The sequence below is a fragment of the Benincasa hispida genome, chromosome 8 (genome assembly GCF_027475165.1).
Source record: "Benincasa hispida cultivar pf3 chromosome 8, pf3_genome.v1.1, whole genome shotgun sequence".
Classification (NCBI taxonomy): Eukaryota; Viridiplantae; Streptophyta; class Magnoliopsida; order Cucurbitales; family Cucurbitaceae; genus Benincasa; species Benincasa hispida.
In genome coordinates, this window is record NC_143485.1 from 17081482 (window position 1) to 17153570 (window position 72089).

At 34.5% G+C, this 72089-nt stretch overlaps 3 protein-coding genes and 1 long non-coding RNA gene across 5 annotated transcripts; 3 read left to right on the forward strand and 1 right to left on the reverse strand.

Moving 5' to 3' along the window:
* Positions 1-1050: 1050 nt before the first annotated feature.
* On the forward strand, positions 1051-3285 carry LOC150034401 (uncharacterized). Its single transcript, XM_090316585.1, has 3 exons — positions 1051-1239; positions 2101-2187; positions 3076-3285. The coding sequence occupies exons 1-3, from the start codon at positions 1119-1121 to the stop codon at positions 3099-3101; spliced, it is 234 nt and encodes a 77-aa protein (XP_090172711.1). The 5' UTR covers positions 1051-1118; the 3' UTR covers positions 3102-3285.
* A 1356-nt stretch (positions 3286-4641) lies between these two features.
* LOC120083944 (uncharacterized) lies at positions 4642-5518 on the forward strand. Of its 2 annotated transcripts, none has more exons than XM_090316583.1 (2): positions 4642-4818; positions 4960-5518. In XM_090316583.1, exons 1-2 carry the CDS (start codon positions 4722-4724, stop codon positions 5301-5303), a joined length of 441 nt encoding a protein of 146 aa, XP_090172709.1. In that variant the 5' UTR covers positions 4642-4721; the 3' UTR covers positions 5304-5518. The 2 variants fall into 2 exon arrangements, with proteins under 2 accessions (XP_090172709.1, XP_090172708.1); XM_090316582.1 differs by having other exon boundaries at positions 4644-4818; positions 4915-5518.
* A 10294-nt stretch (positions 5519-15812) lies between these two features.
* On the reverse strand, positions 15813-25033 carry LOC150034402 (uncharacterized). The gene is made up of 8 exons (XM_090316712.1): positions 24824-25033; positions 18760-18813; positions 18095-18661; positions 17380-18016; positions 16777-16904; positions 16355-16665; positions 16017-16230; positions 15813-15902 (listed from the first exon to the last, which is right to left on the reverse strand). The coding sequence occupies exons 1-8, from the start codon at positions 25031-25033 to the stop codon at positions 15813-15815; spliced, it is 2211 nt and encodes a 736-aa protein (XP_090172838.1).
* A 12316-nt stretch (positions 25034-37349) lies between these two features.
* LOC150034403 (uncharacterized) lies at positions 37350-38060 on the forward strand. The gene is made up of 2 exons (XR_016531022.1): positions 37350-37625; positions 37701-38060. It is a non-coding gene; the product is annotated as an uncharacterized LOC150034403 (long non-coding RNA).
* Positions 38061-72089: the final 34029 nt, after the last annotated feature.

Here is a 72089-nt window from a genome sequence, read left to right on the forward strand (position 1 = left end):
ACTAATAACCACATTTACTTCCACAAATGCCTAACATCATAAATTCTCTTGATGAATAGTCTTAATTATTCTATTAATTCTATACATGATTTTGGCTTAGATGATTGAATTATTGTTATTAACCATATGAAAGGTACATATACCTTAATAGATTGTCAAAAAAACAAAAAAAGCATCAACCAAAATAGCAAATGCAAACCCCACTAGACAATGTCTTCTTCCATATAACCAAAATTATGTATTTTCAACCTATACAAAAGTAACTAATAAGAGTTAAAAAGAGAGAAAAGTGAGAATTTATAATTTAGGTCAAATCATATAAAAGTACTCAAGTTATTACTTTCCTGTTACATTTTAATCTTTGTATTATAAAAATGTTCCAAAAAATTATACCCTTAGAGAAATTTTCATTAAATAACTTACCTATAAAAATTGAAATGTATATATGACATCATTTAATTATAATTTATTCATATTGATTTGTGTGTGTTAAAACTCGATTTTGTATGATTGAAAATGATGTGTGCTAACAATATCTTTTTCTAAATTGAATAATGAATGGCAACAAATGACGATCTCTAGTTCTCCAATTAGTTGAAATTAAGTTATTGTAAAATGATGTTTGGTAACCTTCTGATTTTTATAATGAACTAGCTATTGAGTCAATTTAATTGTATCCTTTATTTTTAAAAATACCACCTCACAATAGGTTTAGATTAAAATAATTTGGAAACTAAATCCTAAGATGAAATTTTTTGAATTTTGAGAGCATATAATTGAATCTACTCAAAGTCCACGAGTATTTTGTATAACACAACTGTAATTTTAAGTATTACAAGAGAGAGAGAAACAAAAGAGAAGCAAATTACAACTTTGCTTGGCCATGAGCCATTACAGTCCATATCAAAAACTTTATTCAACCAAACTAAAATTAATGAATCTAAAGGGGAAAAAAGAAAAAAAAAAAAAGAGAAAAAGGGAAAGAAAGGAAAGGAAAACCCATTTTCCTTCTCATTCAAAATCTATAAATATGGATCCTTTGGCTTTGGCTTCTCCATTCATTACTTTTCACTCTTATGTTGAAATTAGAAGGTGAAGAGAAGTAGAGATATATACTAATGGCTTCTTCTTCTCGACTCTCGCTTTACTTTTCTTTCTTCTTTCTTCTCCTTTTAGTTACCGTTATGGTAGCTTCTGTCGCTCGCTATGCGCCTGCAAATCCAATTGCAAGCATGAAGAGTAAGAAACGAAACTCTTTCTTCTTCTTCTTCTTCACCTTATTCGTTTCTTTTCGTTAAATATGTTGTAACTTTTTTGTTTAAATTTTTTACGATTTAATAGTTTAACATAGTATCAGAGAGATCAACATCGATCTCTTGAAGTTCAAAACTTTTGCAGTGTCGTATTTTTCTTATTTCATATAATAATAGTCTAGTTTGTCAAAATTTTGTGCCAAGTTTCAAGTTCAAAGGAGAGAATGCTGAGAGAATATGCATACAAATGATTAAATATGCCGAACCAAGTTTTCATCGCTTTATCGAAAGAGTTAAGAGTAAAATGCTATTTTAGTTTTTGGACTTTGGTATTCATTTTATTTTAGTTAATGTATTTTCAAATATCTACATTTATTATTTGTAGTATTTTCAATAAATTTTAAATTTAATCCTTATTACCTAATAACAATAATCTCCATTTTTGAGGAAATAACACTACACATGCATGTGCTTACAAAATTTATAAAGAGAGTCCTAATTAAGACTAAAATTTTGTTTGAAAAAATAAATGTTATAACTAATTACAAAGGTTATTATTAAGATTTACCGATAGTATAGAGACTAATAACATTTGAAAGTACATAAATTAAAATGGAATGAAACCTAAAGTATAAGGAGACCAAATAGTATTTTAATATCCTAATTTTAACTTGTGTTATCAAAATAAAAGTTTTTGAGTTCTTCCTCCATTTCATTATATATGATAATTAATTAACTCTTAGCCCTTACGTTTAATTTTCAACCTTTTGTAAACGATAAAATTTATTTTGTGGGTTTATTTGGTAGAGTTTAAGTTAATGAGATTTGTGGTTAAAAATGTTTGTAGGAAATGAAGGCATGATTGGCTTACAAGACTATGGTGATGCACGCGCCAATCATAGACATGATCCTCACCATCCTTTAAGCATCAAGGGTAAGCCTAATCATACATTTTCGTCAATTATATCTTTCAAATCGTCTAGACTAACAATCTATATTATTCTCCGTCAAAAGAAAATTTTAGTAAATAACCAAAACACATGGGCTAAGGGTCAAGTTGTAATTTTTCTTACATCTCTCTCTTAGAGCCCTTGTATCATAAACGCCCCCAAAATAAATAGCTTTGAATACAAGAAGAAAAACACTTGTACCTAACAAAATTAAGTGAATACTTAAAATGACAGTCATTTTATTTTTATCTTTCCACACACAATCAAAGAATGAAAAAGATTCTTTAAGAGTTTTGGGTCCCAGAAGTGCATGTGGAAAATACCACCAAAATATAATATTGCAGATCAAAATCACTCTATATAAATATAAATTATTATTCGAGAGTTAAAACTAATTTATATACCGTTGAATGTACGAGAGAGACCTTTTTTAATAGCTTAATTAGAATAGAAGTCTCTAACTAAATTATTATTACTTAGATTAGTGACTTTTATTTATTTAAATTTAAGTTTTGTTTGTGGCTAAGTTTGATGTTATATATGTTCGATAGAAAAACCTTATAGTGAAGTTCTTGTAGCTTGTTTCGATTATAACTAAGCAAAATTATGATGTTTTTTTAATAGAGCATAATTATTATATTTATAGGTACAACATATACATAGTACATACAAACATAATAATTATGCTTAGTTGTACTTGAAATTATAAGCCATAAGCTTAGCTTACATTATATAGATCACTCTTCTCAAATGTTTGATGTCCTTGTAATTATAGTAAAAAAATATTCTATATATGCTTTTATATTCCATGACTTATATATATCAACCACTTAATAAAATTTGTTGTTATGATTATTTACTGATTTTTGTAGGGAATAACAAGGAATTGGATGGTTAATGGGAAGAGAATGGCAAGGAAAGGGCATTATGGTCAAGTGGTGGAAGCAACAATTTGTGTGTTGAGATAATTAATATAAGAATAAGAAGTTTTACACACTGATATTTTTGCATCCCTTGTTTTATGTATCAAACTAAAAAGATAATATTACTATTACTATTGGTATTGAGGTAGTTTTCTATTATTCTCATTATTGCTGCTCTCCTTCTCTCTCCATATGAGTGATGAAGTTCACATTACCCATTCTAAAACCCAGCAATAAACTTATATTAATCATATTTTTCAAGAATATATATTTCCATTCTGTAATTTATATTAATAAAGCTAAATGTTAAGAAAAAAATGTTGTTATTATTAAAGATTGATAAATATTTTTAAAAATTGGGAAACTTTACAAAATTCAAAATCGGGTGAATTCAATAATAGAGGCCTGTTGGCATTCCAGCCTTCCTTCTCCTTTCGGGGCCTACCTGAAGAGAATCTAGTGTTTCTTGGTTGTGAATATTAGGACAACTGCCCCGTGATTTGCTTCGGAACAAAACAATTAGAATTAGGCTTGTTGAACTGGAATGTGTATTATCCATATAGGGGATCTTTCAATGGAGAAGATTCGTCGACCTAAGACGAAGAGAAGGGTCTATCTATTTTGTTTAGTTGTTCAGTTAAACCAATGATTCGTTATTGTAACATAACAAATAGCAACAACCATTTCATCATGCATGCGTATTTTTTATTTTCCAATGGATTTACATCTTTCATTTATGAATTTTTTTTGATGTAGTGAGTAATAACTCTGGTTACTCGTTGTTGATCAAGAATTCTTGTTTAGGCAGTTCATACTATCCATACATAATGTTTTGATCTAAGATTTCAATTCTTTCATGTTTCAATAGTAGTATATTGTTCCATAGAGCCAAGGTCCAAAATATGGAAGAAACTGACAGAAATAGCAAAAAAAAAAAAAAAAAAAAAGACTTCTATTAGCCTCTAGCAAAAAAGATTAAAATTTTACTATTTTGTGTAAATAGTTTTCCTTATTTTTCTATTTTTGAAAACTTAAAAAATCCAATATTTTTCAAATTATCTAAACATCAAGTTTGTCTCTATTTAACATTTATTTCGTGCGCGTTAAGAGATTCATATCTATATATAGTCCTTCACTTGAGCTTTTAAACTTTTTCTTGGACCAATGTTTTGGGTATATATTTAAAAAAGTAATGGAATGATTGTATTACCAATTTAGTTCATGAACTAGTTCATGTTGGCTTGAATGACAATGATTAATATCTTTCTTATTTACAGAGCTATTCTCAAACGGATCCATTTGGTGTAATACTTGAACAACCTCTTATAATTGGCAAAAAATCGTAGTAGCCGTTTCAACAAAGAGAGAATTAAATTAAGATATTAGGTTTGGACGTTTTCACATACAACCAAGTTTTTGCCCTTTTTTGACATGCAAACTTCATAACTTTCCATCTATTTCCGCTGAACCCTTCCTCAATTAGCCAGTTTCAACCAAATAAAACCTCCATATAGTTTCTTCATTTCTCTCTATGTAAATATATATGAACTTCTTCTCTTCACATCCCCAATTACCAATCTTTCAAACAAAGGTAAATGAACAATAACATGAATTATTTCAAAGCTCGCCTCACCTTCTTCCTCTTGCTCTCGTTTGCCCTCATTACCTTGGCTCGGATCACGCCCCATTCAGGTATGCAAATTGCTAACTGATCGTGGAAAAGTCTAGATTTGTGTAGCTCGTGATTTTGAATAATGTATATAAAACTAAAATCTAATATCATATCAGAAAGCCAAAACAACACGATTACAATAAATGACTATGCTGATCCAGGAGCTAATCCAAGACATGATCCAAATCAGCCACCAATGATGATAAATGACTATACTGATCCAGGAGCTAATCCAAGACATGATCCAAATCAGCCACCAATGATGATAAATGACTATGTTGATCCAGGAGCTAATCCAAGACATGATCCAAATCAGCCACCAATGATGATAAATGACTATACTGATCCAGGAGCTAATCCTAGACATGATCCAAATCAGCCACCAATGATGATAAATGACTATGCTGATGCAGGAGCTAATCCAAGACATGATTCAAATCAGTCGCCCCCACCTCGACGGTTTAAGGTTAGCGCTGCCGGTGGCCACGTCAGCAAAAATTCTTAAAAAAATTGCTTACCAGAGAAGGACCTCTTGGCAGACAACATCAGGAAATAAAACATAAACAAAGAATTAAAGATCGTATACTATAAATATTATATTATTGATGTAAATAATTCCATTTGTGTGTTGAGAATGGAATAATATATATTGTGAATGTAATGAATGAACAAAAATAGTATGGTAATGAACCAGAAATGGAATTTTTGTTTTCCTTTTAATTTGGTAACACATATATGCTAATGAGATAGAGAATTTAAATCAAAACTTTGTGAAAAGATATTTGGTATACTTTTCATTTAATCCCTCTTTGAAAATGAAAATGTGTGTGGGCTTGGTTTCATTTTTCTTATGTCACATTTGTAGCTCTGATTTGTAGATGTGCTTCCATATCTAAAATATCTCTTTTCATTATAGTGATTTTTAATATTGAAAAGTTTGAGCTACAAAATTACCTCAGCTTGAAGTCAAAGTAGCTGATTCAAGTTCCTTTCTTGCACCTCACAAGAAAAACATATTTCTGTTAAAGAATTTTCAAAATATAACTAATTTCACTTTACTGTTTGTTTAAAACAACAGATCAAAATCATGTATAAATAATAATATACCAAGAGAAGTAAAAAGTGAATGTGTGAGTGATATTCATATGTGAGTTTGTTTCTCTGTAAAAAAAAGATGATAAAAAGCTGAATAAAAGAAAGACTCGTACCTTTGAAGAGTGGATGTAGGTCTGGAAGACTGAACCACTATAATCTCTATGCATTTCTTCTGCTCCTCTTCATTCTTGGTGATTTACATGCTGAAAATCACTCATCTTTCTCATCGATTCACTCAGAAAATATAAGAACGTTAGAGAGAGGTTTGAGAGAAAGTCTAACCCTAGAGAGAGAGCTTGAAAGAGCAAAATGAGAATAATTCGTACATACCAAAGCTTTTTCTTCATCTAAAATTTTTCTCTTTAGCAACATGGCAAAACAAAAATCACAAGTAACACCTACCGCCGAATTTACTTGAGCCAAAATACAAACCTGATTTCTTTTGTGTTTTTTGTTTGGGTTGAGGTCTAGTTCTAAAAGGGCCATTTTATTACAACAAATGGTATCGGAGCCAGTCCTCCAAGAAAGCTCCAAGATTCTTCAAGAAACCTGTCAAGAAAGATCAAGAAAGTGAGAAATGGCAGTAGCTTGGTATGAGATGGAAAAATTCACAAGAAATGAGGATTTTTAGCTGTGAATGAAGAAAATTCAAGCTTTTCTGGCTTCACAGAAGGTATTAAAAGCTCTTGATGATCCTACTAAATCCTTGAGTGATACTCTCATTGAATCAGAAAGACATAATATGAAGCAAGTGGCTTATAGAGCATTGATTATGAATATTTTAGATAATGTTCTAAGGCAAGTCATCAACGAAAATGCAACTTATGAAGTATGGGAGAAGTCAAAGAAGATTTATATGAAGAAAGATGTACCTAAAAAGCTCTATGTGAGGGAGAAATTGTTCTCTTTCAAAATGAGTTCTTCAAAGTCCTTAGACGCGAATCTTGATGAGTTCAAAAATCTCACCAATGAGTTTGCTCAAATAAGGGACAAGTTGGGAGAAGATAATGAGGCAACAATCTTGATAAACTCTCTACATAAAAACTATAAAGATGTGAAGCAACACTGAAATATGAAAAGGGACTCAATTTCTGTTGATAATGTAATTACAACCATGAGAATTAAAGAACTAAAACTTAAGGTTGAATCTAAGGGCAGTGGTGATGTTAAATCTGTGGGGTTTTATGTCCTAAAAACTCGTAGTTTGTAAAATGATAAACATTTTCTATTATCAATATACTTGTTATTGATCTCATAAATTGTATGAAAGTCTAAATCCAATAAACTAAGACCCATGACTATTGTATGAGTACTTGAACTTTATGTGGAGACATAAGAGTGGATTGAGTTTGAGTAAATAGTCAAAATGATCTATAGTACATGAATGAAGTTGGGTACCTTATTCTGGTAACACCATTGGATGCGGCCTACTCTGTAGTTGTTACAAAGAGTTGTAAAGTATTACATACGATGTGATCCTAATTCGTACATGTTATGACACGAGGGGTGGGGGTGTCCTATGCAATGAGTTTGCATAAGATCAAGACCAAGAAATAAGTCACTCTTACTTTATGACGTTGTTTACTATTTAAGACTGACTATTTCACCTAGATGATCTAGGTAACTCGATCTTAATCCTGAGCTAACTATGAACTCATGTTTATTCAAGACTCCCATTTCTAGGGTAAGACTGGATATATAGTTGGGGACATAGGGTGCAAGAAAAAGTTCACACCTATCCGATTTAGGGATAGGAGAAAGGTTGTTCTCTCAAGTACTGAATCCAGGTCTTGAACAAGGGGCCCCACCCTCTCATTAGGTTGAGAGAGTTTGGTCTAACGAGTTTAGCCAATTAATCCTGGATCGTTGGAGTCTATGATCTGTAGGTCCACGAGGTCCTCCTACTAGCTTGTAACGGACTAGCTCTAGAATAGCGTGATAAGTTAATTTGAAACGTTCAAATTAGAATTGAGGGAATTAGTAATTATATGAGATATAATTATATGTTTAATTTAGAATTAAAAGGAATAGGAGAATTTATATATTTAAATATGATTTAAATATATAAAGATGGATATGTGTTAACATTAATTTAATATTTGATACTAAATTAATTAAGTTTTATTTAATAATTAATTTATGAAATTAATTAAACTTTTATTTTTAAAATCAAAATAGATTTTATAAAATCAAATTTTGATTTTTAGATAAAATTGAAAAATTAGAAAACAAAAATACTTAAAATGGAAAATGAAGTTTTTCCATTATCCATCATCAAGTAGCTCACTTAAATGACATTATATTTACCTTGTCTTCTCCAAGCATGAGCTGCAACTCATACAACTCTTCTCTTTTCATGTTGATCTTTAATATAATGAAGAGATTGGAATGAAAATCGGGCATGCAATCTATAGAGTTTTGAGAGAAAAACTGGTTTGAAGAAAGATTCTTCAACAAGGTTGCAGCAGTGAGCTTTTCTCCTTCATCCCTTGATTCAAGCTTATTTTGAGTCCCACAACTCAATCTAGAGCACCAAGAGAATAGTGGGGAAGATCTTGAGGTGGTCTACAACAAGATATGGAGAAGATAGCAGCTAGAGATAGAGCTTTGAAGAAGTTCTACAAGAGGTATGTCTTGAAACTCACTTTTTCTGCAAAAGCATGCTTTATATTTTGCCAAAATTAATGAATTTGAATGCTTAGATGATCCTTGTGCTTCCGTTGCTGTTGATACAATCCTACAGAATCACTGTTTACAAAAGGAAAAACATTCTCAAGAAAGGGAAAATCTCACTTTCAGAAGGGGAATAGTGCACAGAGGGATAAATCTTTTCTTAAATGTTGATTTTGTCATAAAGAAGGCACATTTCAAGAGAGATTGTCTTGAGAGGAAGAAGAAACTATACAGAAAAGACTTCAAGAAGCCAAAGGAACATGGTAGAGGAGATGTCTCTGTTGAAGAGGATGGACTTGAATTCATAGAAATCCTTGTAATCATTGAGAAAAAAGCAAATGACCATAAAACTAAAAAATATTGGGTGTTAGACTCTGGTTGTACTTATCATATGACATCCTTAAAGGCATAGTTTATCTCTTATAAATCATTGGATGGTGGATCAGTGTTTATAGGGGACAATTATGACTATAAGGTGTTTTGAATAGGCTCAGTGGTGCTTAAACTCCAAGACAGTAGAGACATACTTCTCAAGGAAGTAAGGCATGTTACATAACTCAGAAGAAGTCTGATCTCTATGGAAATGCTTGATGATCAAGATTGTTCTCTTGTTGGAAAGAATAGAAATTTAGAGATCATGAAGGAAGGGAAGACTGTTTTTACTAGAACAAAGTCTAATGGGTTTTATTTTGTTAAGAATGTCACTTTTCCAGCCCAGTCTTGTGTTGTTCAGAAAGAAAAAGTGGATGAGATTGATTTGTAGCATAGAAGAATCTAACATATAAGTGAGAGGAGGATTCAAGAACTATAGAAACAGAGGCTAATCAAGTTAAAGGGTACTAAGAGGCTTAAAAAAGGCAATAGGATGACTCGTCACTTGATATGCAGATGTTAAATAGAAAGCACTGACAACAACTGTAACAACAAAAATACCAACAACAAGGAAACAAGTAGAGACATACAGTAGTTGGTAATCCAGTTCGGTGATAAACACCTACGTTTAGAGGCAGAGTGCCCAAGAAATATAATCCACCAATATTAAAGAGTTAAGTAGTTGAAGAATATAAAGACTCAAGATCACAAGATTCAGTGGAAAACAGTTGAAGAATACAAAGACTTAAGATCACAAGATTCAGTGGAAAGTAGTTGAAGAATACGACCACCGAATGAAGAAGTTATTAAATCTCGACTTGAGCCATCAAGATGAGAAGTGGTTGTGGTAGTTTTCAGATTAGGAACATGGTGACCCTGCAGAAGTTTAGGATTGATGGATAAAAGACTTGGAGATAGGCCAACAACATTTGAAACGGTGAGAAGATCAGGCTTCTGAGACAATAGGATACCATAGATAAGGCGAGGAAAACAAATAGGCAATTTCAGAGTTGTTTACCCAATGTGACGTTTAATCTAATTGATTACAAACACACTATAATTGAACTGTGATCTAGTCCCAGTCTGTTACATTAAAGTACAAGAGCAATAGAAAAACCAAATTTGTGTGAAGAAGGACACCAATCATAAATTCCAACCCTATGTAAAAAGGCATATTTAACACTTATGACAGCAATAGACAATTGACCCTTACGTGGCCAAGTGGAACGAGCTCCTCCAGTCAACTCAAACACGAAATCTCTTAAAGAAGGACGTTGTTCTCTCACATTTTTAGGCACATTACGACAAAGAAATTGGTTGATCACAACAGTAGAGAAAACAAAAGCATGTCATCTAACGTGTACCTTCTGAAAATCTGGACTAGTTGATTCTGCAAATTCCTTTGGAAGATTCACAATGAATTCAAGAACCAGCTGAGGATAGTAGGGCCCCAAGTTCAAAACAGTTTTTTCAAGACCAGTAGTTTGATTCAATTCCATAAGCTCAGCACATTCTTGAGTACGATCAGATAATTCTTTCTCATCCACAATATTTCGTTTTACAATATACTTCCACAAACTTGCACTCTCTTTAATGTGAAAGAGATGCCATCCAAAGGCACAGAAGGGATATTAGTCACAGATGGTTGTTTTCTTTTGGCCTGAGTAGTGGCCCTAGTGACTCGAATAGAGCCTGTAGCTTCTTTGTCTAAGCTGCTCTTGAAACCTAGTCATAGGCTTCCTCAGAAGTAGATTGCTTAGAAACATGATCAGAGGACTCAGAAGAAGTATCAACATCATCATTACCATCTTCAGAAATACCAACACTATCAACAACTTTCTTAGATTGAAAAGCAATAATAGAGATATCATCTTTATCACCAGAATGAGTAAAGCGAGAAGAATTCTCTAAACTCGGGTTGTTGGAATCAGTGTCAACTTCAAATTCATCAACATTTTTCACATTCTCAAGAGTTTCAGAGGTAAAAAAAATCAACATTATCAAGATTTTGGTTAGGTAAAGTGGAAGACTCATACAGAGTTTTGACATTTTCTTTAACATTTTGAGCCTTCACTAGGCCCAATGCCAATAACAATCGGAGCCATAGGAATGCTTTATGAATCAATAACATCGAGTACAGAGGAGGCCGAAACAATATTCTCAACCACAGACTTCAAAACAGTTTCATTAGAAGTATTTACATCATCAATTCCTTCTAAATTAGCAAAAATTTCAACATTATCATGAACCTATATTACAGGTGAAGTAGAAATAGACAACTTCATAGATTCATGATAATTCGGAATAACAACATTAGAACACAACTTAGGAGCAGGAGTCTGAATAGTTGTATCAACGTCATCAACTAAACTACCTTCGAAAACCCTAGCATCTATAGAAGGTTAAACAATCTCTTTAGGGTTTCTAGGCCCGACGGTATAATCATGTATGCGATTAGACTCACCAAGGTTTTTTTAGAAACAATTTCAACACCAACCATAATTAAATCAACCATCGTTATGGATGATGAACTTACCTTTTCTTTCTTTTTAGTTTCAGATGGCTTACTGGCTCCAAAACGTTTTCTTTTTGCTAAGGAAGGTTGAACCTCAACTTCCTTAATTTCATAAGGAAAATCTCGCACACGAACACCATAATGTTTTGTAGAGGGCGGTGGAACTTCATCAGTAACATGCATCTTACCCTTAGCCTTTTCTTTGTATCTTACCATTTTTCTGTCAGATGTGTGAGTGTTGGCGAGTACTCACCATTAAAGATGACTGAGTGAGATAATCAAGAACATAAATATTAAACAGAGGCAGTTGAGAGAGAAAGAAACCATAATGTAACAAGGAAACCTGTCATGATTAAACCTCCTATAATTTGAATTCAAACAGAAATCTGATGTTAAAATCCGATTAAACTTCCCTGAGTTATCACCAACCATAACTAAGGAAATTAATTGCATGACCTGCCTTGTAGACTTCCACTGATGGGCCGAGATTCTCAGTTGAATGGACCAAGACTGTAAACATAGAGACCCAAGGTTGTCCTTAGAACAAAACAATCAGCATCAAGAGCACTAGTAAAAATGTTAGCAATTTGATTTTTTTGTGTTAATGTGCTCTAACACAATCTATTTACTTTCAACAAGATCACAAATAAAATGGTGTATGATGTCAATATGCTTAGTTAGACTGTGTTGAACTAGGTTTTTGGATATATTAATCACACTCATATTCTTACAGAAAAGAGTCATAACATCTTTCATACTTCATTAACATTTGCATTCATTAAAAATGAGTATAACTACTCCCCACAACAACATATTCCGCTTCAGCCGTAGACAAGAAAACACAATTTTTTTTCTTGATAAACCACGAAATCAAGTTGTTTCCTATGAAGAAACAACCTCCAAAAGTATTCTTTCAATTTTTTTAGCTACTTTCCCAATTACATCACAATAGCCAACTAGAGAGCTACTGGTATTCAAGGGTATACAATAAGGCATAATCACTAGTTTCACTTAATGATTCTCTTTGCACTGAGTAAATGACTGTTTTTAGGATAAGATTGATATCTAGCACATATACCAACGACAAAGGCAATTTCAAGTCTTATGGCAGTCAAATAAAGCAAACTCCCAATGATGCTCCTATAAAGACTCTCATCAACATTAGTCCCAACGGAATCTTTTGACATTTTTACATGAGTTTGAGTAAGAGTTCTTTTAGCAATGACACTTTTAAGGCCAAATTTCATTATTAAGTTCTCGACATATTTATTTTATGATATAAAGATTCCCTCATTAAGTTGTTTGATTTGAAATCCTAGAAATAGGATAGTTCTCCTACCATACTCATTTCAAGTTTATCCTGCATCTATTTCACAAAGAGCTCAACCATCTCCTAAGACGTCCCTTAAAAAAAAATGTCATCAACATAAATTTGAACAATCACAAACCTTTTACCAGATCTCTTTACAAAGAGAGTTTTATCAACTCCCTCTCATATGTACCAATTGTTGACAAGAAATTGGGTTAGACGCTTGTACCATGCTCTGGGAGCCTGTTTGAGACCATAGAGGACCTTGTTAAGTTTACACATGCTCAGGGTGAGAAGGATCCATAAATCCTTTGGGTTAAGCAATATACACTTCCTCATTTCAAATTATGTTCAAGAAGGGACTTTTCACACCCATCTGATGTTAATTTAAACTTCAAAAGACAAGCAATGCTGAGCAAGAGTCTGATGGCTTCTAATCTAACAACAAGAGCGAAGGTTGTTGGGATTGATGCCCTAAATCTCACAGAGTCATGTAGTTTGTAACTATATTGTACAAATATTTTATTTATTTAATAAAATATGAGATATTTTATTTGACATTTAGTAACATTAAACCTATCATCCAAGGTTATCATATGTAGCTTAAACATGTATGTAGAGACATACATGTGGATAATTTTTAAGTGACAACCTAAATGGTTTGTAGTAGATGGATAAGGTTGGATACTTTATCTTGGTGACACTACGTGTATGACTTGCTTTGTAGATGTTACAATTGTTGTAAAGTGTTACAATTGATCTGATCATGATTATTCATGTGGAGACATGTGAGCGGGGGTGTTTTATACAAAGGAGTTTATATAATATCGGACCCCAAAATGACTAGTCTCATTATATAACACCATTTATAATAGAGACTTACATTTCACCAGGATGACCATAGGTGATATGACCTGAATCCTAAGTGAGTTATAAACTCCTGTCTATGAAGGTGGTCCTTTGATTTACATGGGTGAGAGTGGCCATTAGGCTGACTTAATAAGCCTACCATTTTAGGAGATTCGTCTGTTTGAGGAGCTAGGAACAAAGCTATACAAGATGAAATTCACTTCTTCCCTAACGTCGGGGTAAGTAGATAAATTGCTCCCTTAAGGGTTGATTCTGGGACTTGAATAATGTGGCACCACACCCTCTTTTGGCCCGAGAGGGGTTGATCATAGTTGGACTATGACTTATTGTTCATTAGAGAGATCAATGGTACTTAAGGAGTTAAATATAACTATATGGGCAAAACGGTAATTTTGGTCTAGCTGTACTTACGAGCAATTTGTGAAGGGTCATCGCATTGTTGACTGGTTATATCCAATGGATACAAAAATAATTTAATTAAAGAAGTTTAATTAATTATTCAAGTACCATTGGAGCTTCATGCTATAGGTCTATGAGATCCCCTCTATAGCTCAAGAGTGATTTATGAGAATCAATTTTGGATTAATTTGAATTGTACAAATTAATTGAAGGAATCAATTATATGTGTTATAATTAATTTAATTTAATTTTATATGATAAAATTACTATAATATATTTGATATATTATAATATAAAATTTATTTGAGAGGAAATAAATATTTGAATATGATTCAAATATTAGTGAATTGGATTCATATAATTAAATTTAGTATAAATGAGATTTATATTAAATACTACACATTAATGAGAGAATTAAAACTATAGGTTTATTGTATTTGATTCAATATAAAACTATAGGCTATGTGTTATATATGATATAAAATATAGTTATATATATATGTGTGTGTGTTATATATGATATAATATATATATATATATATGTGTGTGTGTGTGTGTGTGTGTGTGTGTTATATATGATATAAAATATAGTTATATATATATATATACACACACACACACAAAATATTTATTTAAAATTAAAATTATTTTTAATTTTATTTTATTTTAAATTAAAGGGAGGGAAATAACTTCCCTCCCCTTAATTCTCTCTGTATAATCGTGAAGAGTGGGGAAATTATTGCTTCTTCTTGACGTGATTTTGATGTATCTTCTTCACAAAAGACCAAAAAAGTGTTTTTTATCGCTCTAGCAAAAATCTCCTAGATCTTTTCCTCTCTCAGTCTCTCCCTCTCAAAAAAATCTTAGAGTCCACAAAACTCCTTAGTGATTCTCATCACAATAGAGAATACATGGGATTCTAATTGGTGGTGCCCAATTTGGTTTGTTTGTGTTTTGATTGTGAGCATTCTTGGAGAAAAGAATCACGTGAAGAAATTTGATCTTCAAAGGTAAGGATTTCTAAACCTTATTCTTCCTTTTCCTTTATTATTAATGCATGCTGTAAATTAGCTATTATGCATAATATTCTGTATTCTGTAAATTTTATGTCATTCTATGAAAATAAAAATTGGGATGATCTCCATGTTTTCGCTTAGGGCCTTCACAGGTTCCTTCAAAGGTTTCATCAAAATCCATACCTTCAACTTGTGTGTATCCTCGAGCCACTAATCTTGCTTTATTTCTTGTCATGTTTCCATTCTCATCAGACTTGTTTTTTAAAATCCACTTTGTGCCAATAACATTCATAGATTTAGGTTTGGGGACAAAAGTCCAGACGTCATTCCTCACAAATTTTCCAAGCTTCTCTTGCATGATATTTACCCAACATTCATCTTCAATAGCTTCTTTGACATTTTTTGGTTCAATAGGGGAAGTGAAGTAAATGTTGCTGATCATGTCAAGATAATTATCCTTTTTTTGGTCATCACTTCTTCTTCCATGTTCCCAATAATATTACTAGAAGGATGATTTTTATGAACCCTGCTGAAAGGTTGTTTGTTACTAGCTTCTGCCTGCTCTAAGGTATTATGGTTAATCTCCACTAGATTTTCTGAATTCATATCTGAAGACATGTCTGAAGACATGTCAGACGAGATGTTAAGCACATTAGTATTAACAATTGGAGTGATATTGAGATCTTCTTCTTCAATAGGAGGAGAACCAGAGGATGCAACATTATCATCAATTATAACATTAATAGACTCCATTACAGTATGAGTTCATTTGTTATAGACACGGTACGCTCGACTATTTGTGGAATATCCAAGAAATATCTCTTCATCAGACTTGGAATCCCATTTTCTCTTAATCTATCTATCAACAAGAATGTAACAGACACTTCCAAAGACATGAAAATATTTTACATTAGGTTTTCTACCTCTCCATATTTCATAAATAGTGCTTGAAGTTCCCGATCGTAAGACCACTCTGTTATGTATATGATAAGCCGTGTTTAAAGCTTCTGCCCAAAAGTGAAATGACAGATGTTTTGCATGCATCATCGCATGAGCCATGTCCCGAAGAGTTCTATTTTTCATTTCCACAATTCCATTCTGTTGTGGTGTAATAGAAGCTAAAAATTCATGATGAATCCCAGTAGACTGACAAAATTCAGTGAATTGAGAGTTTTTAGACTCCCTACCATGATCACTTCGAAAACATGTCACGTTAAGATCTTTCTCACGTTGTAGTTGAAGGCAGAGAGCACGAAAAAATATAAAAAATATATGATTTTTCACGAAGAAAATGCACCCAGGTGTACCTGGAGAAGTCATCAACAATAACTAGAACATATCGTCCGCCACCCAGACTCTCAGATTGCATGGGTCTCATCAGATCTTTATGAATAAGTTCTATAACACGGAAAGAGTTTGAGTGGCCTGATTGCTTATGAGAAGCATGAGTTTGTTTACCAGATAAACAATCTCCACAAATAGTTCTAGAAGAGGCTGATAAAGAGGGGATACCGATTATAACGCTAGTTGTAAGAATCTTCTGAATAGTCTTCATAATTACATGCCCAAAACGTTTATGATATAGGCTTATTTCATCTTGTCTAGAGATATGACAAACCTGCAAAGAATGATTAAAACTCCACAGATAACAATTATCAGAACGAAAACCTGTCATAACGAGAACTTTAACATTATTTGTGATAACACATTTGTCTTTGGTAAAGCTCACATTCAATCCCTGGTCACACAATTGACTAATTCTAATAAGAATTGTAGTAATACCTTCAACCAACATTACATCTTTCAATGGAGGAAGACCCAGATAATTCATTTTTCCTTTCCCATCATAAGCACCATCTGAAATTGACAGATTTGAGATTTGACAAATGACAATTTTAACCAACCATGTACCTAGAGCTTTCACTATCAAAATACCAATCACTTTTAGCAGAAGATCTGAGTGAAGTTAGAGCAATATTACATTTGTTCTGAACATTTTCCTCTCTCCACGCCTATTTAATTCTTGTCTAATTTTTGTGATGGTTCTGTGAGAAGTAGGGAGCATTCCTAGAATAAGTGGGTCTGTAGAGAATCTTCATTAATTGATAGCAAAAAAGACATTTGTGCCCTACCTTTCCATAATAATGACAAACCCATCTTAGTCTAGTCAAATGATTATCTTTCAATACGGTGTTGTTGGTAGATGTACCTATAAAGCCATAAGACTCGGGATCTTCAGCTCTAACAAACTCAATCTTTTTCTTTCCTTTTAGTTTCGATTGATTGTAATTCTGACTTCATCTTTTAGAAAAGCCAAGCCTAGAGTTATCACCAGTAGATTTTTCTTCTATCAAAATTTTTTCTGGAGACACAGTGCCAGTATTCAACATTATGATATTCTTGCATACTGAATCCTTTTCAACTTTAACTTGAGAGAGTTCACGCTTTAAATCTACAATAATAGATATAAGTCTATGATTGTTAGCTATCGAAGTATTAATTCTTACTTTCTGTATATCAAGCGCTTTCTGATTATCTTGCCATTTAAGAAAAAGAGTATGATAAGAAGGATCTGTAGACTTAATTCCTGCAGTATCATGATCGATTTTGCCATACACATCATATTTAGAAATATCACTTGATGAGGTGTCCAAGGAGATATTGCTAACAAGTGCTTTGACATCATCCTCTGAGTCACTACTATCTTTGGATTTAGTATTAGACAAAGTTAATACATATTCTTTGCTCTGTCTCTTCAGAAAAGTGGGACATTCATTCTGCATATGATCAAATCCACCACACTTTTGACATTTGAAGTTCTTTTCTTTATGCGGGAGTAGATTACCTGACTTGTCAGCTTGATTTTTACTATTATGAGATCTAAATTGATTAAGAGGAGTAAAACCACCAGACTTGTTGTTATTGTAAGAGCCAGAACTCTTACGAAAACGTTTGAGCACATGGTTAAACTGTTTTTTAAGCAAGGCAATCGATTCAGCAAGAGGATCTTCTGATTATCTATTGTCACTAATCAACTCTTCTTTAACTGCAGTATGAATGGCAATTTCCTTATTTTTCTTTTCGACTTTTCCATCAAGAGACTTTTCAAAAGTAAGTAAGGAGCCAAATAATTTGTCTATTCTCAACTTTGTTATATCTCGAGCTTCCTCAATGACGGTGAATTTCATGTCAAATCTCTTGGCTAGAGTTCTAAGTAGTTTCCTAACAAATTTTTCTTCTGAAATCTTCTCTTTGAGAGCAAATGACTCATTTGCAATATCTAGCAAATGTACATTGAATTCAACAATGGATTCTTCATCGTGCATTCTAAGATGCTCAAACTTTGATGTTATCAACTGCAGCCTAGACATCTTTACTTTAGATGTTCCATCATCAGCAACAGACAAGATGTCCCATATCTCCTTAGCTGAGACACAGGTGTTAATTAATATGAATATGTTGCGATCTACACCATTGAATTCGACATTCATAGCACAAGAATTTCTCAAAGAGGCTTCATCTTCTTCTCTAGACCACTGAGATTCTGACTTTAAAATTTCCTTTCCATCATCAGTTTTGATGGTAGGATGAGTCCATCTAGATACAACAGCTTTCTAGGTTTTGCTGGCAAACGACTTCAGAAAAGCAGTCATTTGAGCTTTCTAGTAAGAATAGTTTGTTCCATAAAAAACAGGTGGACGAGTGAAAGAACCTCCTTCCTTGATTCTGTCCATGATCGAAGCACCTGAGATAAAGGTGACCCGCTCTGATACCAATTGAAAATGGCAATAGAATGACTCATCACTCGATATGCGGATGTTAAATAGAAAACACTGACAACAATTGTAACAACAATACCAACAATAAGTAAACAAGTAAAGACACACCACAGTAGGTGACTCAGTTCAGTGATAAACACCTACGTCTGGGGGCAGAGTGGCTAGGAATGATAATCTACTAATATTAAAGAGTCAAACAGTTTACCACGTAATACTTATCTGTAATACATCAACTGCTACAGTGGCTCACATAGAGCTTAACTCACACGTCACCTAAGCTCCCTTTCGATGTGAAACTTCTTTTCAACTGAACTTAAGCTCCCCCTAAGTATGTTAATATTAGCATCTGACACTTCGACACCTGACAGTGTGTGAGACTCCTCTCAACTTGATTATATTCCTCTTGGATTTGCAAACTCCATTCATTGAAAAATCTTAGGTCCTACTAAGATAGAGAACTTCTTCTCTAAAGCTGAGTCTTAGGCTCCCCCTAATATCGAGAATCCTTTCTTTGGCAACGATGGCTTAGGCTCCCCCTAAGACCGTGAAACTCTTTGAAGTGTTGCACTCAACAGATGACGAACATGCATAGCAGAATAGTGAACAAACGAGCAAGAACACGATGTAGAATAGTTTGGTCGAAGTATAGAAAACGTCTTGCTCAATTAAAAAAATGCAGAAGCCCTAAAAGGATTGCAAAATGTACTTTAAATAATTGAATTCAATCAAGGAAATAAGTACTTATTTGGAATAAACAGTCGCGCTTCAAAAAAGGAACAAATTAGACTAAATATCACATACAAATATTTTTCAGATTAGAAAAATATTCTGAAAGATAATATTTTGATGTCACAACTGGATGTTAAGACTTTATTTGAGACATCTGCAGAACCACTGTCTTAGAAAAAATTATAAAACCAACAAACTAAATCTCCAACAAGGTTGAATTTCTGTGAAGTCTAAAAGACTAAAGTTTGTGAAAGGGACTCATACAACCACTAAAATTCTAAGCTACATACACATTGTTTTATGGGAACATGCAAGGATACAATTATGGAGTGACTCAAAGTATTTTCTCTCCTTAATATATGATTACTCAAGGAAGGTTTGGGCGTATTTACTAAAAACTAAAGACCAAACCTTTGACAAGTTTAAACGTTGGAAATCTATTGTTGAGAGTCAATCTAATAAGGGAGTTAAATACTTGAGGACAGACAATGGACTAGAATTCCTAGGCAATGACTTTAATAGTTTTTGTGCTGAGAATGGAATAACTAGATATAAAATAGTGGCCTACACTCCACAATAGAATGGAATAACTGAGAGGATGAATAGAACTATCCTAAAGAGGGTTTGGTGTATGATTTTAGAAGCTAAGTGTTGGAATGTACCAGCAAGCAGCAGAAGAACCAAGGATCAATAAGCACTCTAATTCATTAATTTTGGAAGAAACTAAAGCATGTTCATACTAAAACAAGAAGGTTTCAAGTCATACCTTTGTAGAACTCTTGAAATCTTGATTCCCAGCTACAAATTTCTTCAAATCTTGTTGTAGACCACCTCAAAATCTTTCTCACTATCCTCTTGGAGCTTTAGATTGAGTTGTGGGACTCAAAATAAGCTTGAATTAAGGGAAGTTGGAGAATAACTCACAGCATCAACCCACTAGAAGAACACATTCTTCAACACGATTTTTTCAGCAAAAATTCTATAGATTGCATGCCTCAATTCCACTCCAATCTTTTCAATATATTGTAGACTATCATGCAAAGAAGATGGCTGCATGAGATGTCGTTCATACTTGGAGTTATTGAAACCAAAGAAATGGGTTTTGTGTGAGCTACTTTGAAGATGATAATGGAAAAACCGAAATTCCGTTTTGTGATTTTCTAACTTTTCTATTTTTACAAAATTGATTTCAAAAATCAAATTGATTTATAAAATTGAAAATATTATTAATTTTACAAAATTTATTTCATAAATTAATTTTTCTAATAAAATTAATAAATAATTATTTACACAAATCCACCTTCATATATTTAAATCATATTTAAATATTAATTCTCCTATTCTATTTAATTCTTAAAATTAAACGTGTAATTATATCTCATATAATTACTAATTCCTTTAATTCTAATTTGAACGTTTTAAATTAACTTATCACGCTACTCTAAAGTTAATCCATTTATGAACTAGTAGGGGGACCTCACGGACCTACAGATCATGGGCTCTAACGATCCGATATTAATTGGCTAAACTCATTACATCGAATTAATTCTCATTCGTTAACTAATGGGTCACTCCACTAAAGCCCATAATTGAACTCCCTTCACTGTAGATATATATTATATGCACTCGATATAACCGTGATTAGTAAGTTAACCCTTCATAGGTTGTTCGTAATAATGGCTGGGTCAAATATCTTTTTTTACCTCCGATATTACCTCTTATTCCTTAAGTCCACTGATCCTTTAATGAATAATTGATTTTTGATCCAATCAACAAACTGAGTCCTTCTCAGGCCAATGAAATGGTGGGGCCCTTGTTCAAGACCCATAATCAACACTTAAAGGAACAACCTCTTTACTATCCCTAAAAGTGGGTAGGAGTGATTTCTGTCTTGAACCCTATGTCCCAACTATCTATTCGATCTTACCCCTGAAATGGGAGTTTATTGAGTCGGCGCTGTTGAGCCAACCCTCACCTATGCAAATCTAAGGATAATCCCGAATAAACAAGAGTTCATAGTTAGCTCAGGATTAAGGTCAAGTTATCTAGGTCATCGCTTTGAAATAGTTAACCTTAAACAGAAACAATGTTATAAAGTAAGAGTGACTGATTTTGTGGTCCGATCTTGTATAAACCCATTTGCATAGGACACCCTCACTCCTCATATCATAACATCTACGAATTACGATCACTTCATTTGTAGCACTTTACAACTTTTTGTAACAATTATAGAGTAGGCCGCATCCAATAGTATTACCAGAATAAGACACTCAACTTTATTCATATAGGCTGCATCCAATAGTATTACCAGAATAAGACACTCAACCTTATTCATATACTATAGATCATTTTGACTATTTACTCGAACCTGATGCACTTTTATGTCTCTACAAAAAGTTCAAGTACTCATGTAATAATCAAGGGTCTTTTAGGTTTATTGGATTTCTAATAAGCGATACATATATTCAATAACAACTTATAAAAATTTCAGAATAACTTTTATTGTTTACAAACCACGAGTTTTAGGACATAAAACCCAACACTAAGGTGGCAAAATCATTTTGGGAAAAGGCAACAACTACAACATATTTTACTATCAATAGAAGTGCATGTACAACCATTGATTTTAAAACACCTGAAGAAGTATGATCAGGCCACCCTCCTAACGTGTTCTTCCTAAAACCCATTGGTTTTGTGAGTTATATACATGTGAGACAGGGAAAAATTGAACCAAGATCAGTAAAGTGTATGTTCATTGGCTATCCAGAAGGCACTAAGTGTTTTAAATTGTGGGATTCAAAACCAACCGAAGTGTAGTGAGAAAGATGTTGTTTTCAGAGAAGAAATGTTTTATATGGATTTTGAGAATCCTAGTTCAGCTGGAAGTATTGATGAGGTATTTACAAAGCCTTATTCAGAGATAGAATTTCCTAATTCTCAAGAAGCTCTCTCAAATCCTACACAAACTGATCACCTTAATCAACTTGTGGAAATAGAGAATTTGATAAAAGAAATAGCTCAAGAAACTCAAGCAGAAGACCTAGTTACCTACACTTTAACTAGAGACAAAAGTGGAAAAGAAAGAAAGCCATCACAAAGGTATAGAGAAGATGATTATGACTTTTACTAACCTTTGTGATGACCTAAATGATGATGAACCTAAAAGCTATGAAGAAGCAGTCAACAACAAAAAACGAAAATAGTGGGCGAAGGCAATGAACTTCGAAATAAGTTCTTTGTATAAGAATGAAACTTGGGTTTTGACTCCTCTACCTTCTAAGAAAAAAGTGGTGACTTGTAAGTGGATCTTCAAGAAGAAGTTAGGGAAGGTTGATGATGGAGGAGTTAGATATAAAGCTAGATTGGTGGCTAAGGTACACTCAAAGAGAAGGACTAAATTATAATTGTATATTCTCCCTGTGGTGAAACACACCTCCATTAGAGTACTTCTAGATTTTGTGGCTTGCAGAAATTTGGAGCTAAAACAACAAGATGTTACTACAGCTTTCCTACATGAGAAGTTAGAAGAGACTATTTATATGTCTCAGCTTGAAGGGTACAAGAAGAAAGAGGCAGAAGACCTTATGTGCTTACTGAAAAAGTCTTTTTATGGGCTTAAGAACTCTCCTAGATATTGGTATCAATGTTTTGATGAGTTCATCTCAAGCCTACAATTCAAAAGGAGTACATAAGAGAAGGATCAAACAAGGAAGAAGTATATCTTCTCCTTTATGTTGATTATATGTTGTTGGCTGGCAGTAATATGGTTAAACTAAATGAAATCAAATCTCAAATGAGCAAGGAGTTTGATATGAAAAACCTAGGGACTGCAAGGAAAATTCTAGGGATGGAGATCTACAAAAATAGAAGTAAGGGAGAATTGTTTCTATGTCAGTCAGACTATGCCTCTAAAGTACTAAAGAGATTCAACATGGCAAATGCCAAGACTTTTTGCACTCCCCTAGCTCAACACTTTAAACTCTCAGCTAAAGACTCTTCATCTACTGAAGAACAGAACAAAGCAATAGAGATAATTCCTTATTCTAGTGCTACAGGTAGACTAATGTACTTAATGGTGTGTACCAGACCTGACTTAGCTCACTGTTCTAGTTTACTGAGCAGGTATATGGAAAATTCAGGGAAAACACATTGGGAGGCTACTAAGTGGGACCTAGTGGGATCTCAGAAGAAGGGCCTCTTATATAGACATCCTGATTCAACTGACCTAAGCCTAATAGGCTTCTATGAATAAGACTTTGTTGGAGATTTAGACAAGAGTATTGGATTTTATGCCCTAAAACTCGTAGATAGTAAACGTTATTAATTGACCGTCATCAATAGAGAGTTATAGATGTTAATTCAATAAATGTTATTGTTTGTGTTGTTTGTCTAATTTGTCTTAATAACCCTAAATCCAAAAAACTAACATCCAAGGCTGCCTTATAAGTCTTGAATTGTATGTGGAGACATATAGGGATCAATGTTCAAGATACAGTTGGGTATCTTATCTTAGTAACACTATGGATACGACCTACTTTGTATTTAATACAAACACAATGATCCAACATGTTAGTGTAGTTGACATGAGAGTGGAGGTATTATATGCAATGAGTTTGCATAAGACTGTACCGTGAAATAGTTACCACTAGATGTAACACCGTTAACTAGTTAGGTTCCTATTTCAATAGAATGACCTAGGCAACTTAGTCTTAATCCTGAGTATATTAGGAACTTCTGTTTACGAGGGATTGTCCTTTGATTTGTATGGCTGAGGGTGGCCTGTTCGCCGATCCAATATGCTTACCTTTTTTAGGGACAAGACTGAGTGGGGAGCTGGGAACATAATAATATAAGATGGAATTCACTTCTTCTCGCCTTAAGGGTAAGTAGATGATTGTTCCTTAAGTGGTGTCTCCAAGACTTGAACAAAAGGCCCTACCTTCTCATTGGCCTTGGGGGGGGGGGGGAGTTATTCATTGGTTAAACCATAAATAGGTTGTCTATTAGAGGAACACTGGTACTTAAGGAGTCAAAGGTAACCCAACACTACAAGAATTTTGGCCTTTAATGTCGGTTGAAAAAAGTAAAATCGGATGTATAATGTCGGTTTTTTTTTTAAGAGCGGATCTTTAATATTGATTTTAAAATGACATTGTAGGGGTACCTTTATGTCAGTTTTAAACCGACATTAAAGACCTACTTAATTTTTCCTTCTTCACTCTCCCCCCATTTTTTTTTCCTTTCATTCTCACACTTCCCTCTTCAGACCCTCTTCTTTCTCACTTCTCTTTTCCAAATCCTTGCCAATTGGTAGCGTAACCCGCGATGCCGTACAACCCGTGCAGGTCTGTCGTGGTGTAGATCTGGCTTCCGTGCAGGTCTGTTGTGGTGTAGATCTGGCTTCCGTGCAGGTCTGTTCGTCGTGCAACCTACGCCGCTGCACCCAGTCCTCTGGATCCATGTGCCGCCATTCGTCATTCGATCTGAAGATCTGAAGTTCGTCGTTCGTCGTTCGTCCAGATCAGTATGCTCTTCTTCTCTTTCCTCTCTTAAACTCACAACATTTTTGTTCTTATGTTACGCCTCTCAACTGTTTGTGTAAATGTCTCAATGTTACGCCTCTCAACTTTCCTCTCAGCACTAGACGATCATGTAGATATGCGCGGGCACTGAATGATCATCGATCGTGTAGGCGGGCATTGGACGATCGTATAGCAGATGCGCGGGTGCTAGACGATCGTATAGCAGATGCGCGGGCGTTGGAAGATCGTGTAGGCGGGCAATGGATGATCGTCGATCGTGTAGGTAGGCACTGGACGATTGTATAGCAAATATGCGGGCGTTAAGTGATAGACTACACGATGGCTCTACGCGATGGGCATGAGCGCTAGACGATAGTCGTGCTGCGCTAGACGATGAGCAGACGCGCTGATCCGTGTGCTGCCATTCATCATTCAATCTAAAGTCCAGATCTGAAGATCTAAAGTTCACCGTTCTTCGTTTGTCCAAATCAATATACTCTTCTTCTCTTTCCTTTCTTAACTCACAACAATTTTTGTTCTTATGTTACGCCTCTCAACTGTTTGTATAAATGTCTCAATGAAAGCCAGCTGCGGTTTCACTTCAATATGTCTTTCTGCTCCTAGATTTGGGCCTACTTTTTATGTGTCTATGGCCTTTGAAATTCGATTTGATTAATGGTTTTGTTGTATATGATTGGTGAAGTATTGGCAAGAGGCATTGCCAAGAGTTGCTTCTGCATTGGATATACGTGAGTAAGAGTAGTGAAAGCGAAATGTTGAGTGCAAGGCGCTGGGTAGACGATCGTGTAGAAAATGGGTAGCGCTACACGATGAGGTAGGCGATCATGTAGGCAGGCGTTGGATGATCGTGTAGCAATGTGGGGGCTAAATGATGAGGTAGACGATCATATAGCAGATGCGCGAAGCTAAGTGATACGCTAGACGATCATGTAGATATGCGCGGGCATTGGACAATCATATAGCGGATGTATGGGCGCTGGACGATCGTATAGAAGATGCGCAGGTGCTAAGCGATAGACTACACGATGGCGCTACGCGATGGGCATGAGCACTAAACGATAATTGTGCTGTGCTAGACGATGAGCAGACGCGTTACACGATAGGCGGAATGCTAAGTGATAGGCGATGACATTAAGCAATAGGCGAATGCGTTAGATAATAAGGCGTCAGCGCTAAACGATGGAGGTAAACGATAGCCTATGCGCGAGAGCGTTTACTAAACGATCGAGCTACACGATGGCCACTGGAGCTAAGCGATAGATGTAGGAACTAAACGATTGATTGGCTTGAGAACATGTGCATTATGCTAATTAAATACACTAAAATAATGCTTGACTAAGAGTTTTAATAAGTTTTAGTTGATGACTCACAATTTTAGAAAAAAAATTCTCTCATTTATTCAACTATTGAATTTTATTATTTTTCAAGTGCAACAAAGGAGTAAAGATTTGGTATCGCAACCTCTTTATGCTTTTTCTTGGGGAACTCTAGTAAAGAATTTTGCCTTGAATGTACCATTTATACACTTTTCCAATAAACACGGTTAGTTGAATATGAATTCTGATCACGTTTTCACTTTCAATACTTTGTCTTAAATTTTTTTGTTTGTGATCCTTTGAACAACAGTGGTCAGACAAAGATGCCTACAACCAGACATTGCTGAAGCTGGGGGGGAGGGAGGTGGTCTGTTCAAGAAGAATTATGAAGTGATCCATATTTACCAAGTGGAAAGGGACAGTAAACTCATAATGTTTGTAAAATCATAATATTTGTATTACTTGTAATTTGTGTTTTCAAGGGTTGAATTATTGTACGGTCTTTTAAATTATAATTTTATAGTAGAATTTGTGAATTAAATGTAATAGATTTGCAATCCATATATAAATAATATGTCATAGCCACAGCGTTCGATGATGATATGTCATGTTATACTTTTTGACAAAAAAATGGATTCAACAACAGAATTTTAAAAAAAGGGACAGATTCGGTCTTCAATGTCGGTTAAGAATTTTAAAAAAAAAACACAGGCTTTAATGTCGGTTGGAAATTTCACTGAAGACCTTTAATATCGGTTACAACCGACATTGAAGACTGTGTTATTGAAACCGACATTAAAGGTAATTGACATTAAAGGGCTTTAATAACACTATCTTTAATATCAGTTGTCGACCGACATTAAAGCCCGAATTTCTTCTAGTGCAAGGATAAAACGGTAATTTAACTCGGTTGAAGTTAGGAACACTCATGAAGAACTAACTTGCTGTTATTGGTCTATATTCATGGACACAAAAATATATCTGTAGTGAAAAGAGTGTAACTGTGGGTCTTTAGTGGAGTGTACCCACAATTAATGAATATTGATTAACTTGGTTAATGAGTTTAGACAATTAATCTCATATCGTTAGAGTTTCTGATCTACAGGTCCACCAAGTCTCCTTGTTAGCTCACTAGAGGATATTTAAGAGGGATAATTTAAATTATTCAAATTAATTTGAGGAAACCATATAGTAATGTGATTAATATATAATTGATTATGGATATGATCTATAATTCAAATTAAATTGAAAAGTAATATTTGAATAAGATTCAATTAATTAATTCAAGTGAATTAGATTCACAAAGAATTAATTAATAGAGAGGTATTGCATATATACATACGATGTTTATGATAATTAAATATATATACATTAAATTAGATTTAATGTATAAATAGTTATTTAATTAATGTACAAATTAAACTAAATAATTGTTATTTAATTAATTGAGCTAATTAATTAAATAAGTATTTAATTAATTAGGGTAATTAATTAAATAAGTGTTAATTAATTAATTGGACTAACTAATTAAATAAGTGTTAATTAATTAATTGGACTAATTAATTAAATAAGTGTTAATTAATTAATTAATTGTGGAAAAGAGAAAAGGAAAAGGATTAGGAAAAGGACTTAACCCTTCTCTATATAAAGACTTCCCCATGGCCTCTTTAGGAGAGATAGAGACTAACAATACACAACAGACAAGTGTTATTGTGCAAAATTTTTCCTAAGCCACAAAGAGAATTATTTCTACTCTCCAAAATCTTTTTCTCCTCTCCCTCTCCCAATAGTTGGATACGATCTATCCCTCTATTGGAATCCTAGAGAATAATGAGGTTACTCATGTGGTAGTGTTCAAGATTGTTCAAGAAATCGTTTGTGATTAAGATCGTTGGAGGAGCCATTTGTTGGAACTTCGAGAGGATTGTTCGTAAAGCTTGAGAATCTACAAACGTAAGAATGGTTCTAATATTTTTCCAAAGCATGGTAATGTACATGTTTATATATATATTAGTATAATGAATCTATTTATATAAAAATCAAATTGCGGGATGCAAGGCGTTCTCATACAAATGCTTCCACTGCCAGATTCGATCCTTTCAATGAGAAGATCACTAAAAGGGTATGTTTCAGTTTGGAAGAAATACTATTAGATGGGAATCAAATTTACTGTCTATAGTAGCCCTATCTACCATAGAAGCAAAATTCATTGCATTAGCAAAAGCTATAAAAGAAGCTAAGTGGCTACAAGGACTTTTATCATACTTTGGCTTTAAATAGAATACAGTAAGTATAAATTGTGATAATCAAAGTACAATTTGCCTAACTAAAAATCCTCAGTTTCATGATAGAACAAAGTATGTAGACATATGCTTGCATTTTATCAAAGATGAAGTGGAAAAGAATGAAATTAGAATAGAAAAAGTGAAGACAGAAGAGAACTTAGCTAACTGCCTAACTAAAGTTGTGATTCGATCTAAGCTCGAGTACTATTTAGCTCTACTAAATGTAATAGACCTCTAGCAGGAAAATAAAGCTGAAAAAGGGAAAGGTACAAAGTTAATCTTTTAATGAGATGCAAGGCGTTCTCACAAAAATACTTCCGCTGCGGGATTCGATCCTTTCAATGAGAAGGTCACTATCAGGGTATTTTTTCAGTTTGGAGGAAATACTATTAGATGGGAATCAAATTTACAATCTATAGTAGCCCTACCTACCATAGAAGCAGAATTCATTGCATTAACAAAAGCTGTAAAAGAAGTGTGGCTACAAGGACTCCTATCAGACTTTGGCTTTAAACATAATACAATAAGCAGAAAATGTGATAATCAAAGTACAATTTTCCTGACTAAAAATCCTCAATTTCATGATAGAACAAAGTATGTAGACATGCATTTGCATTTTATCAGAGATGAAGTGGAAAAGAATGAAATCAGAATAGAGAAAGTGATGATAGAAGAGAACTTAGCTGACTGCCTAACTAAAGTTGTGATTCGATCTAAGCTCGAGTACTGTTTAGGTCAATTAAATGTAGTAGACTCCCAATAGGAAAATAAAGCTGAAAAAGGGAAAGGTACAAAGTTAATCTTTTAGCTCAAGAAGGAGAATTGAAAAGTTTGAGCTACAAAATTACCTCAACTTGAAGTCAAGTAGTTGATTCGAGCTTCTTTCTTGCACCTCACAAGAAAAACATACTTCTATTAAAGAATCTGTTTTTCAAAATATAACTAATTTCACTTTAGTGTTTGTTTAAAACAACAGATCAAACTCATGTATAAATATACCGAGAGGAGTAAAAAGTGAATGTGTGAGTGATATTTATGTGAGTGTGTTTCTTTGTAAAAAGGATGATCAAAAGCTTAAATAAGAAAGACTCGTACTTTTGAAATAGATTTAGGTCTAGAAGATTGAACCACTATAATCTCTGTGCATTTCTTCTTCCCTGTAAACCCCGAATTCTAAATTTTCTAGACAAGTATGTTTAGCCAAAGAAATGATATATTAAATATCTAATAAGTGAAAATCTATGTTATTTATAGGAGTTGTGGAGAAAGGAAAAGAAAAACATATTACATAGGGAAGCTCACTTATTGGTTTGGGCTGAAGGCACTAAATATGGGGTGACGTGGCAGTTAATCCTTGAACTCGGAGGCGGCAGGAATATTAAAAGGAAGAGAAACTTCAAAAGCTTGGTTTCGACAATCTACATGAACAAATTTAGTGAAATTGGTGCCATTTGAAAGCTGAGAGAATCTAGTTTTTGAAGTTGTCTTGAAGATTTCAAGAGAAGAAGAACAAAAAGTGAGGAATTTGTAGAAGAGGCAGAATCTCGGATTAATCAGGGCTCGAGGTGAAGATTAGAAGCTCCAGGCCAAACTGTAAGGAATTTTCAGCTGAAAGTTTGAGGTAAGAAATTAACTCAATTTTAAAAAGGTTTATAGAAGGAAGTTTATTGAAAAGAGTTCAGGATTTTGAGTTATGAATTTTTGAAGTTGAAATAGAGAATCTGTGCAGAAGCAGACAGCTGCTTAGGAAGAACAAGCAAACAGCTCACTATGAAGAGCGAAAACGAGATGAGGAGGATGAAGATCTTGCTCAGGATGATAATCTCGCTGATTTTGTGATGAGGATCTCGCTCAAGAAGGAAATCTCGCTAGAAATTGGGTTGAATCTCGTTGATATGGTGTGTATCGCAAGATTGAAGTTTGTTAAAGAAATGCTTGATCTCGCTCATGAGGATGAATTCACTCATAATGGTTGTCTCGCTAGCAATGTGATTTTGTTGAGGAAAGATCTATTAGTAAATGAACTATTTGAGGTATTTTGCTAAGAATTCTAAGGAATTTAACCAGGAATTATGTCCTTTCAGGCCAAGAAGAGCTAGGAGAGGCGTATAACCCGTTAAGAGCCCCGACGAGCTGTAAGTGACTATGTGATGATTTAATGTTTTAATGATTTAGAAACTATGATTTCTTTGAAGTTATTTCTCATGCTAAGTGTTTAAATGAAGTGCCAAGCAACATATGTTTGAAGCTATTTCTCATGCTAAGTAAAGCATGATTTCCATGGAAATTGACATGATTTAAATATGTTATCTTGTCCAAATACTTTCAGCATGTTTTAGTAACTCCATTTTTTATGATGAACTAGTATGATGAATGAGCTAGTATGATGATTTGAGCATGAAGCCTTAGTTTTCAGCTACATACTCATAACTAGTTATACGATGGATACTGAAGGACACTGAGAAGGTATCCTAAGGATACTGAAGGACAATGAGAAAGTATCCTAGATAAGTACCTAAGGTATGATGGTACTCAGTTATGAGAGGTGCACGTAAGTAATACGACGTCGAGGGATTGAGCAAGGTTATGCTCATACTAAATTTTATGTGATTTCCAAGCAACTTATTTCTATGATTGAAAGCATGATCAACGCATGATGTTACTAATGTATGAGTTTTCCAAGTATGTATTCCATGTCTAATGCATGCTAATTGTTTTTACAAGCTAGTTCAACACGATTTAAGCCAACTTATTTTACAAAGTATGAAGTATGCGTTAGGGTTAAATCTAAGGTTGAATGAAGCTTGATGTACTATGTTTAAATACCTAAGATAGCCAAAGTACATGCATTGGTATTCCTAAGCATAATGAAAAGGAATACTGAAGGTAAGAAAGGTATCTAAATAAATGTACCTAAGGTGTTGACGGTACATAGAAACCTCCACGTGCATATAGTTAGTTCTGAAGGAGAGGCCGAAGTATGGGTCTTCTAGGCCATAAACCAGCAAAGAGAGGCCGAAGCATGGGTCTCGTGGCCGATAACAGACGTTGAGAGCTAGAGCAATGTATCCTCGTTCTCAACTAGGGAATAATAAGGTTTAATGGTCTCGTCTGGCCATGGCTTGGCAACTGGGAATTAGAGCGATGAATGTTCATTCTCAGCTAAGATTCAGGTTTCAGATACAATGGTTTTAAAGGTTTTATGTACACGTTTGCTTGGTATATTTTAGTTTCAGTACTATGTTTTCGAGCTTTCAGTTTAAGCATGAGATTTATGTTTTATTAAGTCACTCACTGGGCTTCTAGCTCATGTTTTCAAATGTTTTCCTTTCAGGTAGCGGTCAGTTCACAAAAGACTTTTCTGCTGTTGCTCTGCCACTCAAAGAAACAGGTTGAAGGAAGCGTAATTGAAGACCTATATTAGTTAGTACACTTGTGTCTATCTAGAGACTAGTGTTCTTGATAGGGCTCACTAAGTTGTAATATCAATGTATAAACAATGCTGCGAAACCCTGTAATGTAAATGTGTTAAGTTCTGAGTTAATATGTATGTATTCAGGGTTTGAGCAAAATTTAACAGGTAAGATAGGCAGTAAGTGCCAGCAAAAGGGTTGGTAACTACTACAGTCACCATTCCATCCAGGTTAGGAGGGTAATCTGGTGCGGGGTGTGACATTCCCCTCTTCATTCTTAGTGATTTACGTGCTGAAAATCACTCATATTTCTCATCGATTCACTCAGAAAATGCAAGAATGTTAGAGAGAGGTTTGAGAGAAAGTCTAATCCTAGAGAGAGAACTTGAAAGAGAAAAATGAGAAGAATTCGTACATGCAAAAGCTTTTTCTTCATCTAATATTTTCCTCTTTAGCAACATGGCAAAACAAGAATCACAAGTGACACCTACCACCGAATTTACTTGGGCCAAAATACAAACCTGAATTCTTTTGGGCTTTTCTGTTTGGATTGAGGTCTAGTTGTAAAAGAGCCATTTTATTACAACAAATAGTTATCCATATTTTTTCTTGAAAATTTATTAGATAAAATAATCCATATATATCTTATAAAAGGTTGAAGTTTGTTCATCTTTTCGATTTTGAACCTTCAACAATATTAAGTTATTTTTATTCATTGTCATTGTAAATCCAAATGTATCATAGATTTGACCCAATGAATGGAATTTTTTGTGGTGTAAGTTGTGAAGTTAGAACTTTTTTTTTCTCTCATATTATAATTGGTCAATTTGCATAAAAAACATATACATTCATATTTCGAAAAAATCTACCCTTAAGCGAAACATTTTACTTTGAAAAATTATAAAAAACAATAAATTTAGTTTTGGTAAAATTTTCATATTTACAATAGGCATTTTAATAGATATTAAAGAGAGCTATTTATCAATTATTCATAATTTTGAAAAATATTACAGTACAGAAAGTTTAAATTAATTTAATTAAACCTTATTCATTTACTTTTAAGATTGTCATATAGATCATACACTTTCATCAAGATCATTAATACAAGTCTATCTTAGTGATAGAACTCTATTAGTGACAAATTCCTATCACTAATTTAAGTCAATTTAGTCAGTCATAATACTAGTCTATCAACTAAACAATAACCAAATAAAGTCAAACAGATTAGAAAAAACATAATGCAAAAGAGAAAAAAAAAAGCAACAACATAAGAAGTTAACTTAATATAATAGTGATATCTCCCTAAATGAGCTATCTCAGTGTCTCTAATCTTACTCGTTTAGAATAGTTAATGTGTTCAAATGTTTATATTTGTAGGAACTCCAGAAATACATGCATTTTGGAGCATTACGGACCATTAATTTGGAGTTGATTTGGAGCAATTAGGAGCTTGTTAGAGCATTCAGACTTCAAAGGGACATAAAAAGACGAAAAAGTCCTCGAGGAGGCATGGTGCTGCAACACTATCCTTGAGGCGCCATAACACCCATCAAGCATAGAGATGCCCACGACAATATAATGCAAGCATGCGTGCATGAGCAAGGAAAGGTTGTTGCATCTCTATGGAAAGGGTCCATAGCACCGCGGTGCTCACGGTTTCTATGAATAGTTCTTCCATTTTAGGGAGAAGGGAAGTAGTCAGCCGATTTTAGGAGCACTAGGCTCATTTTTGTTATTCTCTTGAGATTTTTTTTTGTTCTTGAGTTATAATGAAGATTATGCGTAGCGTATTATGTGTTAATGATCGCTAAAGGCCCAAATATTGATTTTGAGGTTTGTTGGATATTTATTTATGGATCAATAAGATTTTGATGAATGTACTTGAGTTCATCTCATCTTCTTGTTTTCTATTTCCTTTCTTAAATCCATGCTCGATATATGTTCGATTAATGTGATAGATCAGACGTATCAAAACATAGATTGTTCATGTATTCAATGTATGCTGGGATTTGTAATGAAAGCATGTTTAACTTGAGTAGCGAATAGGTTTAATTATAATTATAGTTCGACCTCTAGCATTATTATACTAAGGTCACCAGTAATGAAAGATAATGAAACCTAAAGAATAGAAAAGTGTTAGGTTAGACAAGGTTAGTTTAATCTAATATCCTCATCCATTCAAGAATTTAATGCAATTAATTGAATGGTAGACTTTGCGTGATAACTATTTAGTTAACTTTGGAATTGAATCCATGTTGATTTTCTATTAAGCTAGTCTATCTAGTATTATTGGATAGACAATTAATAAATATATAACCATTAACCTGTTTCATATGTTAAATTTATGAATTAATCCATAAATAGTCCAACGATCTCTTAATCAGCAAAGGTAATCTTGTGCATCGTTCTCTCTCTCAATCTATCTTATTTTCCACACTTTACTTTTCTACATTTAGTTTTTCTTGTTAATCCAAAATCTCCCCCTTTTTTTTACTGCTTCCAAGGACTAGTTCAACTTAGAGAGATTCTATCTTAGGCTCCCTATGGTTTGACCTGTTATTGCTACTCATATTATCTATTAGTTAAAGTTCATGATTTGTAATTATAAATATTATTTGATTGATTAAAGGTCTTGATAAATTTTGATACATCAATTAAAAGAAGCAATTAAATAAAAAAGAAATCAACAAGGAAGAAACATAATGCAACATAGACTATCAACTCCATCTCAATAAATAAACTAATAATTCGGAAGAATTCAAAGTACAATCAAACTCAATATTAGTGATAGAAGCTAATAGAACTCATTCACATCCTAACCAATAGACAAGACTTAAATTAGTGATAGGAGTTAGATATTAATCACTAATAGGTTTCATTTCATAGCTCATGTCTATCAATGCCAAATTCTTATCATTAGCGATATAACTTATAGTTGTTTTCATTGACATATTTCAATTATGAATGGAGTCTATCAGTGATATAAGACTATCATTTATAGACTTTTATCATTATGGTTGTGAATGGAATTTAGTAGTGATAAAAGTCTATCATTGATCGACTTCTAGTTCTGATAAAAGTGTATTAGTCCACTACCATAATTTAGATTTTAGGCGTCAGTTGATATTTTGTAAATAACGATGGAAGATACAAATAATAACAATTTTGTAGAAAAACACCTATTTTTTCAAATTCTATAAATGTTGTTTCCCTTAGAATAGAGATGCAGGTGTTTTCCTAGAAGTAAGAAATATCACCGTATATCAAGTAATTGTTTTAAATGACAAAATTGTTAGAAATATTTTCAAATATAATAAAATGTCACTATCTATCAGTGATAGACACTAATAGACATCTATTAGTGATAGTGATAGATGTCTATTAGTGATAAATAGTACTATCACTATCACTAATAAATGTCTATTAGTGTCTATCACCGATAGACAATAAAATTATGCAACCAAAATCCTATATATTTGGGATATTATATTTGGAAATAATTTTAGGTTTTGCTATTTTCTTTTAAAAAAATTAATTTATCCCATTATACCATACTACCTTATATGCAACCAAAACCCTAATATTTACTTGTAGTACATTATAAACGAGGCACAAAATAATAAAGACTTAAGTAATAAAGTGGCATAATTTGTGTGAGACGATCTTGTGGGATCTTCCATGTTATAAATTTTAAGTACGAGTGATATAATTTTAGTCCATAAATTTTGAGGACTATGTCGACTTATCTAGTTTTATAAATTTCAAAGTTACAAAATTAATCAGATATTTTTCAGAATTGGCAGCTTTACTAAATACAAAATTGAAAATTTCCTTTGCAATTTTTTTTTTTTTGAAAATTTATGATTATTTGAGATATAAATTCAAATTTATATCTTGAATCAATTAATTTTTAAATATTTTAGATTGACAAGAGACCAATTACACATAAATAAAAATTAGTTTAAAGACATATTCCCAATAAATTAAAAATTTAGGGACATATAAAATACTTTTTAAAGTTTATGAAAAGAATACATATAGACCTCAAATTAAAGTTTAGAGACTAAACTAATTGTTTTTCAAATTGATTTTTTTTTCATTCAACATGTGAAGGTGAAGATCCAAATCTTTAAATTTTTGTCAAGAGTAAAAGTACACCCGATTTTTTGACATTGTAAAGCTGAGGTCCTCATAGAAATGACAAAGTTCAGATGGACAATTATAAGAAAATACATTTGGTATTTAGGGATGTTAGAGTTGACTTAGCATTCGTTGTTTATACACTAAAATGGAAAATCTTCCTAAAGATGTATAAACAGCGACGCTAAGTCAATTCTAATATCCTTACATACTATATGTATTTTTTATATTATCTACCTGGATTTTGCCATTCTACGAGTAAGGCCACATCTTACAATATCAAAAAGTTGAGTGTACTTGTACAATGTATAAATTAGTTTAGCCATAAAATATAGGGCTATTTTTAAATATAGAAAAATAAATAAAAATATTTACAAAATATGGCAAAATTTTAGAACTATTCATAATAGATGTTGATATAGTGATATTAATAGACACTAATAGAAGTCTATCAGTGTCTATCAATGTCTATCAATGTTTATCATTGATAATTCAAAAAAGTTGCTATATCTTGTAAATATTTTCAATAGTTTTACCATTTGAAATAATTTTCCTAAAATATATATCATTATATATTTTTTAGTGTTAAATTAGAAAAAAAAAGGGAAAATTTTTATATATAGAAAAATCCTAATAATATTTACCCTTTATAGCAAAATGTTCTAAAGTGTTTGTACTTTTGAAATTTTTTTCTATAAAATCTAAAAATTTTTAAAATTTTTTCTATATTTAAAAAGACCCAAAAAAAAAAGTTCCATATTTTGTGTGAAACTCTTTTTTGGCTCAACAATTGCCGGATAAGGATCAAACCAATCAACCATGTATAGTACAACAATAAATGGAGTATGAAAATTTGAATCCTCGAAAGAAACTATACATGTCCATTATACTAGTTGAGCTATACTTCTATTGACTTGAATGAGTGATAATTATTCATGTCTTTCTTCTTCATCACAATCAATATGCTTAGACAGACCCATTTATGATAATATTTGAGGAACCTCTTTTTTAATTGGGAAGAAGTAATCGTAGCCGTTTAAATGAGAGGGAATTAATTAAAGTATGTATAAATTAAGATATTAGGTTTGCAAGTTATCACAAACAGCGACGTTTTGTCCCTTTTTTGACTTGCAAAACTTCACAACTTTCCATCCATCAATTCTCCAATTTCAACAAAATAAAACCTTCAAATAGTTTCGTCATTTCTCTCTATGTAAATATATAGAACTTCTTCACTTCACATCCCCAATTACCAATAATCTTTCAAACACAAAGGAATTACAATTCCATGGATTATTTCAAAGCTCGCCTCATGATCTTCCTCTTGCTCTCGTTTGCCCTCATTACCTCGGCTCGGATCACGCCCCGTTCAGGTATGCAAAATGGAACCCTTTGTGTAGTTCGTGTCTTGAATAGTATAGAAAAATAAAATCCTAACATCATGTCAGATAAGCAAGACACAACGATTGTGATAAATGACTATACTGATCCGGGAGCTAATCCAAGACATGATCCAAATCAGCCGCCCCCACCTCTGCCACGATCCGAGGTTAGCGATACCGATGGCCACGTCAGCACAAATCCATAAAAAAATCTGCTTGCTGGAGGAGGAAGACCTGTTGATAGACAAGACAACATCAGCAAGGAAGCTTAAACAAAGAATTAATGATATGTGCATGAACCAATAATAGTACTATAAATATTATATTATTGATGTAAATAATTCCATTTCTGTGTTGAGAGTGGAATAATATATGTTACAAAATTGGTCTAATGAATGCTGAAAATAGTATGGTAATGAACAAAAACATCCTTGGAATTTTTGCTTACCCTCTAATTTGGCAACACATATATTGTTAATGAGAGAGAATTTAAATCAAAACTTTGTGATAAGACCTTTGGTACGCGTTTTTTATTAAAAAAAATCTTTTTCTGAAAATGAAAAGGCATATGATATACTTTTACTTTTTGTTTCTTTTCTTTTTTAATCCTTTTTGAAAATGAAAATGTGTGGACTTGGTTTCATTTCTCTTTTGCCACACATTTGTAGCCTTTTAGTTGTAGATATGCTTCATATCTCAAATATCTCTGTGATTTTTTATACTTATCTACTTCTTTTTCTAAAAGATGTATTAGATAAACCAATTTAAGTAATCTATGTATCTTATAAAGATTGGGAGGTCTCTTCAACCTTTTAATGTGAGATTCTCGATTAGATTTAATTATTTTTATTTATTATCAACATTGATTTACCGCATAAAAAAATCAAAATGGATCATATATTTGACTTAGTGAATTGAATTTTGTATAGTTTTAAAAGTTATGATGTTGAACTTAGGTGTATTTATTTATCTCATATATAAAATCATATTTCTCAAAAATCCATCTCTTCAGCTATATATTTTACTTTCACAAAATAATTAAAAATGAACAATAAATTTATTTTTGGGTGAAATTCTCATAATTTAAAACCTCTAGGTGGCATTCAATAGATAAATCATAAATGCCACATGAATTGACTATTTTTATTTATATTTTTCATCCATCCCCTCAATGGTTAATTGTTATATATACACTCAACAAAATGTGTAAAATAACCAACCATGAAGACCAAAGCGAGTATCAAAGGTTAAAATATCGATATGGGTGCACAATTTTAATTTTATGATATATTGATAAATATTTCTGTAAATAAAAAATATATAAAAATTATTTAAATTAATAAACAAGTTGTTTTAAATTCAGATATAAAATAAGTTTGTTTAATGTATATCTTCTTATTGTGATATATATAGACTAATCTTCCTATTATGAACTCATCGATTTACGAATATATTAATAAATTAAGTGTAATAATAGGATTGTTTCAAAAAGTATTTGTAAAAATAAGGTACATCCAATGATAATTGACATGTCTTTTTTTTTTTTGAGATCCGGATCTTCATATCTCCACATTTGTTGTGCATACTAAAAAGAACATACTAAATAGTATAGGTCTCGATTGATAATGACTTCATTTCTAGGGTTTTTTATTTTTCTTCTTGAACAAGATGAAAATGAATTAGATGAACTTGAACACATCTTCCAATAGAAAAATCAACAAAAACAACCAGTTAATATCATGCAACTCATTTCATTCCTTTCAAGTCTAAATCATAGTACAAATGCTATATATTTAACTTAGTGAATTGAATATCGTATGGTCTAAAGGTCTATAGGTGGCATTCAATAGATAAATCATAAATGCCACATAAATTGATTTGAAGTACAATTTTTTTTCAATTTATTTTTCATATTTCAACAATGAAAGAAAATTACAGTATTATTATGGTAGCAGAGAATTCCGTACTATTCTTCATTCATTTATGAAAAAAACTTGTGCACGTGAAGCTATGCACTTCTCTATGTAGGGTTGACTTCGTCAGGCGATTTCGAGGACGGGCTGGTTCGTCCGCCATCCGTGTTGTGTGAAGAGATCTGTAAAGGGGGTTTGTTTCAATGGTGAGGAAACGCTCTCCGTTGCGTTTAAAAGACAAGAATGCTGCTTGACCGACTCGCCAATCGTACCGAGTGTTCAAATCAGAGACAGCTAACTTAAAGGTGAAATCGGGGGTGTCTGGTGAAATTGATATTGATGGTGACTTGAAGGTGAATTCTAACCTGAGCTTGTGTGAAGAAGAAGGCTTCGATCCTAGGGGGTGTTCGGGGAAGCAAGAGGCTTTAATTCCTGATGGTGGGGATGAGAGTGGTGCAGAATCCTAGAGTCTGGTTTAAGGTCGCGACAATAGAGTCTAGTCGACAACGGTTGTCGAAGGGTTAAAGATGGACAAAGTTAACCTAGATCTGATGAACCGAGCTACTGGTCTGATCTAGGGTTGGGTTCAACACCTAGGTGGAGATGGGCTTCAGGGTCGTGGTGGGCTTTTGAAGGCCTAGGGGTTGAGCGAGTTAGATGGGGGGAAGTTGGGTAGTGGTAGTCGGGTGGAACGTGTGGTCGATTCAGAGCAGAGTTTGGATCGGGTGAATGAGGGTGCACTTTCTGGGCCCATGGTCTTGGGTTGGATGTGGTGGTGGTGAAGGAGGGGGGGGGGGGGGGTGGGTGGGTGCTGACGGGCTGGATGGGCTAAAGGGTGGTGGGCCTAGATTTGGGGTTGAGATTTTGCGTGAGGGGGCTGGGGTTATGGGCCATAAGGTTGGGTCTGGGAGTGGAGGCGTGAGTGGGCTGATTTCGGAGGGTGGACTCGAGAAGAGGGGATAGGCTGTTGGTGAGGGTTATGGGCTGAATGGAGTGGTGGTTTCAGCTAGGGTTTTTGACGGCCTAGTTGCCCACAAGAGGGAAGTGGAGCTGGTTCAAAAGGAGTTGGTTCATAGGCTGATTGGGAACATAAAGCTGCTGGATCTAGTACTGTAGGAGTTGGTTTGGGCGGGAAAAAAACAATGGAATGATCTTTTTGGGTCTAATTTGAAACATAATTTGGAATTCACTCCTCCGATGGTTGAGAATGACAGGGTTGTTATGGAACCGTGTGAGAAGGTATTGTCTGATGGTAATAATATGTGGGAAACTTTGTTGGTTGGGAAGTTTGTGGATGCAAGGCTTCCCTTCTTAGTGATCTCTCAGCTTATTCAGAAGATTTGGGGTTGTGTGGAAATGCCCTTTATTACACTGTTGAAGAATGGACTGATTATTTTTAAATTCCTCAAAATGAAGTCGTGCGATTGGGTGTTAGCAAATGGGTTGTGGCATTTGGGTGCCAAACCAATCTTACTTCGACAGTGGTCTCTAGGTATTGTTCTAGAAACATTTGTTTTTTATTTTGTGCCAATTTGGATTAAATTAGCAAGGGTTACTTTGGAGATGTGGACGGATAAGGGTTTGACAGTAATTTCTAGTGTAGTACGGAAACCTGTAACTTTTGATGCTACTACTAGGGATAGGCGCCGTCTATCTATGCTAGAGTTTGTATGGAAGTTGATGGCCTCTCATTGTTACCTCTAACAGTTATTGTTATAATGCAAGGCCAGAAATTCATAGTCCCTGTAACGTATGAGTGGAAACCTCGTAAGTGTGGTTGTTGTGGTTCTTTTGGGCATACCGCTGAGTTGTGTGTAAAGCAGTGCGTGGTGAATGATAATGATTTGAGTATTGTGGTGGCTAGTGAGGGATGTGCTGGGGAGGTAGGTGTTAGGGAGGATGTCTCTATGTTAGGGGGAGATGAAGGTGCCATTCACGAGGGTGGTACATATGTTTGTGATGTGCAATAACCTGGGTTGGGTAGAGGTGAAGGTGGTGGTAATGAGTTCACTCTGGTAAATCGTCAACGTTGGGAGTGGATGATTGGTTCCCCAGGTGCTAGTAGAAATGTTTGGGGGTCCCCAGGAATTATAGGTTTTGTTAAGCATGTCGTTGAACATAATCAGTTTGATATTCTGATGGAAGAAGGTGTTGATTCTCTTATGCTGGCTATAGTGCTGTCTGACCCTGATCCGTTGCATGTTATGGGTATGTATGGTGGGAGTACAGGTAAAAGGCCTGTGGGGGGTGACAGTAGAGACTTTTTGTCAGTATCATGATCTGGTGCTCCTAGAATGTAAGGGGTTTGAGTGATCCTGTTAAATATCAGGTGGTGGCAGATTTTATTTGTTCTTCATTTGTAAGCTTTTGTTGCCTGCTTGAGACTATGGTGCATGTGGAGAATTTTGACTCTGTGTTTGACAGATTTGGAGACTCTTGGAGCTGTGTGTGTAGCTATAGCCTTAGAGGTGTGGGCGTATTTTGGTGATGTGGAAGAAGAATCTATATGACTTATCTCTTGAGATTATTAATGATCAGTGCATCGTAGGGTGTCTCAGAGCGATGAGTTCTACTGATGCTGTAAATGTGGCTGCTATTTATGCCTTTAATACTATGTTTGAGAGGTGTGCTTTTTGGAGGTCGTTGGTTGATATTTGCTCTAATTGGAAAATTAGAGGGGTACTTATGGGTGACTATAATGATATTCGTATCCTACGAAGGCTTTTGGGGGTAATCCCTGTAGGGGAGAGATGAAGGAATTTGATAGGCTATTCTTGAGGCTGATCTAGTTTAGATGTTCAAGGGAACTGGTTTATGTAGATGAGTAAGGTTAAGGGAGCTGGTATTTTGCATCGCTTAGATGGCTTCTTAGTGAATGAGTTGTGGTCTGATCATGGTCCTCATACTGGGGTTAGAGTGAAGCCGTGAGGGATTTCTGATCACAACCCCATTTTTGTTTCCATTGATGGTTGTGTTGCTTGTCCGGTACCCACGTTTCAGTATTTTAAACTTTGGGCCGATTCTGTTGATTTCATGGCTGTCGTTTCCTCTGTTTGGAAGACTGATCTTGGAGTGATCCCTTTGGTTAGTTTGACGAGGAATTTGAAGGCCTTAAAACCGGTGTTTTGTTATACTTTTAGTAAGCATATTGAGGGTTTGAGATGTTTGACGTAGAAGGCCAGAGGTAGAATGGAGTCTGCTCAGACTGTTGTGGAGTGTGACCAATCTTCTGAGTTTTTGATTGGTGAGGTTGCCTCGACGACTGAGGAGTTTTAGAGGTTAGCGAGATTGGAGGAGGCTTTGCTTTGTCAGAAGTCTCATGTTCGGTGGTTGGAGCTGGGGGATCAGAACATGTCGTTCTTTCATTGGTCAGTTCGAGTGCGGTTGGTTAGAAATGGTTTATTCTCAGTGAATGATTCTAATGGGATTTGTCAGTCGTCTCATAGTAGCGTGGCGGATGTGGCTGTTAAATTCTATAGTGAGAGTTTGGGGACGCAGAAGTTGGGGTATAAGGACCTTACGGCCCAGATTGATGAGATCGTGTAGTTTTAGTGGCTTGGTGAGTGCCTATGAGACATGTGCAGTCTTGTTATTAGGGAGGAGGTACGTAATGCGATGTTTTCTATGAAATCGAGGAAAGCTCCTGCCCCAGGTGGTTATCTTGGGGAGTTCTATAAATCTGCTTGGCGTGTGGTTGGGGAGGATTTTTGCTTGGTTGTGCATCATTTGTTTGATATGTGTTATCTTCCCTATGGGGTAAATGCCACGACTCTTACCTTGATCCCTAAACGTGTTAGTGTTTATCGTATAGTGGATTTTCGCCCTATTGCTTACTGTAATATGGTGTATAAATGTATTTCTAAGGTGATTGTTGATAGACTCCATGGGTGTTTGCCTCGATTTATTAGTAGGAACCATTCAACGTTTGTACAGGGGTGGTATATCACTGATAATATTTTATTGTGCCAAGTGATTGTTGGGGAGTATAAGCTTAATAGGGGTAAACCTTGTTGTGTGCTGAAGGTGGACCTTCATAAGGCCTGTGACTCTATTAATTGGGACTTTTTGTTTGGTGTTCTTTTGATCATTGGTACTCCTTTGAAGTTTGTGAGTTGGATTCGTGCTTGTGTTACATCCTCTTTTTTCTATGTGATGATTAATGGATCTCTTGAGGGGTACTTTCTTGGCAGGAAAGTGTTAAGGTAGGGGGATCCTTTGTCCCCGTTCCAATTTTTTATGGTTATGGAGGTCTCGTATGTTGGGTTTTATGCCCTAAAAACTTATAGCTTGTAAAATGATAAACATTTTCTATTATCAATATACTTGTTATTGATCTCATAAATTGTATAAAAGTTTAAATCCAATAAACTAAGACCCATGACTATTGTATGAGTACTTGAACTTTATGTGGAGACATAAGAGTGGATCGGGTTCGAGTAAATAGTCAAAATGATCTATGGTACACGAATGAGGTTGGGTACCTTATTCTGGTAACACCATTGGATGCGGCCTACTCTGTAGTTGTTACAAAGAGTTGTAAAGTGCTACATACAATGTGAACCTAATTCGTACATGTTATGACATGAGAAGTGGGGCCGTCTTATGCAATAAGTTTGCATAAGATCAGGACCAAGAAATATGTTACTCTTACTTTATAACGTTGTTTAGTGTTTAAGACTGACTATTTCACCAAGATGACTTAGGTAACTCAGTCTTAATCCTGAGTTAACTATGAACTCCTGTTTATTTGGGATTGCCCTTAGATTTGCATAGTTGTTGAGGGTTGGCTTAACAGTGTCGGCTTAATAAGACTCCTATTTCAGGGGTAAGACCGGATAGATAGCTGGGGACATAGGGTGCAAGATGGAGTTCACACCTACCTGATTTAAGGATAGGAAAAAGGTTGTTCTCTCAAGTACTGAATCCAGGTCTTGAACAAGGGGCCTCACCTTCTCACTGGGCTGAGAGAGTTTGGTTTGGTGATTGGATCACAAACCAGTTGTTCATTATAGGATCAGTAGGGACTTGAGGAATAAGACGTAATCTCGGGGGTAAAACAGATATTTGACCCAGCCGTTATTACGAACAACTTGTGAAGGGTCGACTTGTTGATTATGGTTAAATCATGTAGACATAATATATCTACAGTGAGGGGAGTGCAACTATGGGCTTTAGTGGAATACCCATTAGTTAACGAATGGAGATTAATATGGTCTAATGAGTTTAGTTAATTAATCTTGGATCGTTGGAGCCCATGATCTGTAGGTCCGCAAGGTCCCCCTACTGGCTCGTAACGGACTAGCTCTAGAATAGCGTGATAATTTAATTTGAAACGTTCAAATTAGAATGAAGGGAATTAGTAATTATATGAGATATAATTATGTTTAATTTTAGAATTAAACGGAATATGAGAATTTATATATTTAAATATGATTTAAATATATAAAGATAGATATGTGTTAAAATTTATTTAATATTTGATATTAAATTAATTAAGTTTTATTTAATAATTAATTTATGAAATTAATTAAATTTTCATTTTTAAAATCAAAATAGATTTATAAAATCAAATTTTTATTTTTAGATAAAATTGAAAAATTGGAAAACTAAAACACAAAATAGAAAAATGGATTTTTCCATATCCATTACCTAAGTAGCTCACACATGAAGCAATTTCTTGCCTTTGTCTTCTCCAGCTCTTCTCTTTGCATGTTGATCTGCAATATAATGAAGAGATTGGAGTGAAAATCGGGCATGCAATCAAAAGAGTTTTGAGAGAAAAATTGGTTTGAAGAAAAGTTCTTCAATAAGGTTGCAGCAGTGAGTTTTTCTCCTTCATCCCTTGATTCAAGCTTGTTTTGAGTCCCACAACTCAATCTAGACCAAAAGAATAGTGGAGAAGATCTTGAGGTGGTCTACAACAAGATATGTAGAAGATAGCAGCCGGAGATGGAGCTTTGAAGAAGTTCAACAAGAGGTATGTCTTAAAACCCATTTTTCTGCAGAAGCATGCTTTATATTATGCCAAAATTAGTGAATTTGAGTGCTTAGATGATCCTTGTGCTTCCGCTGCTGTTGATACAATCCTTCATCGTATACTGAATAACCTTCCACCCTCTTTTGTATTTCATCATAGGTGTGAAAAGGTGAGGTTGACTCACTTGTCATTTGCTGATGACCTCATGATTTTTTGTGTGGTTGATCATGGTTCGTTGAGTTTTGTGAATCAGGTGTTGAATCAAATTGCAGAGATATCTGGGTTAGTGGCTAATGTGGGTAAGAGCTCTATGTTGTTTGTGTTTCTTGTGATGTGGCTAGGGAGTTGGCTAGGAGTATGGGGTTTGTTCTTGAATCTTTGCCTGTTCGCTATCTTGGGCTTCCTTTATTGTCGGGTAGGTTGAAGGCTATAGATTCTGTCCCTTTTATTTAGAGGATTACTGCTCGAGTTAGGAGTTGGGCTGCAAGATCCCTTTCCTTTGTGAGTCGTTTTCAGTTGGTTCGATCGGTGTTGCAGAACTTCCAGGTATAATCGTCTAGTATGTTTGTGTTGCCTGGTTCTATTGCCCATGAGGTTGATTGTATTGTACGAGCTTACTTGTGGAGAGGGCGGATTGATGGTAGGGGGTGTGCGTGTTTCTTGGGATGAGGTTTGTTTGCTGAAAGTTGAAGGAGGTTTGGGTATCCATTATACTTCTTCATGAAATGTGGCGGCTATTTTGAAATTGTTATGGTTATTGCTGGTGCGGTCTGGTTTCCTGTGGGCTCCATGGATGGAGGAGTATGTGCTTCAGAGTTGTTCGGTATGGGCGATTCATACTGAGATGGGGCGATTCTGGTGTTTGAGGGCGATTTTATACTATCGTGATAGGCTTAAGTCGTTTGTCAGGATGTAGATTTGTAATGGGAGGATATGTTTTGTTTGGTGGGACCTGTGGCTGCTTGTGGGGTCCATTTTCGAGATTTATGGGGATTGCGTGATTAATGATGCTGCCAGCTGTTGTGAGGCTAAATTGTTGGATTTTTTTTTTTATCTATTGATGGGTTTGGCATTGACCTTCGGTTTCTTGGGAATTTCTTGAATTGTGGGGTCTAGTTCAGGATGTGGAGTCGAGGGTGAATGGGGAGGATTTTTGGGTTTGGGTACCGAGTGGTAATCGTCAGTTCAGTGTTGCTAGTACTTAGGAGAGTTTGCGTCTGAGGCATCCTAAAGTGTCCTGGGCTCATCTAGTTTGGTTCCGAGGCATTCCTTTTATGCCTGGCTGGCGGTAAAGGATAGATTAGGTACTCGAAATTTTTTGGGGAGGTGGGATCAAACGGTGGATGCTACCTGTCTGCTTTGTGTCGATGAGGTGGAGTCTCAAAATCATTTGTTTTTTTTTTACTATGTGTTTAAGAGTGAGGTTTGGAAGGGTATGTTGCGTCTATTAGGTTTGTATCATCAGATTGCCGGGTGGGATGTGGAGTTGAGCTAGGTGTGTCAGGTGGGGTCTGGTAAGCATGTTTGGAGTAAGTTATTTTGAGTCTTCTGGCGTGAGTCAATTTGTATATTTGGCAGGAAAGGAATCGTCTGTTGCATGGCGGGCGTTTGAGAATGGCGTCTACTTTGTTATAGGTTGTTGTCTCTATGGTCCGTGCACATACTGTCTCTTGGCGGATTTATCTTCATGGCCTTTTCTAGTTTGTTTGTTTTTCGTTGCCTTTTGCTTCCTCTTTGATACTATGGTTCTTGAGTTGTCCCCGGTTTGGGGATTTTTTATTATGATTAATTTTTCTTTTGGTTGGTTTGTTCTTATCACTTTTTATGGGTTGTGCTGGTATTGGGTTGTTATGCTTGTTTCGTATGTGAGTTGTTTATGTACGTGCTTTGTTTGCTATGGTGCCTTGATCCCTGACTATGGGATCCCTCTTGTTGTTGTATAATAATATTGCCTATTAAAAAAAACTTGGAGGTAGTCTCTATTGTATAGCCCAAATTGCATCCAAAGAAAATTTGCAATGTGACAATTTTTTTTAAAAAAATGATTTTTTTTTTTTTAAAAAAAAATCTACTATTTAAAAGAATGATTGTATGTAGATTAGGTGCAATCTAGGCAGAACCTAATCATCACCCTTTATTTATTTATCACGTCTCACGGTAACAACATATAACAACATTTAAGAATAGTGTGGAAATCTAGATAATAAACAATATATATTACTACCAAAATGATAATAGTTTTGTGGTAGTTGATATGTGTTCAAGGAGAAATTTTGGACCAATCACAAATTGCCACACTATTTACCAAATTAATTACGAAATTTCAAATCATCAAATTTGGGACTAATTAGGAATTGACATGTGTCTCAAATTGAAGTTGAAGACAAATTCTAATGATGCCACGTTTTTTCATCACAAGCGCTGGATTGAGTAAAATTAATTTGACGCAATTTGATATTATTATTTGGTCTAAAGTCCAACTAATTGTGCCCAAAGGCTAGATCCATGAACCAACTAAGCCCATGACCAACTAAACCCATGACCAACTAATTGGGCCCAAGAGTCGAGCCCATAGACCAACAAAGCTCGACGTCTAAATAATTGGGTCCAAGGGTCAGGCCCATGGATCAGCCAAGCCCAAGCCCAAAAAGCTCACCAGAAAGCCCTATAAATTGATGAGCTCTCTTTATTTGTAGGGGTATGCAATTCTACATTCTAGAAAGCCTAGAGAGAATTTCTCTCAACAATTAGAAGACTCCTGGACTCTTGAAGCTGCACACTCCTTGAAGACACGTCTCCTGAAGATACACGGATTCTTCCAAGACTCAACTTCAAGAAAATCACACGCTCTACTTCTTCAAGTCAAGCGTACGCATTCAAATGAGAGAGAATCAGAGGATCAAGTACTAGAGATTGAACCACATCGCATCAACATCAACATCAACACAAGTTCCACTCCATGAAACAAGTTTCTCCAGAAACCTCGTGCGAACAAATTGGCATGCCCAGTGGGACCTCTCATCTCTCTCTCAACATCCAAACAAATCAATGGCACCAAAGAAAGCTGCATCCAAAGTAACTACTACAAGCGACTTCTACATAGGACTTATCACCTGCATCGATCAAATGAGGTTTTAAAGGGACAAGAGCAGAGTTCAATCATCATGAATAACATTATGAAGCAGTTGACAGAGTCTCCTAGAGTCTGTAATTTATTTGGAGTCATTAGAGTCTGAATTAGGCTATAATTGTAGATTGAAGCAAGCAAGGCCGAGCAACAAAACGGAGCTGAGGATTTTGCCCAAGAGCATCGTAACCCTATTCTTTGAGCGTTGTAATGCCACGAGCTTGCTGTTGAATAGCATTGCAACGCTGGGATGTAGCGTCATGACGTTGTTCATCCCAATGCAGATTTGTTCGCACGTTGCCAGGCCAGTTCGCGAGTTGAAGAATCCGGTTCGACTGGTTCTCCTTTAAATCGGTCTAGTTGAACCTCCTATGGAGTCTTCGTGGTCCGGTTCAGACGATTCGAGTCCGGTTCGGGTCGGTTCGAGCGGTTCTTCCCCAAATTTGAAGCTTTTTTTTACAACTTTGTAAATAGTTTAGTATTTTTGTTTGTTTAGAATGCCAAAGTTGAATCATATTAGTTTTATTTAATTATTTTATGCATGTAATGTGTATTATTCTTAAATTAAAATGTTTGTGCATATAGTATGCCATTTTAGATTTAAAATCCCACCATAGGTAAATATGTTATATGCATTATTATATGTTATAATTAGTTATAATATATAGTATGCATGTTTTAAGGCTTGTTAAAATTTGATGTAATTGTTATATTAATTTTGAATACCTTTGAAGCATGTTATGGTTTGGTAAAACATATTTATTTTATAAGTTTGTTATAAAATGAAATTAGATTTTAAAATCCATAACAAAGATAAACAGCAGGCTCACTTAGGTTAACAAATTGTTTTAACAGTTAAAATAAATTGTTACCTTATAAAATTTGGTTACAAACACAAATCGGTTCATAAACCTATCTAAGGCCGGGGATACTTAAGTTGACGGTTTATGTAACACCTCCTACTTGGGGATTATGACCGAAGTGTTGAGCGTTATTAATTGATTTTATGAGCTTGCATGAGCGGTGTGAGGTTTAAAACTGGTTTAAACACTTAGAAAGTGTAGGTAAAAATCCAAATATAAACGTTATACTTGGATAAAAATCACATAGACTTAGGTTGTTTAAAGTCGTCGTTTTAAACCTAAGTAAATAAATAACCAAACATATAGAACACTTCAATGGGAGATTAACAATATATTGATATATAGTTATTAGCTCTCACGTCCCCAAGAGTTCACACCGTAAGATCCATGCTCGGCTTTGTATTGCTTTTACTGCAACTATTCCATTCGGAAAGTGTTTGCATGAGTCGTAATAAGGTGAATGGGGGAAGTATTTTATAGTAGGTGGGTGAAGGAAATGTGTCAACATTATCCTACAGTCTCCTCCATTAGTTTGAACCTTGAGATTCATATGTTGCTCTTGCTGTCATTTTTAGGCGGTAGCTAATCGTTAACCACAACGATCCCTTCGGAGGGTTGTAACATAGGATTCGAAACAACCCAAGCTTCAGAAATGAATAGGGTCTTATAGTTCCGTCTTGGATATCGTCTTCCAACTCGGGGGCATATTCATACCGTTCTATAAGATTTGAAAATGGCAGGTCACACTTACAAGAGTTACTAATTGTTAGTAAAGATCTTGACAAAAAACGGTAATCGAATGAACTATAAGAATAAGAGTTATTCTGAATATAGTATTTGGTTAAAATTGTCTTGCTTCGATGAAGGAGTTTTTTGACTACCCCGTGGTAGCAACTATTCTAAATCACTAAAGTATCGTTGCAAAATAAATAAAGAAAAATGGGTACTTTATTTTTTTGTTAAAATTGGATTTAGATGCATAAAGTTTAATAGAATTTGTTTAAATTTCCAGCAATGTCAAATTCAATAATACAACTACTCGCTTCTGATAAGTTTAATGGAGAAGGATATTCAAACTAGAAATCCAATATAAATACGATATTAGTTATGGATGATCTGAGGTTTGTGCCAATGGAGGAATGTCCTCTGATTCCCAGTTCAACAACGAACCAAAATATTTGGGACATCTATGATCGATGGATGGGGCTAACGAAAAAGTCAGGACTTATATCTTAACAAGTATATCTGATGTATTTAATAAGAAACATGAAGTAATACCCACTGCCCGTGAGATAATGGCGTCGCTCTAGGAGATGTTCAGGCAACCGTCATCCTCTGTTCGCCATGAAGCCATTAAATATGTTTATAATACTCGCATGAAATATGGTACCAATGTTAGAGAACATGTTCTTGATATGATGGTTTATTTTAATGTTGCTGACGTTCACGGGGCGACAATAGATGAAACCAGTCAAGTCAGTATGATATTAGAATCTCTTCTGAAGAGTTATCTAACTTTTCATACTATTGCTGTTATGAATAAGTTTAGTTACAATTTGACAACACTGTTGAACAAACTGCAGACTTACCAGTCTATGATGAAACTTAAAGAATGTGAAGTAAACGTTATTTCACGACCTAAAAAGTTTCTCAAGGGTTCTTCTTCTAGAAAAAAAACCTGTTGACAAAAAGAAGTCTGTTCCCTCATCTTCAAAAGACAAAAGTGTACAAATGAAGAAGAAGGGTAAAGGGAATAAGAAAACCACTGCAAAGAAAAATAAAGCTCCCAAAGGGAAATGTTTCCATTGCGGAAAAGATAGGCACTAGAAACGTAACTGCTCAAAGTATTTAGCTGAAAAGAAAGCGAAAAAGGAAAACCAAGGTAAATAAAATTTACTATTAGTTGAAACATGTCTAGTGGAGAATACTCACTTAACCTGGATATTAGATTCGAGTGCCTCTAATGATGTTTGCACTTTTCTACAGGAAACTAGTTCTTGGAAACATCTTTCTGAATAAGAAATGACTTTGAACGTGGGAACAAGAGAAGTCATTTCGGCTGAAGTAGTAGGAGATATAAAGCTATTTTTGGAGAATCTTTCATCTTACTTAAAAATGTGTATTATGTACCTAAGATGAAAAGAAACTTAATCTCCATTTCTTGTCTGCTGGAAAATATGTATAGAGTATCTTTTGAATTTAATGAACTATTTGTTTTTTCAAGAGGTATTCATATTTGTTCTACAAGACTCCAAAATAACTTGTACATATTAAAACCAATTGAAGCAAAAGTCATTCTAAATATAGACATGTTTAAAACGGTTGAGACTCAAAATAAAAAACAAAAAATTTCTCCTAACGCCTATCTTTGGCACCTCAGACTTGGTCACATTAATCTCAACAGAGTTGAGAGATTGGTTAAAAATGGTCATCTAAGTCAGTTAGAATATAGTTCTTTGCCTCCAAGTGAATCATGTCTTGAGGGAAAAATGACTAAAAGTTCTTTTTCTAAAAAAGGTCTTCGTGTCAAAGAACCTCTCGAACTTATACATTCTGACCTCTGTGGTCCAACGAATGTAAGAGCATGAGGTGGATATCAGTATTTTGTCAGTTTCATCGATGATTACTCTAGATATGGCTATATTTACTTAATAAGTCATTAGTCTAAAAATCTTGAAAAGTTCAAAAGAATTTAAGACCGAGACAAAAACCTTGTTAGGTAAAAGAATTAAAACACTTCAATCTGATCAAGGTGGTGAGTATATGGATTTGAAATTCTAGAACTATTTAATCGATCATAACATTCAATCCCAGCTTATAGCACCTAGAACACCACAACAAAACGATGTTGCAGAAAGGAGAAATCGAACCTTGTTGGACATGGTATGATCAATGATGAGTTACACTCAGTTACCTTAATCCTTTTAGGGGTATGCAGTACAAACTGCGGTATATATTCTGAAGTCGTTCCTTTAAAAAGTGTTTTAGAAACACCACATGATTATGAAAATGATGCAAAAGTAGTTTACGTCATTTTCGTATTTGGGGATATCCAACACATGTATTGGTACAAAATACTAAGAAACAGGAAACACATTGAAGTTATGCCTCTTTGTAGGATACCCAGAAGAAACAAAAAGAGGATTGTTTTATAATCCCCAAGAAGATAAAGTGTTTGTATCGATAAAAGCTACATTCTTGGAAGAAGATCATATTAAAAATTATCAACCTCGCAGTAAACAAATATTTCAAGAAATAACCAAGGATACTACAGAAAAATCAACAACTTGATCAAGTTGGTCCATTAACAACTATTATTGCCTCGTCATGACCTTCTCAAGAGTCAAGTATGCCTTGACATAGTGGGAGGGTTATTCAGCAACCTAGACACTATATGAGTTTAACAGAAACTCAAAACATCATACATGATGATGATCTAAAGGATCTATTAACCTTTAAAAAGGAAATGGAGGATGTTGATAAGGAACAGTGGATAAAAGTCATGGACGTTGAAATGGAGTCAATGTACTTCAATTCTATCTGGGAACTTGTAGATCAACCACATGGGGTTAAACCTATAGGTTGCAAATGGATCTACAAAAGAAAACAAGACCAACTGGCAAGGTACAAACCACAAAGCTAGACTCATGGCAAAAGGTTTTACCCAAAGAGAAGGAGTTGATTATAAAGAAAATTTTTCTCCTGTTGCCATGATAAAATCGATAAGAATACTTCTATCCGTTGCCGCATATTATAACTATGAAATATGACAAATGGATGTCAAGACAACTTTCCTGAATGGCCATCTTGATGAAAGTATTTTTATGTCTCAACTAGAAGGGTTCATTGAACATGGACAGGAACAAAAAGTCTGTAAGGTTAAACAATCCATTTATGGATTGAAACAAACTTCATGATCCTGGAATATAAGTGATGCATTGTAAATGTGATGCGATTATGGTATGAGTTTGCAGTGATGTTTTATGCATTGCACATACAAGTTTTCCTAATAAGACCCAAGTATGAGCCTCACTAGGTTTCTTGGTAAATCCAGGGTCGAACACAGGGACTACTGAGTAAATATGCGACAGTAAATTTGATTCCCTTGCGGTGGCGAAAACAAATAAGTTGGATGGTTTTTTGATTGAGTATATTTCCTATTCAACGGAGTTCGAATAAGGAGTTGATGAAATCGAGAATTACAATGAGTATGCAATGAACGGGTTGAGAAAGGGTTTAGCTAACACTTTCTAAGATTGCGTACAAGTTATGCGATCATGCTACACACAAACAACAACATGTCATCTCTCAATAAAAATGCCATAATTCCTATTTCTAGGACTCATGCGATGTATACGAAAATGTCAATAAGACTTGTGTCTAAGCCTCTATTCTTGTCTATGCGATGATGAATGATGCACACATATACAAGGTGACCACATACTATCATATCCTATTTCTAGGGTGCATGCGATGCGTTAATAGCAATAGAACTTATGTTTAAGTTTCTATCTCTTGCTTATGCGGTTCTAATCTGACTCTCTCAAGCCTAGATTCTAATCTAACTCTCTCAAGTCTAGATTCTTTCTTTAGACTACTCTCTCAAGTATCTATAAAAGGTGAATGAAACACACATAAGACAAGATGATCGCATAAAGTGTAAATCTTAGGTCATGCTAGCTAAGTACTTCTCACCCATCTGGTAATTTAGCTACTCATGCGAAGTATGGAGAGATTGAACATAAGTTGAAATGAGATTTCCATTTTTATAAATAAAATGCAGAATACAAAATAACAATAGAATGTAGGGATAAGAAACCTGGTAGCAATGTCTTGCTTCCCGTGGCTTTTTACACTGTCTTTTCACTCCACTCTGTCCAGCTGAATTTCCTTGCTTTCGTAAGTGTTGATCTTCTATCCCTTTGTAGTGCTTCCTGTCAGTCCTTCGAGCTGTGTGAAAATGATCTCTCGGCTTCTTCGTCTCTTAGCTCGTCTCCGTCTTCTAAGTATAAGTATGAATATGAACAGACTACCGGCTCTCTATCTTGTATATGATCTAACTTGTCAACCCCTTTAACCATGGTGGCCTTCGGTATTTATAGAGCTCAAGGTGAAGAAATTTTTCTCTCTAATAATTGCAATGATGGGCGGTCATTAAATCTCTTGCTCTGATGCACCGATTGATGAAGGAAAATTAGAAGTCAATTACTCGACAACTAAAATTCCATGGACACAATATGCGATGCATGTTCTTAAAGTATGCGTTGATTGTCATGCATCAATGCTCATGCATTTGAATGACTATGTGTTAACAAATGTATGTGATGACCATGTGTCCTATCACAAGTTTTCTTGTACTCACGCCATGTATAACGGAACGCAAGTTTCTCGGGTGATCCGAGGTCGAACTCAAGGACTTGTAGCTAGATGAATGCGGTAATGTGCATGCGACGATTAAATAAAAGAATGATGGAGGGGTAGTTAAGTTAACACTACTCCTACTCCTAACTAACAGACAACGCAATGAGAATATGAATGAAAGGTAGAGACACGACAACTATTGTCAGGAAGTAAATAGATGGAGAAAATAGAAAAAATGTGGTGATGTCTTTATCGCAACCCTTAAGAGTGACAGCAAGGGCAACCTTAGTCAACGTAAGCTATGTGAGCATGCTACACGCATTAAAAGCCTAAATTTAGGACGTATGCGATGTGTATGCATAAGTGTTGAGATGACCGCATACAGCTACTGTATCCTACTTCCTGGACGTATGCAATAACCTATCCGTAAGGTGCATATGCTGTGTGAAAACAAATGAAGCTTATCTCTAAATTCCTCATTCTTGTCTATGTGTTTCAATCCGCTCTCTTGAGTCTTAGATTTGGGTTTTAGACTACTCTCTTAAGTATGCCTAAATGATGAATGATGCGTTCATAAGACAAGGTAATCGCATGAACTTTGCTGATATAAGATTATTCCTATCTCTAGTGAACAATAGCTTACATTGCTTAATGCGACCAACCACTTACCCTCTTGGGCAGTTAGTTGTTGCTGACTTTACTCATAGACAAGCGTTGCGTACGCCTATAGACAGGCATTGCTACAGCTTCACACTAAGAAAATAAGGTTTACTCACACACTCACGCGATGCACACCTCTCGGCAGTTTGCTACATTCTTCATATCTCTAATCCACATGACTAAGTATGCGATACTCTAGCAATCTCACTAAGTAATGCAATGAAAGTTAAAGATGCTAAGTAAGAAGATGGAGATGGAGTCGAAGAAAACACAGAAATGCATTGAACACATCATGTATTAATTCCTTAATCACAAAATGTATACAAGACAATATAAGAAAAGAAGAGAAAATGAAATGACCGGCTGGAAGCAATGTCTTGCTTTCAGCAGATGTGCGTCAAGGCTGTCGGTGGTGCCATGGATGGGCGAAGGAGCTGACTCTCTCGAGATCTAGCTCCGATCGTCACTCAGAATGGATGAAGGAGGTGAATAACTCTCAAGCTTCTTCTCACGCATTTGTCTGGATCGCAGGGATAATCCCCGAACAAGTTCGAATTGTGCTCATCGGCTTCCTTATATAGAGCTTGGATTACCGACAACATTAATGGACTGCTCTGATTCTGACATTCGTGGCGCGTTTAATCCTTTCTGAAGCTCTGCTGCTAACGGCGTGGTAGGTGAAATGTCAACATCAGCTTTTGATTTTCTTGAGATGTACGTTAATGCGTTCATTCCACCAACCTTGCGTTGTTCCTTTATTATGCGCTATCGTGTAGCCGCAATCGTAGAGTGATCGTATTCGCTTAATACCGCATCTCTACACGATGACCATAATAGCTTGAAGAGCGTAACTCCCATGCGATGGACACATGCAGCTGATTACCGCAACACCCATGCGTTGATCGAACAAGTTTGCCTTTGCAATGGAGAGTTTCTTCGCATGCGGTCGTCTATGCGGTGGTCCAGTTTTCCCGTTTGCATCCACTTCCTGCGTTAGCTACAAAAATAGAACATTGCACGCATAATAACACATAATAATGGGTTAGCTGATATTCTTAATGTTGAACGTCGCAAGCTCAATTTCTCATGGATTCCTAATATAATTGTCGCATATTCTTCTTAACAGCCCTCATAATTCTAAATAAAATGCCTAAGATGACATGTATTTCTGCATGTCATCACCGATTAATGGTCACCGAATTGAGTGTACTGACTACAGTGTGGCTTTAACGGATTGTCAACTAAATTTGAATTCGACCGTCATCAGCTTTCCGTCCCATCATGATTTATTATATTGTCACCTTCTTGAGTAACTTCTCATGATTGCATACGATCGCATGACTTTGCGATCATAATCTTTCAATGCGTGCAGACGCCTAAATCCTTGGATCACAATTTTACTTGTGCCAACGCATTTTTCCTGCACAAAATAAGTAAATTAGCTGCTTTCATGCGATAGGCGCATACGATTGCAATTTTCGTAGTTTAACACTTTTGGACATGATTTGTTTATTTTTACCATCGTATTCCCTCATTGTTTTACTTATTTGTGCTGTAATAACGTGCATTTCTACCGGTTATCAATAAGATTTGACACTGTGATCAAATCTTATGGCTTTGAACAGAATGTTGATGAACTTTATGTGTATAAGAAAATAATCAACAAAACTGTAGCATTCTTGGTGCTTTATGTTGACGATATCTTGCTCATTGGGAATGAGATATGCTTTCTTGCTGACGTAAAGAGATGGTTAGCGTCACAATTCCAAATGAAAGATTTTGGTGATGCTCAATATGTTCTAGGGATACAAATTTTTCGAAATTGAAAGAATAAAACCCTAGCGCTATCTCAAGTATCTTATATTGTCAAGGTATAATATGCAAAATTTCAAAAAAGGTATGTTGCCTTTAAGACATGGAATTCATTTGTTAAAGGAACAATCTTCTAAGACACCTGAAGAAGTTGAGGAGATGAAAAGAATTCCATATGCATCTATAGTTGGAAGTTTGATGTATACAATGTTATGTACACATCCTAACATATGCTTTGTAGTTGGAATCGTCAGCAGGTTCCAATCCAAACCAAGACAAATTCATTGGACTGTTGTCAAAAACATCAAGTATCTAAGGAGAATGAGGGACTATGTGCTTGTGTATAGACCTAAGGAATTGATCCTTACTGGATACACTGATTCTGATTTTCAGACTGATGTAGATTCTAGAAAATCTACTTCAGGATTAGTTTTCACTCTCGATAGAGGACCTATAATTTGAAGAAGCATTAAACAGAGTTGTATCGCTGACTCCACGATGGAAGCAAAATACGTAGCTGCATGTGAAGCTGCTAAAGAAGAAGTATGGCTATGCAAATTCTTGGTAGATTTGGAAATAGTTCCAAATATACACCTGCCCATCACTTTGTATTGCGACAATAGTAGTGCAGTTGCCAACTTCAAAGAACCAAGGAGTCACAACATGGAAAACATATTGAAAGAAAGTATCATCTCATCAGGGAGATAGTACACCGAGGAGACGTGATCATCATGAAAAAAGCCTCAGAAGATAACCTTGCTGATCCATTTACAAAGGCCCTCTTGGCTAAAGTGTTCGTGGGCCATCTAGTTGGACAAGGACTACGAGCAATATAATCTAAGGCAAGTGGGAGAATGTCTGTGGTATTTTAGATGCCCTCGTTTATTGTATTTTTCCTCTATGTTTCTCAACATTATAAACATTGTATATATGTGTATGTTTATTCTCACTTGAGTTTTAGTCTAAGTGGGAGATTGTTGGAGATGTCCTAAAACTCGCAGTTCGTAATTCATGTTAAAATGGGAGAGTGTTGGGGATGTCCTAAAACTTACAGTTCGTAACTCATGTTAAACATTCTATTTATCAATAAAATATTATTGAATATTTTATTCATTAAAGTTGTTGATATTGCATTCTATTATGAAAATCCAATAAATAAGGCATCCAAAATACCATAGACATTGAGTTTCCACTCAAATTATTACTATATTGTCATACATTCATCCCACTACAACAAGGTACCTTGAACTCTTTGAGTAAGATGCATCTGACCTGTCTAAACAACTTTTGTTATAGTATCAGCTTTGATCAATAACTCCTATTGATATAAACTTGCTTTTATGGAATATAAATTATACATGGTGATGTCATATATTTTTCCAGAGAATTTGGTATTTGTCAACACAAACACTTGATTTTCATCTTCTTGAAAAATATACTACTTTTGGGTTGCCTACAGATAGGTATACCATTTGAATGGTATTCCAATACTTATTGCATTAAATAAATGTGTCCGTATCTTGAATAATTATCAGTAAAGGTGATGAAATATTCATAACCTCCCTTAGCTTTTACATTCATTGAACCACAGAGGTCTGAATGTACTAGCTCTAAAGGTTATTTGGCCCTGTAATCCTTTCCAGTAAAAGGTCTCTTAGTCATCTTTTCTTCAAGGCATGATTCACACACAGGTAAAGAATTTTCTTCTAACTCGCTTAGAAGTCCATTCTTCACCAACCTCTCAATCCTATTGAGATTGATGTGTCCTAGTCTTAGGTGCCAAAGTTAGACATTTTCTTTAGGAGAAATTTTAAGTCTTTTATGTTGAGTTACTACAGGCTTAAACATTTATATGTTATGGAGGCCGTTAATTGCAAACAATTTTAGCACATAAAGACTATTTTTCAGTTTTGTAGAACAGATATCAACACCATTCTTAGAAATAAATACTTTATTAAAAAGAAAGTTGATATTATATGAACATTCAAGAAAACACTTTACAGATACAAGGTTCCTTTTTAAATCAAGAACTACATAAAAATTTTCTAAAATAAGAAATTTATTTCGTAAATTCAACTGGAGACCTCCCATTACCACAACTGAGACAACATGCCTAGTTCCAACTTATATCGTCATCTCACCGGCATCTAGTTGCCGTCAAGAACTAAGTCCCTGAAATGAAAAAAAAAAAAAACATGGTTAATGGCCTCAAAGTCTATAATCTAGGCAGAATCATCATTCTCCACTAAGCAGATTTCCAATACAAGCAAATCATACTTACCTTGCTTGGTCTTTTTCTTTTCTGCCAAGTATTTATGGCAATTCCTCTTCCAATGCCCATCTTGGTTGCAATGGAAATAGATTCCCTTTGTAGCCTTGATGAGTTTTCTACCCCTTTGAGCAGCAACTACAGGGTTAGCTTTCCCCTTTCCACCCTTCTTCTTTTTCCACTTTTTGGTGCTGAAGGAAGAAGGTACAAACTTAATTCCAGAGATCGAACCTTTATGAAACTTCTTAGAAGATGAAGCAACATTTATTTCACCCTTCTGTTCCCTACTTTTCATCAAGGATTGAAAGTTCTATAGCTCATTGAGTAGAGTGGTCAGGTTGTGGTCAATCTTGTTCAAAACAGCATTGCTACGAAAATGTAGGAAACTTTTAGGTAAAGATTCCAAAATGAAGCTAACCTGACTAGCTTCATCGATGCTCGACCCATTCATCTTCATCACGTTGAAGTGGACCATCATGTTTAGAACATGTTCTCGAACAAATGCCTCTTCTTGCATACGGGCATTGAAGATGTGTTCCAAAGCATCATGCCTGAGCTGTGCAAACGGTTGTTCGAACATTCCCTTCAACGAATCCATGATCTCTTGAGCTGTAAGCATGGGCTCATGCTTCTTGGTCAAGACTTCATTAAGTCTTGCCAAGATATACACTCAGACCTTATCGTTTACCCATGTCCAACACTTATATACTTTTTGAATGTTTCGAGGAGCATTGGGGGCTGGAATGGGAGGACAATCCTCCATCAGGACAAAACGAAGATCATCGATGATCAATATTGTGTTGATTGTGTTTTTCCAACTAGCGTAATTTTCACCCGTTAATTTATCCGTGGCAAGCAAATTTAATGTAGCGGTAGCCATAATAAAATAATTGCTAAAAATGAACAAACTATTTAGAATTAGTTTACTTTTCATTAAACCACTTATGATAACCAATTAGATTTTTAGTAAAATAGTCTAGTGTAGGCAGGACAAAAGTCACTGTAGGGTGATCAAGTATCCCTTCACTGAAATGAGACATTCTTAACTATTTGACAGAAACAACACCTTGTCACTGTAACTAACAGTTACTATTGTTCGGTCAAGAATTTGTTAACATCCTTAACAATTCTTGTAAGTGTAACCCCTCATTTTAGGTTCTAGAGTTCCGCCCCAATGAGTCAACCTTAGGGAAAAATCGATTGGGACATGAAACTAACCAATACTATCCATTTTTGGAGATTGAATAAAGCGTCATGTAATACTGCCATCCTTTAGGGGGACACCCACGATGCCACGAGGCGATGCATGAAACTTTATTGAATCTAATGAGAGAGACCGAGGGATGTGCTGTCACACGTCCACCTCTCACTTACTATAACCACTCTCTCCATTCACCTTGTTATTGATCTACCTAAATGCCACCCGTACAAGGACACCCATGGTGCCTCGAAGCCGAGTGTAGATCTCATGGTGTGAATTTGCAGGGAAAAACGTGTAGAGAATAAAATAAAGTATCATATATCTCATTTTCCTCCCACTGAGTGTTTTATCTAGGGTTAATTAACTTAGAAAAAATCTGGCTACTGATTTTATCTAAGTATTTGTTTAATTTGCTAAAAAAACAACACTTGTCTTTGATGATTAAACAATTTTGATTGAAGTCTCATTAAACTATTTAATAGACTTAGACTTTGATCAAACTTGTATGCATGAAACAAATCTATCTAATTCACTTTTTCAGGTAGGTTCTGAAGGAAATCACAAATGGGGATCTCCATGAGTAGTGAAAAGGATCGTTCCAAATTCCATTTCGAATGAACACAATCAATCACAGTCTTAAAACGAAAACTAACAGTTCATGCTTTTACAGAAATTACAACATGCTATAAGAAAATCAAGGGATAGAGTATGCATACTTTTGAAGAACCATTCTTCAAGAATCCCTCTATCGAAGTCCAATGAGTCCAAAAATAGCACAGGAATGCAACGAACAAATTGCTACCAATAGCACAAACAACTTGATGCTCCTCGAACCCAAACGAGTCTCATTCGATCCACAGACTGAGTAAAGACACTACCATAAGTGTCACCTTGGTATTCTCGGTGTGAGAATCCAAGCGTTGTAGACTCTGTATGATCTTGGCTTGAGGAAGAGATGAGGTCTACAATCGAGTAGACGATCGAGTAAGTGAGAGATGAAACACTGTCTATCGCATAGACCATGTACTCGATCTTTTAATAAACGACAACCTATCGCATAGACTTTGTTACTCAATCATGTAGCAACGATCAGCTAAGTAACTATCATATAGTTAACTCTAAGTGATCGCTTAGCTAATCTTATAGTCTCTCAATGGCTATCGCTTAGTAAAACAATTTTACTTGACAATCCTTTTTCCGTGAGTACTTTTCAAATGGATTAACTTCTAAATTTTGAAAAATAATTTTTCTTTTATCTCACGGTTACCATAAAACTTCCAATAACCTGTCACTCAATCACTTATTAGAGAAAAAGAATTAATTATCATATATTTAATATATTATAAATAAATATGATAACCAACTTAACATATTATATTTATAACCTATAGTTTTAATATTTCATCATATGAAATATATAAACCATAGTTCTTTTTCTATTTTATGGTACTTAATGTAAATCATATTTACATTAATTCCTTCAATTAATGTAACTCATACATCATACCAATTATATCACATATAATTGAATTTTTTCTTGTTAATTTGAACACTTCAAACTAACCCCAAAATTTGATTCTCAACTTGAACCCATTGAGCTACGAAGGGGACCTTATGGACCTGGAGCTTGAAGCTCCAACGGTACATGAATAACTGACTAAACTCTTTAATCACAAGATCCACTATCTGTTAACTATTGGCACTCCACTAAAGACCGACAGCCACACTCTTCTCACCATAGATATATTTCTGTGTCCATATGACCAATCAACAGTGCGATAACCCTTCAAAATCGCTCGTAAGTACAGTTGGGTCAACTTATGGTTTTGCCCCTGTAGTTACATCTAACTCCTTAAATACCACTGATTCCTCTAATGAACAATAAGTCATAGTTCTACTATGACTGAGTCTTCTCTTCCAAAGAGAGAGTGTAGCCACTATGTTCAAGACCTGGAATCAGCTCTTAAGGAAGCAATTTATCTACTTACCCCCTACTTTGGGGAAGGAATGAATTCCATCTTGTGTAACTGAGTTCCCAGCTCCCCAATCAGACAAATCCCCAAAAAGGTAGGCTTATTGAGTTGGCAATATGGCCACTTTCACCCATACTAATCAAAGAACTGACCTTATAGGCAGGAGTTTCCAAAACACTCAAGATTAAGGTCATGTCACCTATGGTCATTTTAGTGAAATGAAAGTCTCAATTATCAACGGTGTTATATAAAAAGAATAGTCATCTCGTGGTCCAGTCTTATACAAACTCTTTGCATAGGACACCTCCGCTCGCATGTCTCCACATGAATGGCCAGGATCAGACCATTTGTAGCACATTACAACACTTGTAACTATCTACATTACAACACTGGGTTATTTTATGATCTCAGTTACCTCAGTCATTTTTGGGGGTATGTAGTACAAGCTATTGTACATATACTAAACTTGGTTCCCTCAAAAAGTGTTTCAGAAACACCCTATGAGTTATGGAGAGAACGTAAAGGTAGCTTACGTCACTTCAGAATTTGAAGATGCCCAGCATACCGTGTTGGTGCAAAACCCTTTGGAACAACGTTAAAAAATATGTCTATTTGTAAGATACTACCAAAAAATAAAATGTGGGTTATTTTATGATCCTCAAGAAGATAAGGTATTTGTATCGAAAAATGCTACATTCTTAGAAGAGAATCACATAAGAAATCATCAATCTCACAGTAAAATAGTATTAGATGAGATGTCCAGAGAATCTACAGATAAATCAATAAGAGTTGTTGATCAGGCTGGTTTTTCAACTAGTTGTTGCGCCATCACATCCTTCTCATAAGATAAGAATACCTCGACGTAGTGGGAGGGTTTTTCAACAGCCAGATCGCTATATGGGTTTAGCAGAAACTCATGTCAACATACCTAATAATGGTTTAGAGGATCAATTAACCTTTAAACAGGCAATGGAATATGTAGATAGAGATCGAAGGATTGAAGCCATGGATCTAAAAATGGATTCGATGTACTTCAATTCTGTTTGGAAACTTGTAGATCAACCAGATGGGGTCAAACCTATTGGCTGTAAGTGGATCTACAAGAGAAAACGAGACCAAACTAGTAAGGTTCAAATCTATAAAGCCATACTCGTGGCAAAAGGTTTTACACAAAGAAGGGGGCTAGACTATGAAGAGACCTTCTCTCTTGTTGCCATGATTAAATCGATTATAATACTTTTATCCATTGTTGCCTTCTATGATTATGAAACCTGGCAAATAGATGTCAAGACAGCCTTTTTGAATGGTCATCTTGACGAAAGTATTTATATGTCTCAACCAGAAGGGTTATTGAACAGGGCAAGAGCAAAAGGTTTGCAAGCTTAATATATCCATTTATGGATTGAAATAGGCATCTCGATTCTGGAATATAAAGTTTGATACTGCAATATGCTTTGAACAGAATGTCGACGAACCTTGTGTTTACAAGTAGTTAACAAAATTGTAGCTTTCTTGGTCCTTTATGTTATCCTACTCATTGGGAATGAGATAACATTCCTTGTTGATGTAAAGAAATGGCTAGCATCACAATTTCAAATGAAAGATTTAGGAGATGCGCAATATGTTCTTGAAATCTAAATTATTATGAATCACAAAAACAAAACGTTAGCATTATCTTAAACATCTTATATTGACGAGATGTTGTCAAGATATAACATGCAAATTCCAAAAAGGGTGTGTTACCTTTTAGACACGGAATTCATTTGTCTAAGGAACAATGTCCTAAGACACCTCAAGAAGTTAAGGAATTAAAAAGAATTCCTTATGCATCAACAGTCGGGAGCTTAATGTACACTATGTTTTGTACATGTCTCGACATATGCTTTATAGTTGGAATTGTCAACAGGTTTCAGTCCAACCCTGGACATAACCATTAGACTGCTGTTAAGAACATCCTCAAGTATCTTCGAAGAACGAGGAACTATATGCTCATGTATGGGTCTAAGGATTTGATCCTTACAGGATACACTGATTATAATTTTCAGACTGATGTAGATTCTAGGAAATCTACTTTAAGATCAGTATTTACTCTTAACGGAGGAGCAATAGTGTGGATAAGCATCAAACAGAGTTGTATTGTTTGATTCCACGATGGAGGCTGAATATGTAGTTGCATGTGAAGCACATAAAAAAGCAATATAGCTTAGAAAGTTTCTCATAGATTTAGAAGTGGTTCCAAATATGCATCTGCCGATCACCTTATATTGTGATAACAGTAGAGTAGTTGCTAACTCAAAAGAACCGAGGAGCCACAAATGCGGAAAATATGTCGAGAGAAAGTACCATCTCATTAGGGAGATAGTACACAGAGAAGACGTGATCGTCACGAAAATAGCCTTTGAAGATAATCTTGTTGATCCATTTACGAAAGCCCTTAAGGTTAAAATGTTCGTGGGTCACCTAGTCAGACTAGGACTATGAGCTTCATAAATCTAGGACAAGTGGGAGAATGTCAAGGGTATATAGATGCCCCAATTTATTGTATTTTCTCTTTTCTCAACATTATATATTTGTATATATTAGTAACTCATTAGAGTTTCAGTCCAAGTGGAAGATTGTTGGGAATGTCCTAAAACCTGCAGTTCGTAATCATGGAAACATATTCTATTTATCAATAAAAGTATTGTTGAAGCATTTATTCAATAAAAGTGCTATTGAAATTTCATTATGTAGTAAAATCCAATAAAGGAATCCATGGTTATAGTATGAATACTGTAACTAAGTAGAGACATAAAAGAGGATCAAGTTATAGTATATAACCAAAAAGGTTTATAAGTATATGGATGAGATTGGGTACCTCGTCCTGGAAATACTATGGATGCGGCCTACTTTGTATACTGATACAAATGATGTGATCCCGAAATCGTTCATGTGGAGACATGCGAGTAGGGACATCTTATGCAAAAGAGTTTTGCATAAGATCGGACCATGAAATAGTCACTTTTTCTTTATAACAACTATTTACTGCTAAAATTGAATAGTTTAATTTGATGACCTAGGATAACTCAATTTTAATCCAGAGCTAACTATGAACTTCTGTTTATTCAAGATTATCCTTTGATCTGCATAGGTGAGAGTAGTTCAACAACATTGCTCAACGAGCCTCCCATTTTGGGAATAAGATCGGATAAATAGCTGGAGACATAGTCCTGCAAAATGGAATTCACTCCTACCTATTTTAGGATTAGCAGATAAGTTGTTCCCTTAAGTACTGATTTCTGGTCTTGAACAAAAGGGTCTCACCCTTTCATGGCTGAAAGGGAATTGGTTTATTAGTTGGACTATAAACCAATTGTTCAATAGAGGATCAGTGGGAGCTTAAGGAGCAAGATGTATCTATAAGGGTAAAACGGTAATTTTGACCTAGCTGTAAATACAAACTACCTATGAAGGATCGGCTTACTATTCGTAGTTAAATCAAGTGGACATAAATATATCTATAGTGAGGAGAGTGTAACCATCGAGCTATAGTGGTTTGTCTCGGTGGTTAAGAAATATTGATTAACTAGATTAAAGAGTTTAACTGATTAATCTCAAATCATTGGAGTTCATGATCTGTAGGTCCATAAGGTCTCTCTACTAACTCGTAAAACATTGCATCTTGGATTAGAAAATTGAGCGAATTTGAAGTGTTCAAATTCGAAATTAGAGTTTTGAATTTGAAATGTTTAAATTCAAATTTAGGGTTTGGATAATTATATTCGATATAATTAACGTTTAAATTTATCGAAACTAAACGTAAATTGGAGAGTTTTAAATATTTAAATATTGATTACATGAATATGATTCATGTTTAAATTAGGTGCTTTATTAATTTAATATTTGATATTAAATTATTATTAATTAATTAATTAATTTTGTTTAATTAATTATCTAAATAAAATTAATTTCAAATTTAATAAATTCAGTTTTAGAAATTGAGTTTATTATTTAAATTAATTTCATTTAATTTCCACAAAATTTGAATTTTAATTTAGTAAATTGAATTATCTCTTTTTGGGATTGTTAGTGGATTTTTCCACATTTTGACACCTTGCTCACTCATTTAGTGTTAATTGATGTATCACTTGGCTGAATGTTTAAGTGTTTGTATGTTACAAGTTGTTAAATACAACATTATTCAGGATTTTGAAGGCATGCATTCTAAAATTTGATGAATTTTTTGTAAAAATTCTTGAACTCAAAAACTCTCTCCAATCCCTTGCCTAATTTATCTCAATCTTGAGTTTACACCACTCAATCCAAGGCTGGGGATAGTAGAGAAGATTTTCTTGGTAATCTACTAGAGTTTTGGAGAACCAATTCAGGGAATTCAGCAAGGAAGTTTTGGAGAACCAATTCAGGGAATTTAGCAAGGAATTGAAGTGATTCTACAAAGGTATACACTTATGAAACCCTCCTCTTTGTTAAACTGTTTTTTAAGCATGTTTTGAACTCAAATTAAGTATAATTAGAGTGCTTAATGATTATGTTAGCTTCCGCTTTATGCTTGTTTTTCCCATCAGTTTAGACCTTTCTCAGGTCATCCCCATGTTGATTAAGAAGTGACATAATAGGTTTGTTAGACCTTTCTAGGATCATCCCTATGTTGATCAAATAGGCTTGTTAGATCTTTCTAAGGTCATCTCTATGTTAATCAAGAAGTGACGTAATAACATTGTTAGACCTTTTCGGGGTCATCCATATGTTGATTAAATAGGATTGTTATGTCTTTCCCGAGTCATCCCTATGTTGATCAAGAAGTGACGTAATAGGGTTGTTAGACCTTTCCGAGGTCATCCCTATGTTGATCAAATAGGGTTGTTAAACCTTTTTGGGGTCATTCCTATGTTGATCAAGAAGTGACGTGATAGGGTTAGACCGTTTTGAGGTCATCCCTACGTTGGTCAAATAGGGTTGTTGACCTTTCCAAGAGACTTTTACAGGGTCATTCCTATGTTGATCAATAAGTGGTGATATAATAAGGTTGTTTAGACCTTTCCGAGGTCATCCTTATGTGTGTCAAGGAGTCGGTTACGTATTGAGGCATTGCTGCAAATAAAAAAAACAATAATAATAATTTTAAAAACCCAATACAAAAAATACAACACTTTCATTCTCTATATAATTCTATTATATAGAGAAATGTGCGAGGAGTGCAACTGTCGGTCTTTAGTAGAGTGACTGACAGTTAGCGGATGGTGAATAATTAAATTAAAGAGTTTGATTAGTTATTAATGTACCATTGGAGCTTCAAGCTAGAGGTCCATGAAGTCCCCTTGGTAACTCAATAGGATTAAATGAGAATTGATTTTGGATTAATTTCAATTGTTCAAAATAATATAGGGATTTAATTATATATGATATAATTAAGTTATTTTAATTATATGTGATATAATTATTATAATTTATTAGATACATTATAGCTTAGTTGAGAGGAAATAAATATTTGAATAAGATTTATTATTAATATGAATTAGATTCATAATTGTTAAATGTAATATAAATGTGATTTATATTAAATGCCATATAAGAGAGGAAAGAAACTATAAGTTGTATTATATATGATACAACATTAAAAACTATAGATTATATGTTATATTTGATATAACATATAATTTAATATAATATTATAAGTTAGTTATCATATTTATATTTATATATATTAAATGTCATTTTTTTTAATTTTATATAAAAATGTGGGAGGGAGCCCCCTCTTTTCTTTCCACCCACGGTTGTTATATGGCTTTTGAAAGACAGAAGAGAGTGTCCTCCTTATTAATCATCTGGTTGATCGAAAACTATAGTGTGAGAAAGGCAGAAATTTTCTGTAATTTTTTGGACTGTTGATGAATGATCTCCAAACTTCTTCCTCTCCACTCGTCTAATTCTCCTCTCCACTCGTCTAATTTTCCAAAATAGTCAAAGCCCACTACTCCTAGGTTCTCTGCCTGAGAATACTGAGGAAGCCTTTGTGGTAGTGTTCGGATCTTGATCGAGGGATACTTGAAGAAAGTCTTCAAAGGTAAGGGTTTTTGAAACTCTAAGTTTTTTCTTTTGTTAAAGCATGCTGTAATTTATGTAAATGCATATCCTGTTCTTAATTTACTGTAAAACTTACATTCAATGAAAAATGGGAATTGGGACGATCTTTCTTCCGCTCAAGGTTCTCTTCTTTTTTAGTTCCTTCAATTGGTATCAGAGCTAGGTTGCTGGATTACTGATCCCAAATTCCATCTTTTTTATTGAATCGACTTTAATAGTGATGGTGGGTATTTTTTTTCGTATTCTGTTTAGAATTCATCCAATGAATGGCTTTTGGTTAATGTGGATTTTGTTGATGGATGTTTTTGGGATAGGGTTTAGTTTATCCCTTTCATTTACAAATTGGTTTGTAAGAACCACTATTTTGGGCTTATTTGTTTGCGATCAAGTCTGTAATTTAAAGTTTTGTGTCACTTGTGTTGTTCCTGGTGATTTTCGGAAGAAATTCAAAGCAATGCTACGATGATGAAGAAATCTTTTTCTACAAGATCGTGTAGCTTTTACTATAAGATCGTGTAGCTTTTGCTACAAGATTGTGCAACTTTTACTATAAGATCGTGCAGCTTTTACTACAAGATCGTGTAGCTTTTACTGCCAATGTTTGCTACGCGATCGTTGCAGAGAGTTCAATGGAGGTTGGTCTGATTCGAGCGGTTCAAAGTCCGGTTCACTTGTTTCGAATAGAATGGCTTATATTAATGTAATAGTTAGCCATTTTATTGTTTTATTAGTGTGCTATCCCGGTCCATCAACTTTTAGTTTTAAATATACATGTGATGTATGTTTTATTAATTTATATGTCATATTGTATGTCATATAGATTTAAAACTCCACCATAGGTTATGCATTTATATTCATGCATCATTTTATATTATAAGTGTTATAATATATGTATATGCATGATTTAAATTATTTACCATGCTCATGCATCATATAGTATAAATGTTATAATATATGCATGCATGCATTATAGCATATCCCTGCATCATTTATATTATAATTGTTAATGGTTGAATGGGTGTATGGATGTATGCTATAGTATGATTCATTACCTTGTTATATAATTGTTATATATATGTTAGTAATGAATTGAGATTGCATGAAGCATGACACTTCCTTAGGTTAAATTATAAATGTTAAGATTAACTAAAGTATGTCAAGCATGCAATGAATATTTTAATTGTTTCATTTATTTATAATTGTTATAACTAAATGAAATTAGAACTAAAAATCAATAATAAAAAGTTGCATGCAAACCTTAGGTTAAAATTATTATTTTTTTAAATGTTTTAAAATATGATTGAGATAGACCTAAGATCACATTTCTAGTGAGACTAGAAATCTTAGTTTAATCTTTTAATCGATTTAATAAGATTAAATTAATTCTTAATAAAATATTAAATATGTAACAAATGTATCTATAAGGAACTTTTAGTTAAGGTGGGTTCTGGCTAGGCTGTGGTACTTAAGTTGATGGAAATGTCGCACTCCTACTTGGGAACCTGTTGGGATTGGTGTTCTTATTCTCTTGGAGTCTCGTAGTTTGTAAACATTTTGTACACACTATTATTAATAAAATAAATGTTATTTTATTTGCATTTTCTCATATCCAATAAACTAAGATCTGTGGTTATTTTATATAAACTTAAGCATGTATGTGAGACATACAAGTGAATCATGCCTTAATTAATAACCTAAATGGTCTGTAATATAAGGATAAAGGAAGGATATCTTATCTTAGTAACACTACAGATACGACCCATATTATAGATAGTTAAATCAACAAAGACAAGAAAGTATATATCCAATGCAACTCATTTCTCTATATAATACAAAAAACACAACATTTTCATTCTTTCCAACTCTAAATCATAGTACAAATCCAAATTTTATTGAAATGCATATACAAGTCAAACATTTAAATACTCAATAATAATATTGAATAAAATCTCTCGAAATTTTTAAGATCAAGTCATGTGAAAACACCCGTGAGCCAATCAGCAGTCGGTGCCCTACAAATAGTGGGGTGCTTTACAAAATTAGGGCACTTTCCTTCACTGGTGAGGTAAGCCATAACAAAAGTCCACTAACCCAAGCCGTTGACCATCTAAATGGACGGCTATGATCAACTCAAAAGTGTAGTGATTGATCAATCATGTGGATGATAAAACGTGGGATGCGCCCGATTATTTGGTAAACAAGTCAACTCTCTCTTATCTTCATGTGATTATCTTGTTTTTCTCTTCTTTATAAACACACACAAAAAAAAAAAAAAAATTAAAAGAGAGAAGAAAGAAGAAGAGAGATGGGACTAAGGGCAAGTCGTTTATGTTTGTTGTTGCTGTTCATTGTGGTGATAATATGGTGTTTGCCAATTTCAGGTATGCCCTAATTCTTTCTAAGCGGTAGCAACATGCATTCTTTCTTTAAAGTCAATGATTTTTCAATCTCTCGTTCTAATTACACATTTATTGAATTAAAACAAAAATAAAGAGCAAATTGCAAGAATTACCCCTAAAGTATGATGATAGTTGCAATTTGTACACTCTGAAACATTCAATATAAAAATTGAGTCTTCAAACTTATAAAAGTATTAAAACCAGAGCCTCGAACTTACACTAGTTGTATAAATTAAACCTCTAAGACCCAGATGATAAAAAATGAATCCTCACACTTATTCAATTATCACAATTTCTATAATAATCATGTAAGCTCGAGGGTCCAACTTTAATACTTATATAGTTTGATGACTCAATTTACAATCAAAAGCTTGAGGGTATGATTGCAATTGTCACCATACTTTAGAGGTGATTTTTAATATTCGATAAAAAATAAAAAGGTATTTCTTACTAGGGTTCATTATTTGTGGTTTTAATAAAAGTTAAAAGGATATTCTTTGAACTAAACGACCCATCTCATTATTTGAGTTGCAACTTTTGTTCTCTACGTTGACAATTCTAGTTTATGAGTGATTATTTGAGGAAGCCATCATAACGTTCTCGACTATTTTCTACCATTTTGGACATAAGAGAGTGAAAATTTTGAGTTTATATTCCGTGCTTATTAGGAGACATGTAGATTTTTTAATTCACATTCAACGATTATTAAGTGGTTGCCTTGATAAACAACTTTTCGTAGTTGACACAATGGAACTAACCACACTCAAACACACACAAATATAACTATGACATAAAATATATTTCAAACTAGGTTGG

Excerpts from the sequence above, each read along its gene's own strand:
- LOC150034401 (XM_090316585.1), top strand. The coding sequence starts at position 1,119 with ATGGCTTCTTCTTCTCGACTCTCGCTTTACTTTTCTTTCTTCTTTCTT. Across the intron at positions 1,240-2,100 it reads TCCAATTGCAAGCATGAAGA|GAAATGAAGGCATGATTGGC; the intron begins GTAAGAAACGAA and ends AAATGTTTGTAG. Across the intron at positions 2,188-3,075 it reads CCATCCTTTAAGCATCAAGG|GGAATAACAAGGAATTGGAT; the intron begins GTAAGCCTAATC and ends TGATTTTTGTAG.
- LOC150034402 (XM_090316712.1), bottom strand. The coding sequence starts at position 25,033 with ATGACGAATGGCGGCACATGGATCCAGAGGACTGGGTGCAGCGGCGTA. Across the intron at positions 18,017-18,094 it reads AAATTGCCATTCATACTGCA|TTTAACCATGTGCTCAAACG; the intron begins GTTAAAGAAGAG and ends CTTAAAAAACAG. Across the intron at positions 15,903-16,016 it reads ATCATATACATAACAGAGTG|ATTAAGAGAAAATGGGATTC; the intron begins GTCTTACGATCG and ends GTTGATAGATAG.
- LOC120083944 (XM_090316582.1), top strand. The coding sequence starts at position 4,722 with ATGAACAATAACATGAATTATTTCAAAGCTCGCCTCACCTTCTTCCTC. Across the intron at positions 4,819-4,914 it reads TCGGATCACGCCCCATTCAG|AAAGCCAAAACAACACGATT; the intron begins GTATGCAAATTG and ends ATATCATATCAG.